Source organism: Castor canadensis, chromosome X (genome assembly GCF_047511655.1).
Source record: "Castor canadensis chromosome X, mCasCan1.hap1v2, whole genome shotgun sequence".
Classification (NCBI taxonomy): Eukaryota; Metazoa; Chordata; class Mammalia; order Rodentia; family Castoridae; genus Castor; species Castor canadensis.
This window is the reverse complement of record NC_133405.1, coordinates 108,745,107-108,817,195: the sequence shown is the minus strand read 5'-3', so window position 1 is coordinate 108,817,195 and position 72,089 is coordinate 108,745,107.

Genomic DNA, 72,089 nt, shown 5'->3' with positions numbered 1-72,089 from the left:
AACCTAAAACAGCTTGTAGATGGTGAAGCTGTATTTTGAATCAAGATCATTCTTTGAAGTTAATGAATACAGTGCTTAATACCAGTTAGAGTTTAATAACACATTGACTTAGTATTAGTGTTGCACTATGTTTAAAATAAAACTAAAGTGCTTGTTACCCAAAAATAAGTGAAATGGCTGAAATTCTCTTAGACAATGGTGTCAACAGTGGTGATGCCCCAAGGACCGAGAATTACCTCAATCCTTTCTGGCTTCTTCAAGACCTTCCTTATTCCCTTCCCAAGAAAGGTACAGAAAAGAGACATCCTTTACCATTAAATGAAGTGTTAGCACTAAACCTCAAAGTAGAGTACTACAAGGCAACCAAGACCACCTAGCAGGCTCCATAATCCTTTGGTCTAGGGGAAAGAATGCATACAGCCCAGAATCAAAGCAGGCTGAATAAGCTTCTGGCTTTCATAGCTCCACAATCAAGTTTTTGTTTACTATTTCAATTATACAAATGGCCTCAGTCAATTTTTATCTTAAATCATGACCTTTACGTTTTACTTCTGTGAACAAAAAAAGCGCAAATGAATAGAGAAAAAAATGGAATTGCCCATGTAAGTCCAAACCCTATGTGTGCGAAGGAAAAGAGCATGAGGAAGGAAAGAAAAATATACTCAGGTTCATTTGTGCAGGCCCCTTAAGCATGTAGAATACTAAATCCCATCAAGGATTGCCCTACTAGATAAGGAATTTGCATATTAGATGCACACAGGGTTTTTTTGCCTTGATTACAACTCTTTATTGAAGAAGGATTAATAAGGAAAAAGAATATTGAATATTTCAAAGACAAATGGTGATCTACTTATGGGAAAGTTGCCTATTCTTTTAACATTTGGAGTTCTAATGTATTGATTCGAACTCTACCTCTATTTCCTTTGTAACTTTCTCTCACTGATTACTTCTAGCTCAGTCTTGTGGAAGTATACAGGTAAAATCAATACAGCACAGTTGTTCGTGAGATGCTGAGATTATAAGCTTCTCCCTTTATCATCTGAGATGGAAAACTTTGTCACTATTCCCTCCTACACACATATGCAGAATACCAAAAGGCAGCATTTGAATACATGAAGAGCCTTGACTTTATGGATAGGACTCCAAAAGTACAGGCAGCAAAAGTAAAAATAATTAAATGAGGTTAAATCAAATAAAAAATCTTTTACATAGCAAATAAAACAATCTCCAGAGTGAAAAGAAACCTTAAAAAATAAGAAAACGTATTTGCAAACAATATATCTAATAAAAGGTTAATACCCAAAAATATATAAGGAACCCAAACAATCAAATAACAAGAAAACAGCCCAACTTAAAAAGTGGACAAAAGAAGTGAAAAGACATTTCCCAAAAGAAGACATGTAGCCAAGTGCCGGTGGCTCATGCCTGTAATCCTAGCTACTTGGGAGGATCGTGGCTTGAGGCTAGCACGGGAAAATAGTTTTGAGACCCCCCCATATCCAAAACAACCAAGAGCAAAATGGACTGGAGGTGGGGCTCAAGCAGGAGAGTGCCAGCTTTGTAAGTAAAAAGCCCTGAGTTCAAACCCCAGTCCTACTAAAAAAGAAAAGAAAGTATGCAAATGTTCGGCATCATTAATTAACAGGGAAATCCAAATCAAAACCACAAAGGGGTATCACCTCACACTGATTAAAATTACTATAATTGAAAAGATAAAATGTTGGAGACCAGGCATGAACCCTGGACTGGGATATAATGGCGTTTGCACAGCCTCTCCATGGTAGAAGTTTGTACAGTCTCTCCCACCATATTTTTCCCAGTACCTGATGTCTTGACCTTTGTTCTCTCATCTCCTTGAAGAATACAACCTGCTGTGTCTGCATACCAGCCCCCTGATGCAAAACTAGATAAAGTACCAGAACTGTTAGGAGACTCCCTGATGCCAGATTAATCAATACCTTAGATAAGGTGTCCTGCTTGCCTTCTTGATTCCAGAACTAATGTGTTGTAATTAAGCTTCTATAGCCTTAAGAAAATTAGCCCACCAAACCTCATTCCTTTCACCTTGCATCAAGAATTGTTAAAGCTTGATTTTTACCTGAGTCTTTTCCTTATACTGACCTATAAAATAAGCACTCTGGCACTCACGTTTCCCATCAGGAACGTGCAGCCCTCCCTTCCCCAGCTTTTCTGTTTTATGTCTATATGTCTGTGTGTGTCTTATTTCTTATTCCCCACTGCTCTTAGTCAGGTTCATGGAGCATACCCACGCAGGTCACGGGCACATGTGCTCAACTCCAAACCCAGTGCTTACTCAGGAAGAGTCTCAAAGGAGTGTTTTAAGAAAAGTATATGGACTACTTTGTTCTAAAGGTATATTTTTTAAATGATTTGTGAAAAATTAGAAAAAGAGGTATAGGAAAGGAAAAAGTCAAATTATACCTGTATGCTGATAAAATGATACTCAGTTAGGAAATCCTAAAGACCTCACCAAAAGACTCTTAGAACTAATAAGCAATCTCATCAAACTAGGAAAATCAACATACAAAAGTCAATAGCTTTTCTACATACCAGTAATGAACTTACTGAGAAAGAAAGGAGTGAAGTGATCCCATTCACAATACCCTCAAAAGTATCTAAGAATAAACCTAACCAAGGAGGTTAAAGACTTCACAATGAAAATTAGAAAACAATGAAGAAATTAATTGCAGAAAGCACTGGAAAGATGGAAAGACTTTCAATGTTCTTGGATTGGTTGAATTAATATTGTTAAAATGACTGCACTCCCCAAGTAATCTACAAATTCAGTGTGATCGCCATCAAAATACCCATGATATTCTTCACAGAACTAGAAATATACAATTCTAAAATGCATGCAGAAGCACAAAAAGTCCTCAATGGCAAAAGCAATCCTTAGCAAAAAGAGCTATGCTGAAGTATCACAACACTTAACTTCAAACTATACTACAGAGCCATAGGGGGAAAAAAGAGCCATAGGGGGGAAAAAGTGTGGTATTGGCATTAAAATGGACACAAAGACCAATAGAACACAATACAGGATCCAGAAACAAACATAGACAGTTATAGCCTTGACTAGAGTCCTTGATTAGGACCTTGATCCTTGACTAGGGTACATAAAACATACATTGGAAAAAAAGACATCTTCAAAAAATGTTTCTGGGTAAACTGGGTATCCACATGTGGAAGATTGAGGCTTGAACCTTATCTCTCACCCTGTACAAAAGCCAACTCAGAATGGATGAAAGGCCTTAATGGGAGACCTAAAATACTGAAAATACTAAAATAAAACATGGAGGAAACAATTCAAGATACTGACTCAGTCAATGATTTTCTGAATAGGACTCCAATATCTCAGAAAATTAAAGCAAGAACTGAAAATGGGATTACAAAAGTGGATGTAGTGGTGCATGCCTGTAATTCCAGCACTTGGAAGGGTGAAGATAGTAGGATCTAGAGTTCGTGGCCAGCCCAGGCTACATACTGAATTCAACGGTGTCCTGAACAGACCCTGTCTCAAAATACAAAAGCAAAACCGAAATAAAAAATAAGAAAATGGGATTCCATTAAATTTTAAAACTTCAGCACACCAAGTTAAGCAATCTACAGAGAAAAGAGACAACTTGCAGAAAAGAAGAAAAATTTGCCATCTGTTTATCTGACACAGGATTAATATCCAGAATATATAAAGAACAAAAAACTTAACAACAAATGAACAAGCTATCCAATTAATAAATGGGCAATCGATCTGAACAGACACTACTCAAAAAAAGGAGTACAAATCAAAACTACATCGAGATCTCATCTCACCCCAGTCAGAATGAATGTTATTAAAATATATAAATAAATACAAATGCTGGTGAGGATGTGTAGAAAAAGGAACCATTATACACAGTTGGTGGGAATGTAGCTTATCAGACAATATGGAAAATGGTATGGAGTAGAACTACCACAGGATAGAGCTATACCATTCCTGGATACATATCTTAAGGAAATGAATTAAGCATACAAAGAGATACCTGCATCACTATGGTTATTGTGGCACTACTCACAGCAGCTGAAATATAGAATCTGCTTATCAACACATGAATGGATTAAGAACATGTGGAATAGATACACAATAGAGTGCTATTCAGCAAAGAATGAATTCATGGAGTTAAAAGTTTAAGTCAGTGGTAAAGTGCCTGCTTAGCATACAACAGATGCTGGCTTTAATCCCCTGTACCACAAAAAAAAGAATGAAATTATGTCATTTGCAGGATAATGGATGGTATTGGTGGACACCACAATAAGCAAAATAAGTCAGATGCAAAAAAAGAAATGCTTTCAAAGTAGAAGAGAGACTACCAGAGAAGAAAAAGGAGACTGTGGGGAAGAGAGGTGAAAGTGGAGAGCAAAAGAGAGAAGAAGGGTGATTGAGGCATTATATATGCATATATGTAAATGTAGCAGTAAAATCCATTAATTTGTGCATTAACTATGTTAATCATTATAATAAAAGATTTAATTTCAAGATGATAGAAAAAGAACATGATAATGAAAGAAAACACTCTAATAAATTATTAACATAAAATAACAAAACAGAAGAAGTATATTTATCAATATACTTAATCAAAAGATGCATAAATTGTTTTTGACAAGAATTAGAAAATAGATAAATCTTTGTCAAGTGTGATTTTATTTTTAAAGAGAAGGAAGGTGTGAATAAACAACATTACTAATGAAAACTGTGTTAGTAATTTTTAGTAATATATTATTTAAGATCAAATAATGGTAAAAATAATATAGTACAATGACTAGCACAATAGGAATTAATATGAAAGCCTGAAAAACATGAAAAAGTTATAGGGAAATATAAATAACAAAGTGGCCTATCACAAATAAAATCATAAAATAAAAGATTTTAAATTTCAAAAAAGAGATTAGACTTCTTAAACTTTTTAAAAAGAAGCTAATTTAGCTTGTAAAAACTGCTCTAACACATAGAAAAGTCAGAAAATTCCTCAGTTGTCTTATGAGTTTAACAATGACTGCATCCCCCAACACACAAAAGCATTAAAAAGCAATAATGTTTATAAATCTTACTTATAAACACAGAAGCAAAAATTATAAGTACAATATTAGAACATCATAATCAACACTTCATTATAATAATGACAAAAATAGAATGTTTAATTGCAAGATTGCAAGGAAAGCACAATCTAATAAAATCAATAGCAAAGTGAACTCACTAAAATAATGTGCCTAAAATGCAAAAATATATATATATAAAATTAACAAAATTGACATCAATATACTATTGAATAGTATACAGCATGAGGTAGGTGTAATATTATTCAGTAATATAGAAGAAAAAAGATATGTTGTTTGCAGGTAAATGGCTGGAACTGGAGATCATCATGTTAAGGAAAATAAAATAAGTTCAGAAAGACAAGGATTGCATGTTTTCTCTCATTTATGGAAAATAGATGCAAATATAAACTTATACAAAAATACTAAAATGATCATATATACATATATAAAAACATGTTGGTAATAGTGGGACTGTTTGAGGGGACTAAACGGGAGGCTGGATAGGAAAAGAGAATGATAGAGTGTGACTGATACTGAATTACATTGCATCTGTGTAGGAAGATGGCATATCAAAATGAACTGAAAGCTGATGAATAATTGGGGGTAGGGAAAAAAGGGAAGGAAGAGTAATACATGGGTTTAATCTGATAGAGGGACAATATATTCATGGGTGAACTACCATGTCAAACCCCTTTGAATAAGGAACATGTACTTACGATTACGAAAAACTTGAATATAAAACAGGTCTTGTTAGCAGTTAGGAGCTAGTGAGGGGGGAGGTTGATGGAGTTGGTAAAGGAGGGTGAATGTGGTCAATGTATATTATATATTTGTATGAAAATAAAACAATAAAGCCTGTGGAAATAGATTTCAGTGTGAAAGGGGAATTAGGAAAAATGATGGTGGGTGTGAACTTAAACAAGGGCACATTGTGAGCATATATGAAAATGTTACAATAAATCCTCCTTGTACAAATAATATATGCTAATAAAAATGTTAAAAGAAGAACATAATGGAAAATATATATACTCAAATATCAAATGAAAACTTTACTCACATATCTGAGTAAATGGCTGTTTATGGAATAAATCTTGACAAAAAATATCAAAAGCCACAAAACAGAAGTGCCAAGTCATATTTAAAAGCAAGCCCATGGGAATAACACTAGATTTCTCAACAGAAACTTTAAAGGCCAGGAAAACATGGGATAGTGTATTTCCAGTCCTAAAAGAAAATACTTTCTAACCAAGATTACTATACCCAAGGCTATGCTTTAAAATCCAAGGAGATATAAAAACCTTGAAAGATGATTGCAAACTAACTGAAGGATCTTATGACCACTAGAACAGTTTACAAAGTTACTTAAGGGAATTCTACACCCAGAAGAGGAAAAAAGATGAATTAAGTCATTGTAGCATTGGAAAGAATAAATCTCATTAAAAGAGGAGACATGCAAAAAAGAAACAGGAAATACAGAGAAAATTATCAATATAGCAAACCATCAACCATCTAAGATGAGTAAGTCAGGATGAAACAAACATAGACTATATAGACTATTCAAAACAAATGCAATAAAGTCAAAAAATGAAAATATCAATTACATATGTTTCAATAACTCTGAATGTAAATCATCTTAACTCTCCAAATTAAAGAACTGATACAGACCTGTAATCCCAGCAGTTGAAAGGCTGAGGCAGGACAATCTTAACTTTGAGGCCACTTTGCTCTATACAGTGAGTTCCAGGCCAGCCTGGCAAGCAAGAACTCATCTCAACAACAACAACAAAAAAGAAAGACACAGACAGGCTGATTAGATTAAAAAGACCCAGAAATATACTGTCTGCAAGAAACTCACCAACAGCAAAAACAGTTACTCTAAAAACATAGAAAATAATATTCCATGAAAATGGAATCCGAAAGTTAAAAAGAACAGCTATACTTTTATCTGACAAAGCAGATTTTAAGCCAAAATAAGTCTGAAGAGACAACAAGGGTCACCACATACTGATAAATGGAAACATTCATCAAGAGAACATAAAAATTATGAATATATATTCACTGAAAGGAAGAGCAATCAATTTTATAAACAAACACTACTAGACATCTATCACAGATCAATTGACAAAGAAAATGTGAATGCATGCAAAATGGTGCATTATTAAGCCATAAAGAAGAATGAAATCAGGGATGGGTAGGTTTAGCAGTGAGAGTGCTTACCTATCATGCAATATGCTCTGGCCTCAATCTTAGGACCACATAAAAGAATGAAATTATGTCATTTGCAGGAAAAGGGATTAAATTATAAGATGTCATGTTAAACAAATTTAGTGAGACACTGAAAAACAAGAATCAAAAGTTTTTTCTCATATGTGGGAAAGGAAGGGAGGGAGGGAGGAAAGAAGGAAGGAAGGAGCAAGCCCTGGAAGTAGAAGAACTACTATCAGAAAAAGGAAAGAGGATTGAGAGATTGGGGAGGAAAGTGGAGAGCAAAAGAGGGAAGAAGGCAAGATGAATATGATTGAGGCATGTCATTGTGGCAGTGAAACCCATTAATCAGTGCAATTACTATGTGTTAATTATTACAGTAAAAGATCTCAAAATGATAGAAAAAGAACAAAGTATTGAAAGAAAATTCTAAATATGAGAAACTAAGGATTATTAAAATACAAAGACAAAAGAGCCATAGACTGCAAAACCAAAAACATGAACTATTTTTGACAAGAATAAGAATAAGAAAAGAGATAAAATGTTGTCATGTGCACTTTTATTTTTAAAGATAAGGAAAGTATGAACAAACAACATCAATAATGAAAACTGGGCAACTAATTATTTAGAAATCTATTAAGTTAAAAATAAAACAAAAAATGATATTAGAGTAAATAATGAGAAAACATGGAAAATATAAACTAACAAAGTGGTCTATCATAAAAAGAATCATAAAAGATTTTAAATGTCAACCATATAGAGATTATGCTTACCAAATTTTTTAAAAAAGAAGTGAATTTCACTTGTATAAAAACAGTTCTAATATACAGAAAAGACATATACTTCCTCAACTATTTTACAGGATTAGCAGTGGCTACCTCCCCCAACACATAAAAGCACTGAAAACAACGTTTGCTAATCTGATCTATAAACATAAAAGCAAAAATTATAAATAGAATATTACCACATAATATGCTTTATTATTATATTGACATTAGCTAAGAATATTTGAGTGGAAGATTGCAAGTAAAGATCAATCTAAGAAAATAACAAAGTCAATTCATTAAAAACTGCATCAAAAATATGTAAACTATAATCACTTGAGTTGACATCGACATACCATTGAATATTAGTGAGCAAAAGTTCATGATCAAAAATTTCTCCATACCTTTATTTTCATAAATATAGCTACCAGAATAAGTACAATAAAAGATGCAAAGTTGTAGAATAACTTGTTAAATTCAGGAATTTAAAAATGCACACTATATGCAAGTATGGAAATACACACTGAGTTCCATTAAACCAGACAATTAATATGATGTAAATAAAAATAACGTCTTATCACCAATGTTGATCGACATTGCCCCATACAGATCAACATACCCACTACAGTAAGACTAGGGAAAAAATAACTCAATTGTCTGTGTACAAGTTGTAAAGTATGAAATAAAATAGTTCTTGCATAGGATATGATGAGCCATGTACACTATCTGAGATAAACAACTGACAAACAATTAGAAGCAAAACAAGAGCTCCACCATTGTAAAACTCAAGATCGACATCAGAAACAACACCGATACCACTGCTGCATGCAGAAGACATTGTTTAAAGTAGTCATAATATTAACACTTACTAAGCAGGTGGGATCAATGACAGCATTGCCAAATTTAGAATAGGGACATCTGCACAGACTTGATTAAAGTTGGGAACTCTGAAAGTCATAAGTACCCAAAGTTATCTTTGCCACCAGAAGCCTCAGCTTCTCCTCAGCGTGAAGAAGCCGGCTCCTTTAAAGGCTTTTAAGGCGGGCATGGGCGGGACTTCCGGCCACGTGGTAGTGCCTCGCCCTTTAGTGGGGGGTGTTGGACCAGATGCCGCTGATTCTAGAACTGAGGTTGGAGCACCACCGTTTGAAGCAGCTTCTCTGGCTTCATCGTGACTGCTCACAGAAGGATCACTTTGAGGTGAGTCCCATGTCTGTACTTTGTAAGAGCCTGATGTCTTAATGTTCAATTTGTCTCCTCGAGACTTAGCGTCAACCCCTTGTGGCTCTAATAATCCTGTGCCCGTGTTTTCCAGACACCCGCAAGGGCCGTGTGATCTTCCAGGCCTTCGAACCCGCACTCCATAGCCACAAACCCCCATACGTGAGCCTCAGTCTTAGACTCATGGCAGAGGCACAAATGAACCAGGCCCAGAACTCGGTGACCTTTGAGGATTTGTTCCTGCGTTTCTCCCCTGGAGAGTGGAAGCTACTTGATGACGCTCAGAAACGCCTCTACCGTGGAGTGATACTGGATAACTTTGCACTTGTGTCCTCCCTTGGGCTTCCCATTACCAGACCCTCTATAGATCCCCAGATGGAGCCACAGAGAGAGCCCCGGAGGGATTTCTGGTTAGACATGGCCACAGCCATGACTCAAATTATGGGGTTTACACCTGACCTTGGAGGTTGGTGTAAGGTGCAAGGTGAAGGTGCACCTTCTGAGCAAAGTGCTTTTCTAAGAGCATCACAGGACAAAACTCTTAAAGCAGGTCCTTATATTCCAGCCACCCACCCCTGTGACTTGTGTAGGTCGGTCAAGAAAGAAATTTTGCACCTAGCTGTTCAGCAAGGAATACTACCTGAGCAGCAGCCATATATTTGTAAGTCATGTGGGAGAAACTTCTGGTATGATGTGCAACAGAAAGGTGAAAAAGTCATTAGCGGTGAAACCGGCCAACCCCCCTCTGTGAAAAGCTGCACATTCCAAAGGTCAGAGAGGGCCTTCACTTGCAGTGGAAATGAACAGGGCTCCTTGGCCAGCTCTGTACTTGTCCACCATCAGGGCACTCCTAATGAGGAGAAGTCACATACTAGCACTGAGTGTAGCAAGGCCATTTACTCTGGTCAAAGGTACCAGAGTAGAAAATGTGGAAAAATTGGCATCCATAAAGTAAAATCTAGTAAGCATCAGAAATTCCAAAACAAAGAAAAGCCTTTTAAGTGTAATGAATGTGGTAAAGCCTTCCATGACAAAGAAACACTGGCTCAGCACCAGAAATTTCACAGTGGAGAAAGAGCTCATGTATGCAGCACTTGTGGGAAAAGCTTCAGCCGTAAAACATCACTTGTTGGGCATGAGAAAACCCACACTGAAGAAAATTATTTCTAACTGTGATGATGTGGGCGAGAATTCAGAATGAATAAAGGCCTTACACATGCAATGGATGTGGGGAAGTGAGAGGGTAAGAGTCTCTGGTGGTAACTCCAGCCTCATACACAAAAGATTTCACCCTGGGGTAAGAAATGTGTTTAGCAAATGTGTGGAAGCCTGCAGCACAAGCTCCCACTTTACTTACCATATGAAATATCATATTGGATAAAAATCTTATGAGGATGGCAATTTTGGTCACCCTAGATCTGCATCTTTTAAGCTCATTTTGCACCAGAGACTTCACACAGCTTAATACTTCATGCAATTCACCATCTCCTTGTTTTGCACCACATGACTCCAAAAAAAGAATAATCATTAGAGTAGTCTTTCTAAGGGAGCCAATAACCGGAAATTGATCTTCATACATTTGGGTGTCTGCACTGGGGAGATTACATTTTAAGGAAGTTTCTAATTTGTCCACAGCCCATTTTTTTGGTGTTATTTCATTGCCAGTTTCTTCTGCAGAAAGTCTTCGACTTCTACTAGCACTCAGGATCCCACAGTGTATGTCAGTCTCTTGATGTAGATACCTACTCTCTCCTAATTCCTAGAGGGAATTATGAGGGATCTAACCACACTTGTGGGACTATACTTGTAGGTCTTCATTCCTTCCCCACTGATGGTTTTATCGTGGACATGACCCAGTTCCTGCTAAAAATTCCTGAGATGAGGTCTGCCAAAACTTTCCAAAGGTCACCTTTCTTCATGAACTATTGACTCTGTGTGATAGCTGAGATGGTTTTCTACAGCCTCCAAGTCATACACCCATGGAACATCCCGTTCCTTCACTGTTCTGATTTGTACAACAAGTTGTGCAATTTTTTGTTGCTTGTTGTTTAAGCTTTTACTCTGTTCTGTTCGCTATATTGGGTTGATAGGGGAAAGAATTGAGCTTTGCCAACATAAAGGAAGGAATACCTTTTGCAGAGGTGCACAAATTTTATGTGTTTTAGAACAGATGATAGATAAAAGTTCCATTTAGGCCAAAGTGGACTAGTTAGGCCTAACTGGCAATGCTGCCTAAATCGTCTTATGAAAAACAAAATTTCAGGACTTTATGGGACCAGTCTCATAACCTGGATGTCAGGATTTCCTATGAGCCCTACGTTCACACTGAACAAGGGATAGTTGGTATGGCAGCTTTCAGTGCTTCTGGGGACAGCATGACTTTAGTTCCTTTCACCCAGGGGATGTATAACATTATCCTAACACTGTTTAAACATGGCTTTCTCTCAGACCCTCCCAGATGTCATGAGCTCAAAAGTCCAAAATCTAATAGGCATTTATGATGGATAGGGCCTAAGTGGGAAACATAATTGATACATTTCTTGTGTTAACATACATAATTGTTTCATCTTTTCTAACATTCAAATTTATTAAGGTTAAAAATATAACAAGTACTTAAACATTTAAAATGTAAGCCTTAATGCTTACTATGGGTAACTCTGGTAAATGATGTTTTACTTATAAATACTTATTTAGAGAAAATAGCTTTCAAAACTAAAACTAAGTGTAACCATACTCAGATTAAATAATGGTAGAACCTAGGGGTACATCTCATTGGTAGATTACTTACTCAACATGCATGAGGCCCTTGGTTTAATTCCCAGCACTGTAAAAAACACATAATTGATGCAGAAATACTGTGCACTGTAGGGAGTAGTAGTGACTGTGGCAAACTAGAGATTATGTTTCACCCAAGGATATAGAATATTTTCTGTAGTCCTGAAGTTGATTTTTTTGTTACTCTGCCAGTGTTTGGGTTGATGTGTCCTTTACTACTTTCTTACTTTTACTGCCTTCTCAATATATAGTAACTGGAGATGACTGAGTCAATATAAGGTTCATTGGTTTTCCAAGAGAAATGGGTAATTCATAGTTTATGTGAAACCATTTTATCTCTTAGTAGTTTTATTGGTATGTGATTGCAATACAGTAAATCATGTGTGTTTAAATTGTGCAATTTGAATTTTTTTTTAAAAATTGATACATGTATACATGTGTGATACTGTTACCACAGTTAAGGTAAAGAGAGTATCATCATCCCCAAAGGTTTCTTCATCTGCTTTTATAATCTCTTTTCTTGGTTCCTGAGTGGTCCCTCAACTAATGTACACACTGCTTTGTTTTATGTCACTGTAATTTAGTTGGCATTTGCTAGAACTTTATATAAACGTAACTATACAATATGTGATTGTTTTTCTCTGCTAGTTGACTAAGCATAGTTGTTTTGAGATTCATCAATATTTCTGAGAATATTAATAAATTACTCCTTTTCATTTCTAAGTAATACTTCATTGTGTTGATATACTACAATTTTCGTTATTGTCCATCAGTTGTTTATGAACATATGGATTGTTTCCAGGCGTGGACTACTAAAAATAAAGCTTCTTTGAAAAGATAAATCTTTATTGATGTCATGGAAGCAGTTGCTTTGCAAAAGAAAGGCAGCTCCTCATGATCAAACCCCACCATTCATACTAGGTTATAATATAACCCTGGGGAGAATTTTAAGACCCAGAAATAATATAACACTTACATCCAATATAATTGCTAGTTTCTGCTAATTTGTATGGAGAAGAAATCAGAACATATTATGGAAATGTTTTTGATGTTTAATGAACCAAGTTGAATAAAAAATAAGGCTAAACCATTTAAAATTTATCAACATGGGTATGTTAGTCTGTTTTCCACAACTGTAATAAAATACCCAAGATAATTAACATAAATATTAAAGGTTTACTTTTAGCTCATGGATTTGGAGGTTGTAGTCCATGATTAACTAGCACAATTGTTTTGGGCCTCTAATGGGGCAATATGTCATGGCAGGAGCAGAAAAAAATCACTCACCCTATTGAAAAATGAGCAAAGGAAAAGGAAGATTCTAGAGTCCTGGAGTCCCCTGTGAGGCACACCACCAGTGACCTAAGGTCTTCCAATAGGGTCCCATCTCTTTTGTTGTTGTTGTTTTGATACAGGGTCTTTCTCTGTAGCCCAGACTGGCCTTGAACTTGTGGACTCAAGTGACCCTCATGCCTTAGCCACCAGAGAAGCTGGAACTGCAGGTGCTTAACACCACAGTAGCTAGGCCCTGTCTCTTAAGGTCTCCAATAGTATGACCTTGGATACCAAACCTCTAACACATGGACCTTTGGGGAGCATTCAATAGCCAAACTATAGCATCCACTGAGATTTGGATCTAATAAGTGCTAATTCCTAGATCGGGCAATCACTTACATAAAAGAATTCAAATGCCTCAGAATTTCCCTGGAGTGATTTTTCAATATCTCAGATGACTCCTACAAATTGCATTTCTGCTTCTTTCATTTTTTCATTTATATATATATATATATTTCTTAGATGGTATGGAGGGGTTTAAACTCAGGGCCTCATGCTTGCTAGGCAAATGCTCTACTACTTGAGCCATGCACCCAGCACTTTTTTGCTTTAGTTTGCCCCAGAAGGCCTACCACTACTTCTCAAGTAGCTGGGATTACAGGCACAAGCCACCATGCCCAGACCCGCCAATTACATTTCTATCTTTTCTTGTCATCTTGATTTCATGTAGGTTTAGCCAAGTACTTAGGGAAGATCAAGTGAGACCAAGAAATTCTAGGTTTCTTCTCCCTCTATGCTTCAGCTGGGTTCTCAGGCAATGTCAGCGTCTTTTTTGCTCTAGTAGCCCTTCTAAAGAGTTTACCCACATTTACCAAGTGATCTTGGACACTGGAGACCCAAAAAGCCCGTTAGCTATGTCTCTCTAACCTAAGGTGATAAATGTTTCCCACTGATATTAACCTCTGTGTTATCCCACCTGTGACCATCAACTGAGTAACCTATTCTCAAAATTAAATTCCTTTTGTTTAGATATTATTTTTTTTGGTGGTACTGGAGTTTGAACTCAAGGCCTTATGTTTGCTAGTCAGGTGCTCACCACTTCACCCACTCTGCCAGACTCCTATTTAGATAATTTCTAAACAATTTTTTTCTGAACTCCTATTTTTTTCTGCCCATGTCCTAACTGATAAACCACTGAACTGGAAATTTTGGAGGATGAGAGTAACTGTGTAAGTAAGCAATGAGAGCTAAATATTCTTTAACCATAAATAGCTTATTCAAAGCAGTTGAAGAGAATTTAATGAAGAGGCTATTTATAGAGTTGAAGAAAGAATTAAGAAACCTATTAAAATGGTGATGTACTAAGATACTAACAATTAAGAAGTTATTCCCACCCTTATAAAAGAAGGCAAATAAAGAGGGCAATCTCACTGGAAATAGCAACTCCTCTGAGAAAGGGACACACAACAGCAGATACGGCCATAGTAGTTAGGGGAACACAGCCACTATTAAACTGAAATCTGGCAGGGAAGAATCATCAGGAAGAGGGAATATGTATCTACCCCCTCTCTGCTCCTGCACATTTCCTGCCAATAACTATCACTGACAAAATGCAATTATAAGCCAAAGCTTAAGGGAGGGAAACCAGGTCCATAGAATTTATTCTTCCAAGGCATAAAACAGAAAATAGAGAGACAGAGACTGGATCAGATAGGCAAGAAGAGATTTCCAACATACTCCACTTCTGAAATAAAATTTCAGAGTACTTGATAAAATGGATAAATCAAGAAGTAATTTTCAAAGTATACTGTATATACAAATAATACAGATGAAAGAGTTGTTAAAATGGATGTCCTTTTTTTTTTTTTTGGTAGGACTGTACTTTGAACTCAGGGCTTTGCAGAGCAGTCACTCTACTGCCTGAGCCACATCTCCAGCCAATTTTGCTCTGGTTATTTTGGAGATGGGATCTCTCAAACTATTTGCCTGGGCTGGTCTCAAACTGAGATCCTCCTGATCTCAGCCTCTCAAGGAGCAGGATTATAAACATGAGTCATCAGCTCTGGATTAGAGGCTACATTTTAATTACATTGGTGATAAAGTATAGTGGGACTATCCAATTTGCAATTCTTAATTGACATTTGTTATGAAGTTCGAATGTCATAGAATTTCCCTCATGATCAGTGGACACTAAGACATCTAAGGCAGTATTGGAAGTATTTCCCAAGTGGTCTTGGTGGGGTTCTTCTTCCCTCATCTCAGTTCCTCAACTGTGCAGCAAGGACACAGTTTGGTATAAGCTATAATTTCTTACTGGTAGGAAACAATGAGATCTGACTTTTTTCTTAGATTGTCTATTTAAACTCAAATCCACCAGATAATTGCAAGTATTTTTCAACCATATGTAGCACAAATAAAGCTTAACTGTAAATTTCCTAAATTGGAAAAATACAATTAAAATAAGAAAGTGAAGTATAAGGCAGACACATCCCTCTTTTTTTATTTTAAATTTTGTATGTACTATGAGGTTTAGCTAAAAAGTTCTGAGAAAGAAATTACATTTCTTAATAAGAGAAAATATATTATTTAATTGAAATAATTTCTTCATCTCTTCTATTCAAAGAATCATATTTAGTTAAAGAATGATAGAACTTGGAAAGTGAGGATCGAGAACATTGTGGTTGAAGACCATCTTGGGCAAAAACTTAGTGAAATTCTATCTCAGCAAACAAGCTGCATGTGGTGTGCATTCCTGTAATCCCAGATGTGTGGGAGGCAGAGGTAGGAGAGTCATAGCAAAAAGCACTAAGATCCTGTCTGAAAAATAGCTTAAGCAATAAAGGACTAGGTGCATGGCTCAGGTGCATGGCTCAGGTGGCTGACAGTTCAAACACCAGTACCACCTAAGGAAAAAAGGATGATAGACAGTGATGACGTTCCTTTGGATGAAAGCCCAACCTAATCCTGTTAAAGATGCTACTTTGAGAATAATGTGCAATCTTTATCATCATCAATCCATAATCATTACAGTATATAAGCATTATTTTGAGGTGATACGGGCATTCTACCACTTCCAGAGCATATAAATTCTATCATGTGGTTTTGTGACTTAATGCACACATAAATAAAAAATAGATCAAAGCAAAACTCATTTTTATATGGAAATGAAAAAGAATGAAGGAATAGAGGTAACTAAAGTGCTTTGCTCAGCCCTCTAGCAAAGGATTGCACTATGTTGAGAACATTTTTTATTAGAGGTTAAACTTGTTGATTGGCAAGACATTTTTAGTTTTATTTCCCTTAGAGATGCACCGGGTATGCAAACACATAATCCAATTCATTTTGCATATGCACAAACATTTAAAATTGAGTACAAACAAACAGTCTTCTAATCTTATGACATTTGGAAAACAGCAGGTGGAAAAAATTATAGTATAGATTTGGCAGTAAAATAAAATGACAAAAATGGATCCCTCATCTATTCTCTTCCAGCTTCAGGGAGATCTAAATTAAGGTGGTAAAGAAGGTAAAATGAGCCAATCCTAAACACAGCCACCTATTTTAAAAGCATTCCCTCCTTAAATGTGTCAGTGACTTATTTGTCTATGTGTTCTTTCAGCATTTTTCCTTAACATAAATTTTGAAAGTTTGCCTTTGTGACAATTTACTGACAATAAGTTCCATCTCTTTCCATTTAGGGAATTACTCTACTCAATGGGACCAGTACTTATAACTGCACTTTGAAAGGCAGCAAGTCATTATAAGAAATGAAATCCTACCTCTATTAGATAATGGAGTTAGAAGCCTTCAATGAAATCGTGCTAGTAAGATTCTGAAAGCAATATTAACCCACAAAGTCAAGCAATGACCTGTAGGATTGATTTTACTTCACTGAAAGTGTATTAATGTGTCGTTTCTTTGGTTCTTAGAAATAAATTTATTTCACTATAAAAATAAAATAGTAATTCAACTCTTTTTAAGTTACTAAATTATTTCATGGCTCTTTATTTTATGAAATATTATTGGAATTAGATATTTAAACACTACTTTAATATGTGAGGTTAATTTTATGTAGCTCTTAACAGGACATCTTCTTTCTCATGGCCCAATATATTGTCTTTTCATTTGCTATCATATGAGAATGTTCCTTATGAAGACAGAGCATAAATGTAAATTCTACTTTCTATGCTGATATCAAGGCATTATTTAGCTTTCACATAATAAAGAAATTAATCATGGATTTCCTGTTACCTAGGGAAAATAAAAAGTAATGTCCATATTCATGAATACTAACTGCAAAAGAGAAAAAAAAACATTGTAGGGCACGAGTTTATACCTTGATATAGTAGATACAATTCACCAAGTTCTAAGTTATTTTCTAGAATGAAGGAGGGAGGTGGCTATATTCAAAACTAAATAACTTCAATGAAAAAACAACATAACCAGGCTTCTGGCCTGCCTGGGGTTATTGTCCGAAAATACCAACTTTTACTCCATCTTTCCTTTCCCATCACCCATCACCTTATTTTCAAACACTCTTGTGCCCTAAACATTTTTCCAGGATTCAGCTTAACTCTGTCCTTTGTGCTTATAATTTTTAAAATTTTATAAAATACTATTTTTTAAATTTTTGATATTTATTTATTTTAAAATGCTTTTATTAGTATATGATAGCTATACAGGGTGTTTCATTGTGACATTTCTATATATACATATCTTGTACTCTGGTTTGGCTCATCCCCTTCATTATTCTCCCTCTTCCCCAACTCCACTTCTTAAAATGACTTCGACAATTTTCAATGTTCCATATTTGTACATGTATAGAAAGTACCTCAATCATATTCACCCTCCTTTACCCTCTTCATATATCCTCCCCCTCCCACTATTCCCCATCCCTTAACATGATCTGTTTTACATTCCTGTCTTTTGTTGTTTTAGTGTCTATTCATTATTCAGTGGTATTTTACCTACAAATATATTGTACTTTAATCAGTCTAACCCTTTCTAGTTCTCTTCCTTACCCTTTTCCAAACCCAACCCTGTTTGTTTAACAGTTTTCTGTGTGTTTCATTGTGTCTTGTTTCCACACAGATATGATGTATTTCAATATTTTCACTCTCTATCATTCTTATAAAGTAAGATTGCTATCTCATTTTCCACTGTTGCCTCTGGTATGTGTTATTCTAATATTTGACTTATTAAATAATTTATTATCATGCCTTTTGTAAAATTAATTGGTTGCCTATGCAAACAAATGATAGAAATTTGCAATTCTGAACCAAAAAGGACTGGGATGAACTTACTATGGGGCCAATCAATTACTGTTTTTTAAAGAGCACCTACCATGTCAATTCCAAGTTTTCCTCTTAAAGAAGTGGAAAAATATTAAGAATAAATTTCTAATTCTCCTCCATCTGATAAAATATAGGCCTGGGACCTTAGAATTATAAATGGAAGAGTGTGGACAGACTACACACAACAATAATTTCCTTAGGATAATTTTGCACTTAGAATTTTTATTAAATTTAACAGTTTTATCAAATTTAACTGTTTTATCAAATCAACTCATTTTATACACATATATATGTTCATATATATATATATATATATAGTTTTCCTATATATTTGATTTCCTGTTATCAATCAGGAAATAAAATTTCCATTGAACTAGATTGAAAAAAATTCTTTGTACCCTGTATAGTAGGGTCGGGTTTTACTTTTTTAACAAAACACAGAAGAAAATTGACATTTTGAAAAAAACTCAAAGTACATCTAAGATAAGGTCATTCAGTAAAACTGTCAACATACTAATAACTGAACAGAAGTAAGTTCTAAAACTTACATGGCCATTTTTTTGTAGGTGGAACTGGAATTTGAACTCAGGGCTTTCTGCTTGCAAAGCAGGTGCTCTATGGCTTGAAACATATCTCCATTCCATTTTGTTCTGGTTATTTTGGAGATGGGGGTCTCTCAAACTATTTGCCCAGGCTTTCCTCCAAAACACTGCAGTTCTCTGGATCTCAGCCCCCAAGTAGCTAGGACTACATGTGTGAGTCACTGGGGCCCAGTTGCATCATCTTTTTGTTGCATTATAGAATAAAAAGGAAGGACCTTTGTTCTTTCTCCGCTTGATGCATTCTCTACTTTTCTAATGCCATTGAAGTGTAATAGAATAGCTACTGTTGGGCTATTTTCTGCCTGTAATAGAATCTTTGATTTATAAAGGTGTTGAATCATGCATTAACCTTATTTCTCAGTATATGCATGAGTTATTTCAACCAGAACTGAAGGACTGCATTCATGATAGTATACAGCAACTGTTTAACATCACACAATAAAATGATACATGAAAAAGAACAGTAAGAATTTCACTTTACTGATATAATTTCAGAACATTTGCACATTACAATGGCAATCATACCAACACATTTTCATTTTAACAGACACCACTAGTGCAAGTTTAATGAAATTCTATCCTCAATGGAATTCATTGGTCATGCAATTTGGGTATTAGAAAATTCTTTAGAAATCCCCCTTTCCTTCCCCTTAATTTAAACATATATATTAAATATATATATATATATATATGTTTAAATTATACATAATTAAAAAATTTTTTTTCTCACATTGGGGTTTGAACTCAGGGCCTCATGCTTGGTAAGCAGGTGCTCTACTATTTGAGCCACTCTCCCAGCTCCTTTTATCTGTCAGGTATTTTTGAAGATAGGGTGTCATGAACTCTTTGCCCAGGATGGCTTCAAACCATGATCCTCCCGATTTCTGCCTCCTGAGTAGCTAGGATTACAAGAGTAAGCCACCAGCACCCAGCTAATTTATCTATTAAGAAACCAACGTCCAAAGAAGCTAAATGATTTGACCAATATTATATGCCTAGTAAGTAGCAGACCCTTACTAAAGGCCAATTCTATGCCCTTTGACCTTTTTACATTGCACAGTTACTGAAGAGAAAAATATTATGTTTCAGTTCTTCCTATGTTGCTCATAAGAACTATTATTTCGAAATATATATATGTATATATATATATGCATACACACACACACACACATACACACTTACATGAGGAAACAGTTATTTTGCAATTATGTGGCATGAAGTAAAATGGTTGGAAATCAATGGTATTTGTTATACTGAAAATACTTGTAGATTTTCTAAGGTATATAGTAAAAGTGGACTCAGGGGGAAAGGAACATTTCTTCTGAGTAGGAATTATTGTGTCATTTTCTCAATTTCCTGGGCCCTGGTGTTTTTGGTATTCTGATCTCCCACAATCTTATTTATGCTCATTAGCATCCTAAAATCTGTTTATTTGTTTATTTGTGACAGGGTCTTGACTCATGATCCTCCTACTGTCTACCTCAGTCTCCCAAGTGTTGGTATTACAGGCATGGACCACCATGCGTGCTTGAATGTAGATTGTTTTAAACCATTAAGTTTTTTATAATATATTATGCAGCATTCATAACTAATACAAGTACCATGGGGAAATATGAAAAACAGAAACTCGGGAAGAATAAACACCAGTGTATAACCACCACTTACTAAATGCAGTATGACAATTTACAAGTTCATTTACATTTTCTTGTTTTTTTCTTTTCCAACCATTGATTTATTCCAAAAACCTTTTCTTCCTTTCATTTGGGGATCGAGATTGATACAATATATTAATTATATATGTATATGTACTTATTTATATATGTCTATATATTATGTATACCTTAATATTCTCTCAATATTATGTAGCAAATGAGTAATTATGATGAGGAGAATTTTGACTGAAACTCTGCAATTAGATAGAATTCTTTGGCAAATAGAAGGTCAGGTGTGATGACATGTATATGATAAAGATAAGAATTTTTGTTTTTAATTTTATTTGATTATTTATATTTGAAAGCTATTACTGGTGCTTATTGTTATTACACATTATTAAATTTCTAATGGAGGTGATGACTCGCTGTTGAAGAGTAGTTTTAGAAGAAGCAAGGGAAAGTTACTGATAAGTTTGCCGAGGATGGGAAGGTATGCTGGATAACAAATGCAGAGAAAACCCAAGGAGCATGGAGCTAACTTGTGATTATTTTAACACTTTAAAATAGACATGTCCATTAATGTGATTGTGTTATGTTAAGTATCAGGACATTTCTTCAAGTCTAAAATTCTTTCAAATGATAGGAATCTTAAATTTTTATTTTATCCCATGGATCTTCATCTTTTAAAGATTACAACCTATGGACCAAGTTCACCTCACCTCTTGTCATTGCACAGCCCTGGAGCTGAGAACGGCTTATGCATTTTTAAATGGTTGAATAGAATGAAAAGAAAAATAATCTTGGACAATATGAAAATTATGTGATGTTCAAACATCACTGCTGATAAAGTGATATTGGAACACGTGTTCATTTACATATTGTTTACAGCTATTTTCATGCTATATCAATAGGTGAGTTGTTGGGTCAGAGTGAACATGGTCTCAGTAGCTGAAAATATATACTACCTGTCCCTTTTAAAGAAAGAGATTACAACTATTTCTCTGAAATACGCTGTTTTGAAAACCACCTCCAGAAAAGAGTACATGCATATATTGCATGTATAGTGTGTGGGGGCCTCTATTTTAATATATCTATTTCTTATACCATTTACATAGTTTCAATAAATTCTCACATTCCATAAACAGGATGTGATTATTTGTACAACTTCAGTCTGGAGGATTCTATGGTACAGGCTTCAAGTTTGGACTCCATTCTTTTTTTCTTTATCCCTTTCCTCACTGAGAATGACTCGTGCCTACTCCTGACTGCACCAAGGCTCTAAGACATTCCAGCAATCCCCAGCTCTACATTACACTGTCCAAGAGTGCTTCACACCATCTGGATGATTTCTTTACAAAGGCCTTGCAAGGATGAAGAGTTGTAAACCATTGCTTGGCATTTCCAAAGGGTTAACAAAAGGGATGGAGGGTCTATTACCATGCATGAGGAATGGAGGCCAGCCCTCATCTTCCCTATCTAGAGATTTTGAGGGCATGATGTTTATAAACAGAAACAAGCCCAAAAGGAAGACAAACATGCCAAGGGTAAAGGGCAAAAACTTCCAACAAAATTACTGTAAAGCAGCCTGCAGGGATTTATGACTGCCTTTTATATGTGAAAAGGGAAGGATGAAAAATCACAAAAGGGAGATGAAATAATGCATTTTTACTGTGGGGGACATTGGGATGCTGAGATTTTTTTTGACAAAACGATTCAGAAATATTCTGAGACTTACCTGTTATTTTTTTAGACTTCACTGACACATGGAACTAGCTTGTAATTTCATTTGTAGAACATTGAAACATAATAAAATACATTTTAAGATGCACTATTTTTGCAGATAATCATTTACATTTTAATTCCCTCCTCTCTCTGTTTACAACTTTAAATTTGCTAATGTCTACATGATGAAAATACAAAAAGAAATTCCTTTTATGTCTAATAAATTTTACTATGTATACTGAATGTATACAACATGATGTTCATGGGATATATAGAAATAAAAGCTAGTCTCATTTAAATGGAATACTTTATAGAAACTTAATTCAGGTCCTCTACTCTAACCTCTCTCACACAATAGATGTTCCTTTTGGGAACCAGAAATGACTGAAGGTCTCTCTTTTTTTTTTAAACTGTCACATAACATTTTAGTAAGATTTTTTTTTGTCTTGTTGGTACTTGGGTTTGAACTCAGTGCCTCAGGCTTACTAGGCAGGCACTCTACCACTCTGCCAGTCCTAGTAAGTTGACTGAGGGTCTCTTAGAGAATGATGTTACAGAGGTGCAGAGCCAGGGACTCAGGATGACCTGAAGCTTTCCTGGCACAAGAAAGTCTTACCAATTACCTTCCCAAAGTGCATTAACAGGCACAAAATGTGCTTTTTAAAAATTTTTCAATGAGGCTTCAGCCCAAAACATCAAAGTACAGCACTCTAACAAGGTGAGGTGGAACACATGACAACCTCTATAATTCCTAGGTTTACAGTAACCAGTACTTATAGCCCAGAATCGAAGCATGTTGATTGAGCTTCTGGCTTCATAGTCCCACAAACAAAAGGTTTTATTTGGCTAGGCATTGTAGTTCACGCCTGGAATACTAGCACTCGGTAGGCAGAAGCAAAAGGATTGTGAGTTTGAGGCCAGCCTAAATAATATTTTGCCAAGACATCCTTCATTAATATTTAAACTAAAATTTGCTTCTTTTGATGTTTTTTGGCTGCACTGGGGTTTAAACTCAGGGTCTTGTAATTGCTAGGCAAGCACTCAACCACTTGATCCCTGATCCCTTTTTTGCTTTAGTTATTTAAAAAAAGAAGCAGGAAGTGACTTAATTTTTTCTGAACCACTGCTTCCTAGTATCTTTGTTTTTTTATTATCATATTATTGTTATACTGGGGGTACACTGCAACTGCAACATTTACAATGTCACGTATTTATAATAATCATAGTTGAATTCACCCCCTCCATCATTCTCCTTTTATCCTTACTCCCCTCATTCTTGCAATAGTTTCAACAGGTCTCATTTTACTATTTTCATACATGAGCACACAATATTTCCACCATATTCCCCCTCCTACACCCTTTCCTGATATCTGCCCCCTCCCACTGGTACCATCTGCTTTAGTTATTTTTTTAATAGGGTTTCATGTGCTTTGTGCCTGGGCTGATCTAAGACCATGATCCTCCTATCTATACCTTCTGCATAGCTGGGATGATCAGGGTGTGCTACCACTTTCAGTTAGTTTATTGAGATGGGGTCATACTAACGTTTTATTGGGGCTGACCCAAAATCCCAAGGATTACAGAGATGAGCCATTGTGCCCAGCCTAGGATCATAACTCTTTATGGAAGAAGGAATAGTGAGGTAAAGGAATCTTGAGTTAAGATGAGCAATAGTGATTTTCTAATGGAGAAGTTGCCTATTTTTTCTCTTAAAATTCTTTTTAGTTTCTCTAAATTTTTAATAGACAAAGAATAATTTATGTTTATGATACTATCTGTCCCTTTTAAAGAAAAAGTTTGCAACCCTTTCCCTGAAATAAGTTTTTTAAAACACCCCCAAAAGAATATATGCATATATTGTGTGATGTTTTGAAATATACATGCATATTTATTCATATGAATATAGATATGAATAATTAAATTGAGGCAAGTAACATTTAAATATTACTTCACATATTTATTTTTGTGGTGAAAACACTAAAACATCTATACTCAATGATTTTTCAAGCATACAGTGCATTGTTGTTAACTATAGGGACCATGTTATACAGTTGATCTCTTGATTCACTCTCACTGTACAACTGAGGCTGTTTATCCTTTGACCAACATCTTCCTGTTCCCCCACCAGTCCTTATTAACACCATTCTACTCTCTGCTTCTGTGTTAGACTTCTATGAGTGAGATCATGCAGTATTTGTTTTTCTATGCCTAGCTTATTTTATCTAACACAAGTGTAATCCAGATTTACCCAGTTGGTTAAAAATAACAGCCTTCCCTTTTTTTATCGGTAATACTATCTCACTGTGCATATATCACATTTTTTTGGCACCCCTGGGGTTTGAACTCAGGGCCTCACACTTGCTAGGCGAGCACTCTTACCGCTTGAACCACTCTGCCAACCTTTTTTTATGTTGAGTATTTTTAAGATAGGGTTTCCCAAACTATTGCTCTGGGCCGGCTTCGAATTGCAATCTTCCTGATCTCTGCCTCCTGAGTAGCTAGGATTACAGGCATGAGCCACCACTGCTTGGCTATAGACCACATTTTTTTTCATCTGTTGATAGACACAAGTTGATTTCATATCCTGCCTATTGTGACTATTGCAAGAATACCTATGGGAGTGCAAATACCTTTTCAACATACTGATTTAATTTAATTTCTTCTGGACATATACTCAATGGAGGGATTACTGGATCTTTTAGTTCTATTTTTAGGTTTCAGTGAAACCACCATACTCTCTCTTTTTTTTTAATTTTTATTTTATTCATATGTGCATACATCATTTGAGTCATTTCTCCCCCTTTCCCCCTGCCCCCTCCCTTACCTCCTCACTCCCTCCCGTACCCCCCCTTACCCCTCACTACCAGACAGAAACTATTCTTCCCTTATCTCTAATTTTGTTGAAGAGAGAGTATAATCAATAATAGGAAGGAGACAAGAATAGCTATACAGGGAGTTGATATGCATTGATTTCCTGTACTTGTGTGTTACCTTCTAAGTTAATTCTTCTCGAACTAACCTTTTCTCTAGTTCCTTGTCCCCTTCTCCTGTTGGCCTCAGTTGCTTTAAAGTATCTGCATTAGTTTCTCTGCGTTGAGGGCAAAAAATGCTATCTAGTTTTTTGGGTGTCTTACCTATCCTCATACCTTCCTTGTGTGTTCTCGCTTTTATGATGTGCTCAAACTCCAATCCCCTTGTTGTGTTTGCCCTTGACCTAATGTCCACATATGAGGGAGAACATACGATTTTCAGTCTTTTGGGCCAGACTAACCTCACTCAGAATGATGTTCTCCAATTCCATCCATTTACCTGTGAATGATAACATTTCATTCTTCTTTGTAGCTGCATAAAATTCCATTGTGTATAAATACCACATTTTCTTAATCCATTCATCAGTAGTGGGGCATCTTGGTTGTTTCCATAACATGGCTATTATGAATAGTGCTGCAATAAATAATAATAAATATGGGTGTGTAGGTGCCTCTGGAGTAACCTGTGTCACATTCCTTTGGTTATATCCCCAAGAGTGATTGGCAGATCTATGTTAGATTTTTAAGATGTGTCCCCACATCCTCGCCAACACCTGTTGTTGGTGGTGTTGCTGATGATGGCTATTCTAACAGGGGTGAGGTGGAATCTTAGTGTGGTTTTAATTTGCATTTCCTTTATTGCTAGAGATGGTGAGCATTTTTTCATGTGTTTTTTGGCCATTTGAATTTCTCCTTTTGAGAAAGTTCTGTTTAGTTCACTTGCCCACTTCTTTATTGGTTCATTAATTTTGGGAGAATTTAGTTTTTTGAGTTCCCTATATAGTCTGGTTATCAGTCCTTTGTCTGATGTGTAGCTGGCAAATATTTTCTCCCACTCTGTGGGTGGTCTCTTCAGTTTAGAGACCATTTCTTCTGTTGAACAGAAGCTTTTTAGTTTTATGAAGTCCCATTTATCTATGCTATCTCTTAGTTGCTGAGCTGCAGGGGTTCCATTGAGAAAATTCTTGCCTATACCTATTGATTCCAGAGTATTCCCTACTCTTTCCTGTATCAACTTTAGAGTTTGGGGTCTAATATTAAGGTCCTTGATTCATTTTGAGTTAATACTGGTATAGGGTGATAAACATGGATCTAGTTTCAGTTTTTTACAGACTGCTAACCAGTTTTCCCAGCAGTTTTTGTTGAAGAGGCTGTCTTTTCTCCATCATATATTTTAGCTCCTTTATCAAAGACAAGTTGGTTATAGTTCTATGGCTTCATATCCGGGTCCTCTATTCTGTTCCACTGGTCTTCATGTCTGTTTTTGTGCCAGTGCCATGATGTTTTTACTGTTATTGCTTTGTAATGTATTTTGAAGTCAGGTATCATGATACCTCCAGCATTGTTCTTTTGATTCAGTATTGCCTGGGCTATTCATGGCCTCTTGTGTTTCCATAGAAATTTTATGGTAGATTTTTTTAATCTCTTTGATAAATGTCATTGGGATTTTGATGGGAATTGCATTAAACATGTAGATTACCTTTGGGAGTATCGACATTTTTACTATGTAGATTCTACCAATCCATGAGCGTGGAAGATCTCTCCACTTTCTATAGTCTTCCTCAATCTCTTTCTTTAGAAGTTTATAATTTTCCTTGTAGAGGTCATTCACATCCTTTGTTAGGTTTACACCTAGGTATTTGATTTTTTTGAGGCTATTGTAAATGGAATTGTTTTCATATATTCTTTGTCTGTTCATTATTAGTGTATAGAAATGCTAATGATTTTTCTATGTTGATTTTGTATCCTGCTACCTTGCTATAGCTGTTGATGGTGTCTCGGAGCTTTTGAGTAGAGTTTTTTGGGTCTTTAAGGTATAGGATCATATCATCTGCAAATAGGGATATTTTGACAGTTTCTTTACCTATTTGTATTCCTTTTATTCCTTCTTCTTGCCTAATTGCTCTGGCTAAGAATTCTAGTACTATGTTGAATAGGAGTGGAGATAGTGGGCATCCTTGTCTAGTTCCTGATTTTAGAGGGAATGGTTTCAGTTTTTTGCTGTTAAGTGTAATGTCTGGCTGTTGGTTTGTCATATATAGCTTTTATGATGTTGAGGTACTTTCCTTCTATTCCTAGTTTTCTTAGAGTTTTTATCATGAAATGGTGTTGGATCTTATCAAAGACTTTTTTCTGCATCTATTGAGATGATCAAGTGTTTTTTCTCTTTGCTTCTGTTAGTGTGATTTCTTACGTTTATTGATTTTCATATGTTGAACCACCCCTGCATCCCTGGGATGAAGCCTCCTTGGTAGTGGTGAATGTTCTTTTCAATGTGTTGTTGAATTCGGTTTGCCATTATTTTCTTGAGGATTTTTGCATCAATGTTCATTAAAGAGATTGGCCTATAGTTCTCCTTTTTGGAGGTGTCTTTGCCTGGTTTTGTGATAAGTGTAATACTGGCTTCATAAATTGTGTTAGGCAGTTTTCCTTCCCTTTCTATCTCGTGGAACAGTTTAAGGAAGGTTGGTATCAGTTCTTTAAAAGTCTGATAGAATTCATCAGAGAATCCATCAGGTCCTGGACTTTTCTTTTTAGGGATACTCTTGATTGCAGCTTCAATTTCATTTTGTGTTATAGATCTATTCAGGTGATTAATATCCTCTTGGTTCAGTTTTGGATGATCATATGCATCTAGAAATCTGTCCATTTCTTTAAGATTTTCAAATTTATTTGAATATAGTTTCTCAAAGTAGTCTCTGATGATTTCCTGGACTTCCATGGTGTTTGTTGTTATCTCCCCTTTTGCATTCCAGATTCTACTAATTTGGGTTCTTTCCTCATTTTAGTCAGGTTTGCCAGTGGTCTGTCAATCTTGTTTATTTTTTCCAAGAACAAACTTTTTGTTTCATTAATTCTTTGTATGGTTTTTTTGGTTTCTATTTCATTGATTTCAGCTCTTATTTTTAATATTTCTCTCCTTCTATTTGTTTTGGGATTTGCTTGTTCTTGTTTTTCTAGGAGTTTGAGATGTATCATTAGGTCATTGATTTGAGATCTTTCACTCTTTTTTTATATATGCATTCATGGCTATAAACTTTCCTCTCAGGACTGCCTTTGCTGTGTCCCATAGGTTCCAGTAGGTTGTGTTTTCATTTTCATTGACATCCAGGAACTTTTTAATTTCCTCTTTTATTTCATCAATGATCCATTGTTCATTAAGCAATGAGTTATTCAGTTTCCAGCTGTTTGCATGTTTTCTGTCATTTTTGTTGTTGAGTTCTACTTTTATTGCATTGTGATCAGATAGAATGCATGGTATAATTTCTATTTTCTTATATTTGCTGAGGCTCGCTTTGTGCCCTAGGATATGATCTATTTTGAAGAAGGTTCCATGGGCTGCTGAGAAGAATGTATATTGTACAGAAGTTGGATGGAATGTTCTGTAGATATCAAGTAGGTCCATTTGATCTATGGTATATTTAAGATCTAGGATATCTTTATTGTTTTTTTGTTTGGATGACTTATCTATTGATGATAATGGGGTGTTAAAGTCTCCCACAACCACTGTGTTGGAGTTAATATATGCTTTTAGGTCCTTCAGGGTATGTTTGATGAAATTGGGTGCATTGACATTGGGTGCATATAGGTTGATAATTTATTTCCTTTTGGTCTATTTCCCCTTTTATTAGTATGGAATGTCCTTCTTTATCTCGTTTGATTGTTGTAGGTTTGAAGTCTACTTTGTCAGAGATAAGTATTGCTACTCCTGCCTGTTTTCAAGGGCAAGCCTATGCTTATTTCTGTCAGTGAGATGGGTCTCCTGTAAGCAACAAATTGTTGGATCTTCCTTTTTAATACATTTTGTCAAATGGTGCCTTTTGATGGGGGGAATTAAGTCCATTAACATGAAGTGTTACTACTGATAGGTATGTGGTGATTCCTGTCATTTAGTTGTCTTAGTTGTTTGAAGGTTTGATTGTGTGTACCTAAATCAAGGTTACGCTCTACTTTCTTGATTTTTCTTTTCCTGTAGTTTGGTGCTGCCTGCCCTCTCATGGTTATGTTGGGTTCCACTTTCTGTGTGCAGAATCCCTTGAAGAATCTTTTGTAGTGATGGCTTTGTGGTCATATATTGTTTTAGTTTCTGCTTATCATGGAAGACTTTTATTGCTCCATCTATTTTGAATGATAGTTTTGCTGGGTAGAGTATCCTAGGGTTGTAATTATTTTCATTCAGTGCCCAGAAGATCTCACCCCAAGCGCTTCTTGCTTTTAATGTTTCTTTTGAAAAGTCTGCTGTGATTTTGATGGGTTTACCTTCTTATGTTATTTGTTTTTTCTCTCTTACAGCCTTCAATATTCTTTCTCAAGTCTCTGTATTTGTTGTTTTAATGATAATATGCCATGGGCTAGTTCTATTTTGGTCTGGCCTGTTTGGTGTTCTGGAGGCTTCTTGCATCTGTATGGGCATAGATCTTTCTAGATTTTGGACATTTTCTGTAATTATTTTGTTGAATATATTACTCATTCCCTTTGCTTGCACCTCTTCTCCTTCTTCAATGCCTATGATTCTCAGGTTTGGTCTTTTGATGGAGCTGGTGAGTTCTTGCATTTTCTTTTCACAGGTCTTGAGATGTTTAACTAATAGTTCTTCAGTTTTTCCTTTAATTACCACTTCATCTGAGATTCTGTCTTCTGCTTGTTCTATTCTGCTGGATTGGCCTTCCATTTTGTTTTGCAATTCTGTTTCGTTCTTGTTTCTGAGATTTACCATATCCTGAGTCACTTCCTCTTTAATGTTGTCTATTTTCGTCCTGAGTTCATTTTTCTCTTTATTGTGTTCTTTGTTTCAGTTTGGTGTTTATACAGTGCTTCTATGGTTTCATTTATTTCTTCTTGTGCTTTCTCAAATTCTCTATTTTTGTTGTCTTGGAATTTCTTGAGTGTCTCCTGTATATTTTGGTTAACCATATCCAGTATCATCTCTATAAAATTCTCATTGATTACTTGGAGGATTTCATCTTTCAGATTATTCTTGTGGGCTTCATTGGGTTCTTTGGTATAGTTTATCTTCATTTTGTTAGAGTCTGGATCTGAGTAACTGTTTTCTTCATTTCCCTCTGGTTCCTGTACTATCTTTTTGCTGTGGGGAAACTGGTTTCCCTGTTTTTTCTGTCTTCCCATCATTGCCCTTGGTATTGTTACTGTCCCTGTACTGTGTGCAATTAAGTATTTTCTAGCTTGTAATAATAACAATGGTGATTTTTGAATGGAAGTGTCAGAGGAGAGGGAAAGCAAAGAAGTTAAAGAAAAAGGGAAAAACAAATAAACAAACAAGTAAAAAAACAAAACAAACAAACAAAAAAAACCATGTCAGAGATATAAACAGGGAGAGATAGTGTACTAATCAACAGTGAGCTAAACAGGCATTATAGAGACTGGGAGAGGAGAAAAAAATAGAAATAAATAAAATAAAACTTAAAAGTAAAATCTCCAAGTTCAAATGCAATAAAGTTTCAGTCTTAGTAATTTTGGTGTTAGTCCCTCAGCCACGAATCCTGGAGATGGTGTCTCAGAAGTAGTTCTGTCGTTGTCTCATCAAAAGGAAAAAAACCAAAAAAGGAAAAAAAAAACACACAACAAAGTGTCCCAAGTTCAGATGCAATACAGTTTCAGTAAGTTTTTCAGCATGCAGGTGTAGTTGGGTTGTTGTCTCATCAAAGGATTAGAAAAAAACAGAGTTTGGAGACAGCTTTGTGAATGTCTATCTGAGACTCTGGCTCACCTGCCTGCTGCTGTCAGCCTGCTGTTGCTGCAAGCTTCATTGATTTCAGATCTCAGGAGTGAGCTTAACACTCACCTAGACCTGCAGGCTTTGTTTATTTAGTTCTTCTGGGTGCAACTGCCAATGTTACAAGCATTCCCCTTTCCAAGCACACTGGGGGAGGTGACACTGCACCCACATTCTCCGGCTGGCAGTTCACATGGGAAGTGACACTTCCCCCGTCTCCTGTGGAGTTTTCCTCCCACTGCCACTTTTACAAGCTTTCCCACTCCTGGTTGCTGGGCGGGTGCTTCCGCTCCTGCCTTCTCTGGCCAGCTTGTTTATTTACAGTTCCGTGAGGGATTGCCCCTCCCCCCCTTTGGCGATCAGGGCACCCCACTCACTTTGCTACATGTCTTTTTTATTGTTATTATTTGTTATTCAGTTTGTTTTTTTCTTTTTTCCCTGGGTGGGTTGTTCTGTCCAGGGGGCTATGCTTAGCTGGCCCAGGGTTGTCTGTGGGTTTACCACATGCCACTTAGCTCACCTGGTGGTCTGCTTCTCCCAAGCTGGTTAGGTGTTGGCATCTGGAGGCCACCATACTCTTTCCATAACTGGTGTGCCAGTTTACTTTCCCACCAACAATGTATAAGGGTTCAGTTTTTCTCTACATCCTCTCCAACACTTTCATCTTTTGATTTTCACCATTCTAACACATTTTTAATATTTTAAATCTTTGGAAATTTCTTCTTGGTCCAAATTTCATCTCTTTATGATTATTCCTAGCTCTGCTCTCTGGATGTATGAAGGTAAAGTCAATGTAATAGTTTTTCATGAAGCTGCTGGTGTTGTAGGAGTTACCCTTTATCACCTCAGATAGAAAACTTGATCACTACTTCCTCCCAACAAACATATTCCTACAGGTAGCAAAAGGTAACATCTGGGTCCATGAGGGACTCTGGCTTTAGGAAATTGTACATTTTTTAAAGGGGTCTCCTGTTGAACATATCTAACATTACTATGCAGCTTCATCACATTTTCCAGAATTGAATATCATGGCAGTGGACTTAAAACTAGGGATATGTATTGACTTTAAGGTCAACTAAAACTTCAGGCTTATCTTTTTTGTGTTGCTATTATAGTTGTTGTAGGATTCTTCCATGTGTTTATATATGCAGTTTTATATATGCAGTTGATGAGTGAACTCGGAGCTTTGAGCTACAAGTGTCCTACCAGTTGAGCCATGCCCCCAGCCCTTTTGGGTTTTAGGGTCTCACATTTTCCCTCGATAGCTTGAGACTACAATCCTCCTACCTCTACCTCCTGAGTAGCTAGGGTTATAATCACACACCACTATGCCCTACCACAATTGAATTTTTTATCCTGAGTGGATGTCTTAGTTTAGGCTACTATAACAAAATTTCACAGACTAGGGGGTTTATATAACAGAAATGTAGCTATCACCATTTGGTTGGGGGCTGAAAGTCTGAGGCTATGTTGATCACATGGTTGAGTTCTGGAGAGGGCTCTCTTCTGGGTTGCAGCCTTCTATCTTCTCTTCTCATCCTCACCTGGGAAAAGAAAAGCGAGAGAATTCACTATGGTCTCTTTTATAAGCACACTAACCCCACCTCTCAAAGGCCTCCACACCTCCTAATATAATATATAGTTGGGGACTTGGATTTAATTATATGAATTTTGGGGCCAGGGTTGAAATGGAATGGATTGAATGTATTCCTCTCCAAATTCAATATGCAAAATACATTAATTCCATCCCAACACTCACAATAGTCTTACAGTCACATCTAGGCATCAACTATGACATTCAAAGTCATTCCCTGTATTTAAATATCTAAATCAGATGTGAGTGAAACTGGGGGTACATACAAATGCATCATCACCTTGATAATTTCCAACTTGTCAAGACCATTTTGAGACTTGATTCTGTCATCTATCTTATTAACTAATTCTTCCATTTCTGTACCCTCCGTGTTTTTTGTTGTTGTTGGTACTGGAGCTTGAACTCAGGGCCTAATACAAGGCAGGCACTCTACCACTTGAGCCACTCTACCAGCCAATCCATGTATTTAACAAACATTTTTCTATGAATTCTTTCAACTCACTTATGAAAGTATCAAACAGGACATATCCAAACCCAAGCACATATCTGTGTCACCAGCATCTTACCTGAAAATGGACATCATTCTTGTTCATAGCCAATCTTGCTTTTCAGCAGCAGAGCCATGGCCAAGAATTGAATAAGTATGTTGTCACTATTCCAGGCATGAGGTGAGTGAGATGATTGGGGCAGAAAGAGACACCAGTGGAAAGTAGAGAGCTGCTATTTTTCACCCAGATTTGTAGTTAAACAGACCTCATGGGAAAGGCAGTACAGAAAGTCAGCATATAAATTGAATTAAGTTCTCATAAAATAAGAGGTCCTTATTTTATTTTTTCCTGAATATCAGCATGATGAATAATTAAAAATGATGATTCTTGTTTTAGTTTTTCACAATGCAGTGAATTTCTCATATCTCCTTGGCAGCTTTAGGAGCTACAATTATTTATTTTTTTTCAAAGAGGTCATCCTCCCAGTGAGTTCTTTTTTTTCATTGTGGTAATTATGTTTTTATGGCTATATTTGCATAATTATGTTCAAAGCTCTCATATCTAATAAATACAATGAGCACAGAAAAATGTTGAAATGATAATGCTGGCTATGAAAGAAATGATTACTTTAGTCTTTTTAATTAAAAGACTGGTTCAAATGGAAAACTTTAGGTTTAAATCCATTTTCTTTCATTTTTCCTTAGTTTTCCTGATTTCAAGGGGATGAAAGGATTTGATTTTCCTCAATTAAGCTGTCACTGGAGAAACATTTGGTTCTTCAATTTTCTGTTGTGACAGTGAAAGGATCCAAGTTATGTTCTCACACATTATAATTAGGTTAAACCCATGCTTGTCATGGAAAAGTAATGAGCAAATTTGGAACACACCCAAGCTTAAAGGAGTAAATCCATTTCAACTATATCCCCAAGCCACTGAGTGACAATCTCAAACCTTTCAATGAGGGAGGATGGAGCTTGGCTGTAAGACAGGTCTCTGAAGCCCACATGTGTCACCTAATCTTCAGCCCCAGGACCTGGTCAAAAGGGCAACGCTTTTTTCCACTAGTTGGTGCTTTTTAAGGACTTTGCTGAACAATTCAATTATCAACTTAAAATCCTGTTCAAAATTTTAAAAACAATACACAGACCATGGTTACTTTGCCAAACTCACTCATATTTGAAAATGCAAAACAAATATGATATGTGATCTTGTCCATCAACATCAAGTTTAGTATGTATACAGTAGCACAGTACACAACTGCCATTCTTCTTTTGAATTGTATATATATATTTATGGGTAAAATGTGATAACTTCCTACATGTATACAAAGTATAATAATTTAATCTGAGTAATAAGCATTTCTCCCTCCTTAAAGGGTTATCATCTCTTGGTATTGAGAACCTTCAAACTCTTCTCTTCTAGCTTTATTACCCCCTTTTTATGAGCTCATATTACTTATAGCAGCATGCTTCACAATAGTCAAACTATGGGATTAGCCTAAGTGTCCATCAACTGATGAATGGATAAAGAAAATTATATATATTATATATATACATATATATAATGAAATACTATTCAGTCATAAAGAAGAATGAAATTATGCTGTTTGCAGGAAAATGAATGAAACTGGAAATAATTATGTTAAGCCAGGCTATGAAAAACAAACATTGCCTGTTCTCTCTCATCTGTGAATTCTTGACCTGCCATCCTCTTTGCCTGCAAAAAATATTTAACAAATATAATCCTACTTAACTAACTTTTTATGTTTTGCTTCCTTTTGTGATTTAATTTTATTTTTTCCCACTTTTCAGTGTTTTAAACCACTAATTCTATTCCATTGAATAGCTTAATAACATGACTCTATAAAAGTATTGTGATATAGACACTAAAGGTCATTTTTGTGAGTAGAATAAATGGGACAAATAAAATTATATGAATAACTTTCTTCACTTTATGGATTTATAAAATATGTCACAAAATTACCAGTAGTATAAGGCTAAAAGGAACTTTATCTGTTTTTCTCCTCTTCCAGAGTAATTTTTCAGACTTGTCTTGCATATATGCGGCATTAGTTATTTTAGAAAGTTCTACCTTCTCTTCTGCATTTTAATTCTGTGAAGTCAGACTGTGTTGTAATTGTTAACTCAGTTGTTACCACAGTACTTTTGAGAGTGCATGGCAAAAAATATAGGTTCTCAGTGAATGTTTGCTAATCAAATCCTCTTTATTTAAGGTGGAAGAACTAAAGTCCTGAAAAATTAATGTGGTTTAGTGTGACTGATAAATCTACTCATCAGTTAAAGCTCATGGGGCTCGCAGTAAAAATGTGTGCTGTTTATTCACAACTTTAGATTTGCATCTTACCTTTGTTACTTTGACTTGTCCTTGAGGACACAGATTATCTATTAAAATTCTAGAACATTCTCTTAGTTCTTCCATGTTCCCAAAGCAATCCTAACTCCTGCTTCAGGGAAAATTACAAAGGAAGTCTTTTGAAAACATGGACTTTGTTCCAAAAACTGTGTTGTTTAAAAATACTTTATAAAGCCTGGCACTGTGACTCAAGCCTGTAATTCTAGCTAATTGGGAGGTGGAGATGAGGATGATTGTGGTTGGAGGGAAGGAGAGTGGTCCAGGCCAACCTGGACAAAAAACGAGACCCTATCAACACAAAAAGACTGACAGAGTGGTTTAATTAACTAGCAGAGTATCTGCTTAACAAGTATGAGGCCTTGAGTTCAACCCCCAGTACCACCAAAAAAACTTTGTGGAAAACATACCCTCTGGTCAATCTCATCTGCTGTATAGTAAATTGTCCACCTACTATTTTTTCTTGCTCCAAATCTCTTAGATTCCTATAAATTTCTGGACTATGTAGAGAGTACAGGGTAAGAACTTCTGTGTACTATTTGTAGTTCATCCAAAAGAATATCTATGCCTTTCATTGCCCACTTTAGATAGCTCTCAGCTCTTAGAAATTCAGTAAGATACAATCTCTGCAGTAAATGTCACCTTGCAACAACATAAGAAGCAAAGTGAACCACACAGATCTGCTAAACTTGATATAATAAAGAGGGAAATAATCCATTTCCCTCCATTACTCATAATGCTTTCAAGAATAGTATTATTCTAAAATGCTAATCTTTAGGAAGTCCATTCAGACCTTGCTGTAATCCTCTACAGGAACACTTCTCAACGTGGGCAGTAGTTCAGTCACCAGTAAGCAAAAGCATAAAGCTAATAAAAATCCCACAGCCCTTAGCAATGGAAACAAGAAATAGCCTCAATAGATAAGAAATTAACAAGCTGCTCAACAAGTGCTGGGAGCTCTCCAAGCAGGGATTCAAGTCCAAATATGCACAGTGTATCCTCACTGATGAGTGACACAGACAGAAGAGAGAACCAAGACAAAATCACACAGATCCCCAAAATTCAAAGAAAGGCTTAGCACAACATAATTATTTTGATCTGTCTAGTTCAAACACTATTATTTCCCTGACTTGGAAGTCTGCCTAAAGCCAGCCAACAATTGTACACATGTAGAAAGGAAAGTCTTAATGCATAGGCTGGGGAGAAATTAAAGACACACATTCTACAGCTAGCACTCCACGTTTTGTTTGGTAGGATAGTGAATGCAAAATTTTTTACTTCTGAGAATTCTTTTTCAGCCGTAAAGCTTTCTAAAATTTCATGCAACTAATTCAAAGCTCTAAAATTTATGTTAAAATTTATTACAATGTCTTAATAAATCAATACTTGGTTGTAATGTACTATGTAATAAAAAGATAAATCAGAATTTATAGTAAAGAGACAGTGTTTTCAAATCAAACAGCAGAAGAACTAATAAGAACATTTGTAAACTCAACAATGATTTACAGCAGGGCTGTTGGTTAGAGTGCATAAATTCAGCAGAAGATTTAACTTCTATCATCTGGGACTTTTGGCCCTTTGTTTATAAATCAAGAAGTTAGTGAAGAGTCAGAGGTCTATAAATCCAGATAGTAAATTAAAAATTTTACATTTGATTTATAAACAGGTAGCTTTAAGAATTACATATACGAACAGAATAAAAATATTGTATTTAAAATCAGGTGAAGATTAGCATTCTTAAATCATAGTTGTAAATAAAAATATTATATGTTTATATCAACAACCAATACCAACTCAGACAATTTTAAAACTGTGTAATTCATAAGACCATAGCAGGGATGTGCAAAGCAGAATGCCAGCACTTAGCAACTTCAATGAAAGAATTAGCTCATTTTTATTCTGTTAATTTTCATAGGAAACAATTGATTTTAAATATAGTATTTGTCTTACAATACTTTTGCTATACCATGAAACGACAAAAGTATGATTGTATACAAATCTTAACCTGAAAAGATTCCATCTATTTATAGACACGAAGTTCAAGGAGGATCTTCTTTTTCCCTTCAAATACACCAGATTTTTTTTAAAGACACTAAAGCAGATGAGCATGAAGGACTCTCATACCACCACTTATTTATTTATTCCCAAATATCTTCTGGGAAGACTCATCACAAAAATGCTCAAGCAGAGCAGAAGCAAGGGAAGTTAAAAATCAAAAGGCTAAGAAATCCCAACAGGTGACTGAACCTGAAATGAGTGTCAATGGGGCTTATTTGCTTTTCCCTGGCTCTGCTTCTGAGAGACACAGCTACTGGAGTAGTACCTCCTTGGGAACCACTTCACAGTGGATGAACTGGACCTAAATGAGGTTTGGGGAGACTCTTTCTGTCAAAGCTTGTTTCTGGCCCTTATCTCTGCACCCCATGAAACCCTTGAGAACCAAGCAGGTATTCTGTTCCTGCCTCCCCACTCAGCTGTAGTGCCCCCATCTCATCTTGTGTCTTCTTCTTCCATAGGTATTTCTTAGTGTCTTACCAATCAATAAAAACCTCTGTGCTCTAGATCTAAGTGGATGGGATTCTACTCTTCGACCCCACAGTGGCTTAAAATCTTTACATGTTAATAGGGACCTTCAAGTACTCTTCCTTAAAGGAGATGATAATGTGGGGTTTATAGCAGAGGTGGGGGGTAATCAGGGGTGAAGATAGGCTGGTAGTTTATATGGAGTGTATTAGGAAACAGGAACATCTGTCTTGGAACCACCCTGATGAAGCCTCCTAGGCCACTGCTTACTGCTCTGATTAGAGTGGGGTTAATTAAATAAGATCTTAGCAGCCACCATATCCTGATCACTAAGGACTTGAGTAGAAAATATTCACCTTCCCCCACACCCACTCTGTTTTGATTGACTAGTTACTCCTGGATTTGGACACCCTGGCCTCCCCTATGTGCCCCTTGCATGGGGTCTGAAACCATATCATCTCAAGGTAGGTACAATCTCTTGTAAGGAGTGAAAAATAGAGTAAGAGCCTTGAGGCTTATCCTTTCAACTTGTTCTTCACTGCAACTTCATGATATGTCCTTGCTTTCCATCACTTCACACAAAGGCCTTGCTGTACAGTTTCCTCAGATTCACCTTTATGGACTGTACACTTGTGTTGATTGCTTGCCTTTCAGTTTGGAAGCTGTACCACTCTTCACAGCATGACACTCTTTGGAGGATAACCAACTCTTGATTCTGAGCCTGGGACCTGTGTTTCACCTGTCCCATATCCTCTGACAGCCCTTCACTGCTCTTCTATCTGCCAGGAAACTGAAATCCATAGCGTTCATCACAGAACTCCTTTGTCCTCTGGCTAATATTGTGTTTGGCCAATGGAGGTGCTAGCAGGAGCTTGTGGGGTAGAAGAGTGAGATTGTGAAATTTATTATTCTCACTTCTTCCCAGCTTGGACAATTCTGGTAGTGGCTGAGTACCTTCCAGCTAAATTCCTTCCAGGGACCCCTCCTGCAAGGCTCCTGCTCTCAACCAGTTGCCAAAACATGTTTCCTCTTCAAGCATGCTAAAGGTTACTGATGTTTCAGATCTCTGGGTGCTTCAACATCTCCCATGGGCTTGCCTAACCTTGTCTTCATCCCTGTGAATAGCACTACACTGAAAGAAGCCACCCAAGGGATCATCTTGTCAGTCATGCTTCGTGTCACATAACAGGTGAAATTATTCAAATTCAAAACCAGACTTAGAATTTAAGTCTCTACACTCCCACTCTAAGACTGGTGGAGTGGCTCAAGTGGTAGAGTGCTTGCCTAGCAAGTATGAGGGTCTGAATTCAAGCCACAGTACAAAAAAAAATAGACTCCCACTCTAAGCAACACCCTCTCCAACCCTTTGGCCTTATTGTTGAGTCAATTGGGTAGAGACCCTGGGTAGCAGCTGAAGTTGTAGCTATGACCCCTAGATATAGAGAAATGCAATCATCTTCACACACACACACACACACAAATCACTAGTACAGACTTCATTATTCTTCCCATAGGGGTCAATGCAAATGCCACTTTATTTTTGAAGCACTCTTAGAAACTGAACTCGCCAAATAAAATTAGAGTTTCATAAAATTTATTGCTTGTAATATTGCTGTGAAGATCGTGACATAATGAGTATTAGAATACTTCGTAGAGAGTGATAGATTTGCTGTATTATTAATAAGAACCCTAAGTTAAAGATGAGAATCCTTGCCTCCTTAAAATGGCATCTGTTTTGACATGAAAGGAAACATGAAAAAGATGCTGCTATCTTAACCTGTCATTAATACTTTTTAACTTTCTTCACAGAGCTAAATAAAAAGCTCAATGAAGAAAGAATAAATAAATTTAAATTGGCGTCAGAATTTTGACTTCAGTGTCTGTTTTCATCTTGGTTTACACACCCTGGCTGTAATATTCAACAGTCAATTTTCCTTTATGTGGCACACTAAGGATAAGGAGGTCTCAAGAGGCTCTGAATGGGTTCTGTCTGGCAGGCAGGGACACACTTTCTGATGGCTGAACTCCCAGAACATAACAAGAACCTTTTCTGAGTTGTCCAGTGTTGGATGGGTTATATGATTTCCAGTAGGTTTTTGACAACCTTCCAATGAACAACTCATAAAAAATGAAGATTTATTGAATCATATTTTTTCAGAGAAATTACTTGACTCAGAACTGGTAGTGCCAGATCTAAGAGAGAAGTAAAACAGAAGACTTTCCCTGAGCTATAATACAAAAGCAGACAGTGAATACTTGGCTTCACAAGAAACATGTGGCTCCCAAGGCCTGATAGATAGAAATGTCATGATCTCTCAAACCAACACAGCTTTAATAGTCACCAGCAGCCAGATACCCACTTCTCCATCTCAGCCAATGACACTGAAACAATGTAGAGAAACACTCTGAACAATGAACAAAAAGAAGCCCCAGCCCTGTTTTTTTTTTTAGAAGAGAAAGAAGAAGATACTGCACAGCTTTAGAACAGCCAAAATATGGAACCATAGCAACACCAAATACTGGCGATGGAGGTAGAAGGATAGAGACAAAGGTAACACAAGACTCTGTCTGAAAAACAAACTAAAAAGCAAAAGGACTGGGGGTATGACTCAAGTGGTATAGCGCCTGCCTAGCAAGTGTGCGGCCAAGTTCACCTTCCCATACTGAAAACAAAGGAATCAATGGTCTATGATACTGAAAAGTAAAAGGCATTCTTCCTCTCTTGTAAATCACAGGCAAATGTGTACTCTCAAAGAGCCAAAGAGTCATACAGAAGTTTTTTTTTTTTAATCTATACTGAAGGCTCAGTCGTCTAAATAAAAGAGGAATGTCATAGAAACATGAAAACTACAAAATTTCATTGATCATTTGTCTACCTGGGACACTGTCAGCAACATTCATATCCAACCCCCTTTGTTTTATAAGAATGGTAATCTGGCAGTATTCGCATGGATTATGTATTCCTGTTGAATAATTTGCAACAGGGCTGCTAATCAAGAGAGAAAAGAAGTTGCTTTTGGTGATGAAAATTGCTGTCCAGTGACTGAGCATGCTAAGCAATCTTAGGCAAGGATAATCAGGGCAATAATTCCACAACACTAATGTATACGTGAAGAAAAGTGACTGATACTTAAAACATAGAAAAGCAACTCTTGAGAAAGTGTTGTAGAACAAATAGTTTGGGAAGTGCTTCTAATTTGAAAATCCCATTAACTTTTGGGGATACCAAAGTTTATGAGAACAGAAACAAACTTCACTGTAAGTCCCTATATTTTTCAATTATCTTTGATCACAGATTTCTTTTTTTTTTCAGAAATGCTGATGCAAAGAAAGGCAACTCCCTGGAAGAGTGATATGAAGAGTATTATGTTCAGAAAAAGGAATCCTGCCCACTTGTGAAAATAGAGAGGGTAGGCAGGGAATGCCAACCTGAGCAGGGAGGGTGGTATTAATAATGAAAAGATTGATTATAAAGAGAATCAAGGAAGATCTCACAAGGCATGGAGCCAGTAGCTCCATGACAATTCTATCATTGATAGACAATTCTATCATTTTATTTATTTACTTAATTATTTTAGCAGTACTTGTGTTTAATCTCCGTAGACAGGCAGGTGTTTTACCTATTGAGTCATGCCACCATGACCCAGCTTTTGTCTGTTGAGATGGGGTCCCATGAGCTATTTGCCCCAGAGCTGGCTTCAAACTGCTATCTTCCTGATCTCAGTCTCCCAAGTAGCTAGTATGACAGGCTTGAGCCACTGGCTCCCAGCTCAATCATCTCCTATTTAAAACAAAATAACTACAGTACTAAATAGATAGTTTTCATATGAAGTTGTTTTGGTCATTTTCTTGGCCAGAAAAAGTACCTCCCTAGGCAGATGCTCTACCACTTTTGCCATGCTCTCTGTCCTTTTTTGCTTTGGTTATTTTTGAGATAGGGTCTTGCTTTATGCCCAGGTCTGCCTGGAACATGATCCTCCTATTTATGCTTTCCATGTAGCTGGGATGACAGGCATGCTACTGTGACCAGCTTTTATTGGTTGAGATGAAATGTACCAAACTGTTTTCCCAGGCTGTCCTCAAAACATGGTCCTCCCAATTTCTGCCTCTCAAGTAACTTGGATTATAGGCTTGATCCACCACATCCAGCCTTTGTCAAATTTTTGATTAGTGTTCACCACACCATTGTAGGAGTTTACTTATTTTTTTTTCACTGAATGTATAGAAAATATATTTTTATTTTATTTTAGTATAGCATTTTCAATTCTGCATATTCAGCAATTTATCCAACAGATTAGTCCCTTAAGCAAAGCAGATGAAAGAGAAAAGGATCTACAATAAGAATATGTCCTTACCTCCAGGAGAGATTGATGAACATTTTTCTCCCCATCCCAGCTTCTGGAAGTGGTTATTACATTGTAAAATGGCAGAATTTAGATCAAATTTCCATCAAGAGTCCAGAGAGAGGGAAAATTGGCATTTAAAGTTGGAAATGTCCAGTTTTCAAGTGATAAATGGCATTGATTTCTAAGTCAGGTTTAGAATTACTAAATCAGTGTGAAAGGTTACCTGAAAACATATCTCATAAACTCCTTCCTATAACATCCCTTGCTTAGAACCAGGTTTGAATTAATGATAGATTATTCTAGGTTTTGATGACATATAATTCTCTGAGGATTTTTAGTACCACTGCAGTAACAATTCTATGCTATGATACTTACTCTGGTTGAGTGCTGAAGGATTTTTCTATTCCTACCTGAGGAAAACACTGAATAATATATGGCAGCTACATTTTAAATAGAGGTAATACTTAGAAATGATTTTAAAAACTTTATTAAAGAGAACAAAACTCTTTTAAGATTCAGTCATTAGGAGGCTTGCTTTTGCCTTTTTTCCTGTTTGAAGCAAGTTCAAAATAATATGCCATCAGCGTATTATAAAGCACTTATAAGGACTGGCAGAGTGGCTCAAGTGGTAAGACCACTTGCTTAGTAAGTGTGAGGCCCTGAGTTCAAATCCTAGCACTGCCAAAAAAAAGCACTTATAAATGGCATTGCATACAATTATTTACATGTCTCTCAAACGTGATAAAACACTTCTTATAATGAGTATTGTAGAAACTGCTATTAATCATTAAACGTTACTTGCATTTACTAATGCTTAATTATTTCTTTTAAAATGGAAAATAGAAAGAAAAGAAGGGTTTTTTTTTATTTTAATTTTATTTTATTGTTTTCACATTTACTTACATGTGTATACATTATTTGGGTCACCCCCTCCCCCGGCCTGCCTCTGGGCAGGTATTTTACATTGAAAAAATATCACCTGAAATAAGGATTTTATTTTTCCAGATTCTTGACTATAAACTGAAATAGTTCACTTTTTACCTTTTAAAATTCTATGTGTTTCCATTTACATAGATTGAAAAGAATACATTTTAATTGTATAAGACAACAAGCCTCTAGAGAACAAATGAGCTCCTTGAGAATATAGGAGAGGTAGAAAAATTAAAATCGGGCTGCGCACTGTAATTCAAAAGCATTCTCTCTACTCTTTAACCATGAAAATATCTCTAAATATTTATTCAGTATCTTATTTAGCATATTTATGCCATCTTCTGGTGATTGCCCTTCAAGCTGAGAATATTCAAATTAACAGGCAGAAATATTTCTTGGTAATTTCACACAGAATCACTGGATGTGATTCCTTAGTTGTATGGAATACAGTAAAATTGGAACAAGTCCACAACAGTGGTTCTCCTTAGTAAATGGAAATAGAGTGATTTTTTTAAATCACTGTTATTTTAATCTGATACTTCCAATATACCTGAGCAAATACTAAATATTCATAAAACCTGCAAAAATTAAACATTTGAAAAATACCAAGTGTTTATGAAGGGATCAAGCAACCAAAACTTAACTTCATATAATGCTTATGGAAATATAACTTAGAAAGTAGAATGCTTGTGTTCCTCCAAAATTCATATTCGCCAATGTTATGATATTTGAAGATGGTTCCTGTGGACCATAATGGGATGAATGCCCTTATAAGAAGAGACTTGAGAGGTTTTTTTTTTCTCTCTCTCTCTCCTCTCTGCCTTAGGAGGATATAAGAAGTTGGCTGTCTGTAAACCTGGAAGTAGGCTTGCTCCAAAATCCAACCACACTGGCATCTAATTTCAGATTTTCCAACCTCTAAAGCTGTAAGAAATAAATTTTTGTTGCTTAAAGCCACACAATTTATAGTTCTTTGGGGATAGTAGCCTAAACTAAGAGAGTATTGTCCAATAAAAGTAAACAGGAACATATTTATGACCCACAATTTCATTCTTGGCACATGTGCCCTAAGCAATGCTCAGAAGAACATTCTTAGCAGCAATGTTCTTAAAGTCAAAAAATGGAACCAGCCCAAATGGCCTTCCACAGCAGAGTGGGCAAATATCCAATCATTGTATGAATAAACACTGGAATACTATACAACAGAAATAATGAATAAACAGCAGCATCACCATGGATAAAGTTTTTAAAAAGCATGCTGTAGGATTTTGTTCATGTAGCACTAAGTGAAGAATAGGTAAATAGTCCTTTTGATAAAAACAGAGTAAAAGCAAGAGATCAATTAATATACATTTTTGGATCATGAGTGCATTTAGGTTGAAGCAAGAGATCAATTAATATACATTTTTGGATCATGAGTGCATTTAGGTTGAAGAGAGAAAAGAGAGACTAGTGAGGAGCACACAGCTTTGAGGTGCTGATAAATTTGGAGATGAGTGCGTGATGAGTGCTCTGGCAATTATTGCTCCTTATATTTCCCTTTATAACAAAACGTATAATTTTCACACAAAATGATTCCAGGGTTGGCAATTTTCTCAGAGGCTAAAGCTATCAAATGGGGCTTATTTCTCTGGAGTGAAGGAACTCATTTGCAATATTCATGGTGACTTGGTTATAACACCCTCTAAGGACCTAGCAACAATGCCAAGCTACAATACCCATCCTACCCCACCCATGCCTGATGTTTTCACAAAGTTAGAAGGCTGTGCACAAATCCAATAGAAATTTTTAAAAAGGTCTTTAAGTGAAAAACCATGCACCTGTCCCTGTCCAGGCCATGGAAAAGACCATGAAAACTCTCTCTTGAACAACCTTGGACACCTTGGTAGATCCGTGGTAACTATCACTTCCCCTCAGAGAATGATATATTTTTTTTTTGCATTCTACCTCTCACCTCACCATTGTGAACCTTCTAGATCACCTTATTCTCTCAGTCCCATCTGGTGGCCATATATCTGGATTTTACTTCTTTGTATGCATTTTAAGATTGGAAATCTGTTTACATACTTTGTCTGCTTTCTCTCCCAGTTGCAGCCCCCTTTGTCTGCATTCACTGCACTGCCCATGAGCAAGTAATGCCTTGGTCCAATGCCAGAGTCTTTTCATGAGAGAGAAAGGGGAATATGTACCTGCTTTAGCCTAGATCTTTTTACTGCATTTTTACAGATTTTATAAATCTGCATGGAGCTGAGTACAAACACAGGTACCACTGCAGTAGTCAAAGTAAAAAAGTTAATGTTAAAATTATGAGGAATTTTACTAGTGTACGTACCTGTAAGTGGAATTATTGGTTGAATTAAAAACTAGAAAAAACCTTAAATTAAATGCAGACAGTAATTCTTAATGCAAATTATAGTTACTTTAATACCATAAATTCTTTAATTTGTAAACAAAGGAGGTATTAAATACATTCATTTTCCCCTTCTTGGAAAGAAAATTAGATCATTTTATTTTCTATCTAAAAATATTTCATAAAATTGGGTTTAATGCATATGATCATTTTCCACAGTTCATTATGTAAACAGAGTCACATCTTATACTACTACTTTTCTTGTCACTGTGACAAAGGAACTATGAGAACAATTTTAAAGGAGGAGGATTATTTTGACTCAGAGTTTCAGAGGGTTTCCAGTTCATGGTCACTTGGCTCCATATTTCTGGCTTGTAGCAAGGCAGAATATTGTGGCAGCAGCAGTGTGTGCAGCTGTTCACTTCATACTTCATAATGGACAAGATGCAGAGAGAGGGAGGAAGGAACTGTGGACCAGGTATAAACTTCAAAGTCAAGGCCCCAGTGACCTATTTCCCCTAGGTAGGTCCCACCTCCACCTACCAGCACCAAAACAGCACCACCAGCTGGGAACAAGTTTTTGACACAGAAACATATGGGGCTTGTCATGTATTAGCACCATAATGCCTCTCTTTTTTGTTCTCTCAATTTTTATTGCTTAGAACTTCATATCAGGGGCTGGTGGAGTGGCTCAAGTGGTAAAAGTACCTGCCTAGCAAACATGAGGCTCTGGGTTCAAACCCCAGTACTGCCACACAAAAAAAGGAAAAAAGAACTTCACATGTTCTGTTTAGCAGTATTTTCACGCTCTCTTTTTTGAGGCTTTTAGTTTTTATTAACCAACAATAGAGCATTTACTTGATCTAAAGAAATCAATTATTCTCCCAAAAGCTATACACACATTAGAACTCTCATCTCTAATGCCATTGTGTTGTTTCCATATGGATTCACAATTGGACACTAGTTGGCTGATATTTAATGGCTATTTTTCTGCTCCTGAGGTGAGGTCTTTGTAGTTTGGACTCTTTATGAGATACAAGGGTATCTTGGTCTAGGTCTCAAACTTTATCATTGTTCATGTGTGCGTGCACACATGTGCATGTGTGTGTGTGTAAATACACACTCACTTTCTCAGCCCTTGTGCTTACAAGTAAAATGACACTCCCTCAGAGAATGAATAACTACTCATGAATCGTTTGATATAAGCCAAATATATTGCCTTTGAATAAGGCTTTAAAGCTGCTGGAAGTCCCTCAACATCTTTCATGGAATAAATGATACTCTAAACCACATTTTAGAGCAGTTTTAGGCTCCAGCAAAATTGAATGGAAAGTACAGAGAATGCCATATACCTTCTGACCCCACACCTGCATGACTTCCCCTACTATCAACATTCCCCGCCACAGAGGTACGTGTTATTGTTATGACTGATAAACTTACACTAATATATCATTAGCACCTTAAACCCAAAGTTTTCATTAGAATTCTATGGATTTTGACAAATATATAGTGATCTGTATCTATCACTATTATAGTATCAACAGAAGTTTCAAGACCCTAAAACTTCTCTGTGCTCCACCTATTAATCCCTCCTTACTCCCTAACTCCTTTGAAAACTACTGAACCTTTTATTATCTCCATAGTTTTGCCTTTTCCTGACTGTTGTATAGTTGAAATCATTCAGTTGGTTAAATTCACAGATGCAGAGCCCCTGGATACCAAGAGCTCACTGGAATAAAGTATGAGGTGCACACGTGTGTAGAATTTTTTTTTTTTTTTGCTTTACTTAGTATGGTCTCACATTTTTTTCCTGGGCAGGCCTCAAACCTCAGTCCCTACCTATGCCTCCCACCTTGCTGGGATCACAGGCATGCACCACAATGATCCACTTATTGGTTAAGATGGATAGGATGTCACTAAATTTTTACTTGAGCTGGCCTCAAACTGATGTCTATCTCCCCAGTAGCTGATATTATAGGCCTGAGCCACCACACCTGGCTGAGAATTACTCTTTAATGCTCACAAAGTCTCAGTTCCTTTTTTTTTAAAATTTACTTTTATTGTTGTTGTACTGGAGTACATTGCAGTATTTACAAATATTCTTACAATACATCACAGTTGAATTCACTGCCTCCATCATTCTCCTTTATCATCCCTCCCCTCATTCCTGGAACAATTTCAACAGTCTTGTTTTTCCATTACATACATGTGTACAGATTTTCTACCATATTCACCCTCTGACTCCTTTTCCTTATATCCTCTCCCTTCCTACTAGTACCCACCCCCCAGACAGAACCTGTTTTGCTTTTCTGTTCTCTGTTTTTATTTTTTTAATGACATTTTTGTTTGTTTTAAGATAGCTATACAAGGTGTTTCATTGTAACATTTTATGTATACATACATAAACATATATATGGTACATATAACATATGTATATTTTGTGTCATAACCCAAATCGGTTTATCCCCTGTATTTTTCTCCTTTCTGCCTTAGTCCCCTTCTTATGGTGACTTCAAAAGGTTTAAAAACTCTATATTCAATCTTGTATAGGAAGTATATCAACCATATTCACCTTCTTAAGTTCCTTCTTTTATCCTCCCTCCCTCTCTCTTATGTGACCTCCTGTTTTTTGTAATATTGCTTCTATTTGTATTGAGTCTATATTCTACATATGAGATAAAACGTGTGGTCTTTGGTTTTCTGAACCTAGCTAACTTTACTTAAGATGGTGTTTTCTAGTTCCATCCATTTAGCTGTAACTGACAAAATTTCATTCTCCTTTATGACTGAATAAAATTTCATTGCATATAAATACCACATTTTCTTAATCCATTTATTAGTAGTGGAGCATCTTGGCTGTTTCCATAATTTAGCTATTGGGAATAAATGCTGCAGTAAACGTGGATGTGCAGGTACCGTTATTGTAACCTGACTTAATTCCTTGGGATATATCCCAAGGAGTGAAATTTTTGGATCAAATGGCAGCTCTGTTTTGAGTTGAGTAACCTCCATACTGTTTTCCATAGTGGTTGTACTAATTTACATTCCCATTAACAGTGTATGAGGGTTCCTTTTTTCCCTACATCCTTGCCAACATTGTTGTTTATGTTCTTGATGATAGCCATTCTAACAGGGGTGAGGTGGAATCATAATGTGCTTTTGATTTGCATTTCCTTTATGACCAGGGATGTTGAGCATTTCTTCATGTGTTTTCTTGTTTTTGTTTTTGTTTTTTGACCATTTGGACATCTTCCTTTTACAAAGCTCTGTTCAGTTAATTTTCCCATTTCTTCATTAAGTCATTGATTTATTGAGCTCCCTGTATATTCTGGTTATTAATCCCTTATCAGAGGTATAGCTGGCAAAGATTTTCTCCCATTCTGTTGGCTGCTTCTTCAGTATGATGACCATTTCTTTCGTTGTGCAGAAGCTTTTCAATTTCGTGTAGTCCCATTTGTCAATCCTTTCTCTTAGGTGCTGAGACATTTGAGCTCTGTGTAGGAAGTAGGTGTTTAAGATGTCTAGCAGTTTTTGGTGGATTTTTTCAGGTCTTTTAGCTATAAGATCATGTTGTCTCCAAATAGGGATAGTTTGATTTCTTCCTTTCCTGTTTGAATTCCTTTGATTTTATCTTATCTTACTGCTTTGGCTCCTATGTTAAATAGGAGTGGAGAGAGTGTACATCCTTGTCTTATCCCTGACTTTAGAGGAAATGGTTTCAGTGTTCCCCCCATTTAGTATGATGTTGACTATAGGCATGTCATATATATCCTTTATTAGGTGAGGTACATTCCTTTATTCCTAGTTTCATAAGAGCTTTTATCATGAAAGGATGTTGAATTTTGTCAAAGGCTTTTTCTGCATCTATTGAGATGATCATGTGGCTTTTTTTTTCTTTACTTGTGTTAATCTGCTGGAATGATTTGTGTATGTTGAGCCATAACTGCATCCCTGGGATGAAATCAACTTCATCATGGTGTATGAACTTTTTGATATGTTGTTGAATTCAGTTTGTCCGTATTTTATTGAGGATTTTTGCATCTAAGTTTATTAACGAAATTGGCTTATAATTCTCTTTTTTTGTTGTGTCCTTGTCTGATTTTAGGATGAGTGTAATACTGGCTTTATAGAATAAGTTAGGCAGTGTTCCTTGCCTTTCTACTTCATGGAAAAGTCTGAGGAATGTTGGTGTTAGTTCTTCCTTAAAAGTACGGTAGAATTCAGCAATGAATCTGTCAAGTCCTGGACTTTTCTTTTTTGGGAGACTCTTTATTGCTACATCAATTTCGCTGCTTGTTATAGATCTATTTAGGTGATTTATATCCACTTGGTTCAATTTTGAATGGTCATATGTGTCTATAAATTTGTCCATTTCTTCTAGATTTCATCTAGATTTTTCAATTTATTTGCATATAGGTTTTTAAGGAGTCCCTAAAGATTCCTTGGATTTCCTTGGTGTTTGATGTGATTTCCCCTCTTTCATTTCTGATTTTATTAATTTGGGTTTTTTTCCATCCTCATTTTAGTCATCTCATTTTAGTCAGATTGGCTAGGGGTTTATCAATCTTATTTATCATTTCAAAAAGCCAGCTTTTTGTTTTGTTGATTCTTTATATTTTGGAGGAGTCTCTATTTCATTGATTTTGGCCCTTATTTTTATTTTTCTCCTGCTATTTTTGGGTTTAACTTGTTCTTTTTTTCTTAGGAGTTGCAGCATTAGGTCACTTATTTGTGATCTTTCTATGTTTTTAATATATGCATTCATGGCTGTATGTAAACTTTCCCCTTTCTACCTTTGCTATGACGCATAGGTTCTGATAGGTTGTGCTTTCATTTTTATTACCAAAAATTTACTACAAAAAATTATAGAAATTTTTTAATTTCCTCTCTTATTTCTTCAATGACCCACTGATCATGGAACAACATGTTGTTCAGTATCCTGGTGTTTGAATATATTCTGCTGTTTCTTTTGTCATTGAGTTCTAGTTTTATTGCATTGTGGTCAGACAGTATTCAGGGGTTATTTCAATATTCCTATAATTGTTAAGACTTGCTTTGTGATCTAAAATAAGGTCTGTTTTGGAGAAAGTTCCATGGGCTGCTGAGAAGAATGTATATTGTGCTGTTCAAGGTAGAATACTCTGTAGATGTCTGTCAGGTCCACTTGATTTTGGTGTCATTGAATTCTAAAGTTTTTTTGTTGAGTTTTTTGTTTCAATGACCTATAGGTGAGAGAGAAGTATTGAAGTCTCCCACCACCACTGTGTTAGAGTCTATCAGTGTTTTTAAGTCCAATAATGTAGCTAATGAAGTTGGGTGCACTGACATTGGGCACATATAGGTTAACAATTGTTATTTCTTTTTGATGTGTTGCTCTTTATTAGTATGAAGTGACCTTCTTTGTCTCTTCTGACTAATTTAGGTTTGAAGTCTACTTTATCTGATATAAGTATTGCTACTCCTGCCTGTTTTCAGGGCTATTAGCTTGATAAATCTTTTTCTACCCTTTCACCTTTAGGTAGTGTTTGTTTCTGTCTATAAGGTAGATTTCTTGTAAAGAACAAATGGTCAGGTCTTCCTTTTTAATCCAGTTTGCCAATTATGTCTTTTGATGAGGGAGTTGAGACCATTAACATTCAGAGTTAATATTGAGAGCTATGTAGTGATTCCTGCCATTTAGTTGTTTTTGTTGTGTGAGGGTTTGTGTGTTGCAAGTAGTTCTATGCTACTCTCTGATTACTTGTCTTGAGGTTTAATAATTCCCATCCTTTCATGGCTATATTTATTTTCATCTTCTGTGTGTAGGATTCCTTTCAAAATGTTCTGTAGTGCTGGCTTTGTGGTCATGTATTGTTTTAGTTTCTGTTTATCATGGAAGGTTTTTATTCCTCCTTCTATTTTGAATGATAGCTTTGCTGGGTAGAGGATTCTAGGACTCAAATTGTTTTACTTCACTGTTTGAAATCCTTCACTTTATGTCTGTCTTGCTTTTAAGGTTTCTGTTGAGAAGTCTGCTATTATTTTGATGGGTTTACCTTTATATGTTATTTGGTTTTTCTCTCTTACAGCCTTCAATATTCTTTCCTTGTTCTCTGTGCTAATTGTTTTAACTGTAATATGCTGTGGAGAGGTTCTATTTTGGTCATGTGTGTTTGGTATACTGGAGGCTTCCTATACCTGGATGGGCATCTCTTTCTCAAGATCTGGGAAATTTTCCACTATCATTTTGTTGACTGTATTTCTTATGTCTTTGGCCTCTACCTCTGCTCCTTCTTCAATGCCCATGATTCTCAGGCTTGGTCTTTTGATGGAGTTGCAAAGTTCTTGCATGTTCCTTTTGCAGTGTTTTGGTCTTTTGTCTATGTATTCTTACCTTCTTTCTTTAATCTCTATTTTGTCTTAGAGCCCTAAAATTCTGACTTCCACTTGTTGTGGTATACTAGAGAGGCTTTCAACTGTATTTTTTATTTGACTTAAGGAACTTCTGTTTCCAGGGTTTCTGTTTGATTCTTTTATCTGAGACTTTCCATAGCTTTGTTAAGTTCCTCTTTCACATCTTCTATTGCTTCTGTATTTCACTTATCTCTTATTTTGATAATTTCCTTTGTTTCATTTTGAAGTTTGTTGACATCCTCTTTGATTTCAGTTAGTTGTTTCTGTGTTTTCTCAAGTTTTTTATCTGTGTTCTCTTGGGATTCATTGAGGTTTTATTTTTGTATGTCCTATTTAAGCTCAATTTTAAGCTCATTAAATATTCTTATGACATTGCCAAATGAAGATTCGTCCCCTTCACTGTCTACCAAATACTCTATGGTGTGATTGTGAGACTTTTGAGGAACATATTTTCTTGCCTTCTTTTTCTTGCCCTGTTTCTGTTTTGAGCTTTGCTCAGGTGTTTTTGATTAGTTAGTTGGGGGTTTTAATCACCTGTTATCTTTTCCTTGACTTAATTTCTTTGCTTGGGCTAACTTAGTTGTTAGCTAGGTTGTTGTAATTTTTCTATTTACTGACCTGGATGTGTAATTTAGCAGCAATTTGGCATTGCTGCTTCAATGCCAAACCAGTTATTTACATAGTATTTAAAACTCTTGGTAATATTATCTACATACAGCAGGTATTGGGAAGATAACAGTTGTTTGCATAGATATTTATACTTAGATACTTAATGTTGATAGAAGAGGAGACGGGGGGACAGGGTGAGGGGGGAGAAGAAGTATGAGAGTAATAGATCCCTAATGTATGTACAGGTGTAGTTCAGTTGTTGTGGGAGAGGGTGCTGTTGTCAGGAATTGCAGATGGATAGTAAGGATGGGGGTAATATGTAAATTTGGTATAAAAGACCAAATAGTTATTGTAGAGGAAGTAGGGATGGAGGGCAGGGAGAAGGAGGAGAGGAAGATAAGGAGAAGGAAAGAAGAAAGAGAAGAAGAGAAAGAAAAAAGTTTTTAAAAATCAGAGGAGAGAAAAAATGTGGAAAAATAGAGGGCTAAGCAAATTGAAATGACAACAGAGTGGTAAAAGGAGATAGGTAACAAAAAAAATAAACACAAAGCGAAAGACAGAAAAAAATTTAAAAGAAAACTAAAATAAAGAAAAAATATATATTTATATATATTCAAAATTCCTTCTTCATTGTGGAGAGGAGTAGGTTTCCTCCAAGTTCAATGAGTCCTCTGGTCACTTCCCTTCAATTTCTTATCCAGGTGCAGTCCCTCTTCTTGGGGTTGATATGATGGGCTGTTTGTGGTTGAAGGTGTCCCTCTGTATCCAGCAGGTTTGGTGGAGGGAGGAATCCATTCAGGGTGTTTAAGCCCAGGCTCTTCTTTATAGGGTTGGGCTGTCAGGGGTCTGCTGGTTTGAGTAGGTGGGTCCAAAGTGGTCCCAGGAGGGGCTGGTGTGTGAGCAATGGTCAGCTCCTTCCACCCACCAGGAAAACCTGGGAGCTGGAATTGAGAGCTTTTCTCTGGGAGTGAGTGTTAGTTCAGCATCTTACCAGTTTCTCCAAGGTGGTCCAATGTGTTACTTTCCAGAGGCTGTGGCTGGGGGACCCTGACCCCATACAGGCTGGATCAGCTCAACATTATGCCCCACACCCACCAGGTGGAGGTAAAATTTTCCCTCCATTTATTAGGCCACCAGTTTAGTCCAGGAAGGGTGCAATCTGCCTGCCAGACATGCTGGACTATATGGGTTTCTCCAGAGTAGATGATATGGCATGCTTACCTGGAATGGTTGCACTTTCTCTCAGTGGTACAGGTTACATGCTGACAGGCAAGGAGGAGCAATTACAGTCAGAGGTTCCATGGCCCTGAATCTTGGTGGGTCCGGGACAGTCAAGGCACTTTCAGAACTTGTTTTGCAGTTCCTTGCATTGAGATTTTGCTCTTCAGAGAAAGGACAAAAGGGAAAGAAAAAGAAAAAATACATAGGAGAGATGGCTGTCTAGGGGGATGATGAGACAGCTGCCTCCCAGTCCTCGGCACCTAGGTCTTACAAGGCTGTTCTGTGATTTAAAAAACTAACTTAAAGGTTGGTCATTGTACAGTACATGCCCCCTGTGTATTGGCAGTATCTTACTTGGTGAAAAAGTCAGGCCAGAGAATCAGGTTTTTTTTCCCCAGATTTGTGAGAGCCCAGGCATCCTGGGTCTGTCAGCTATCTGCCATCTTGGTCCTTCTCTGATTGTGATGATGAAAAAGTTCTAGAGTTTCTTGTGATGATGGTTGGGAAAACAAAAACACCATTGACTTTTACACTAAAAAATTTTAAAGATAAATTTTATATTAAAACTTTCCACAATGTAAAACAGTATGTAATGTTATTTGAATTTTCCCCTAATTGTGAAAGTTGAACCTAGGTTTGCTAACAGTTGTAACCTCATATAGTTAATTGAGAAAGACTATGAGCCCTTTACCTCATCTATCAAGACTGTGAACCCTGACTCCTACCAATAGGAAAAGGGGGCAGTGTTGCATCAGGGATAAAAAACCGGGCTGGCTTTCCACTCAGCGTGCTTGTTTGCCAGACTTTTGTTGGTTGTACATTCTTCTGCAGAAGAAAAACTGTTTGCCTTCTGACTGACTCTTGGTCTTAATCATTAATCCAGAGATTTTTCCAACACGGGTCATTTAAATATATGCAGAATCAGTCACAGAGATAAACACAATAAATAATGTCACTGGAGGATGGATGAGGGGGCTCACACAACTTCCCAGTTTCCACACAAAATCTAATGTCCTTGAGATCCACAAACATTGAAAAGCATTTCAAGGTTTCTCACAATAAGGAGTCTCACAAGGTGAAAGTTTTAGCAAGGATTTATTTTAGTATAACAGAATAAAGCATAGGCAAGGGGTGGGGAGAGAAAAGGAGAGAAACATTTCCTGTTCCCCATACAGGAAATGGGGTCAAAGACTCAAAATGGTGGTCCCCAACTCTTAGTTTTATACTAGAGATCTGGGAGAATACACATGGTCAAAGGTAATGGGTCTGGATGGTTGAGATGGCTGACAGGGGTCACCCTCCCAAATCACACCCCAAATCAGAGACAATAGGATGCTTTAGAGCTTCCCTTTCCTAGACATGATTATTCTCCACCCATCCAAGGATCCTTGCAACTCCTTAACACCTCAAAGAGGAAAGCAGAAGCAGTTAGCTCCTCTTTGTCTCCCTGTTTCTGTAACTTAGCATCTAAAATATGGGAGGGGACCAGCTGCTCTGGCTGTCCTTGTCGCAGTGTCAGAGTCTGGCCATTTAAATATTGATTAAAATATAATTTCCCTTTCTTCTCATCTATCTATCCTGCTTCAAGATGGCGGCTAGAGGGAGGAAGCAGAAAGTGTGCCTCCTATACTGAAATCTTGGAGAGATGCTGGAGACACACCTGGCAGGCAAAATCACTGAGAAGAGGCAAAACTTTGACCCCTCCACACCTCCAGCCCACACAGTGAATTTCCACTTCACGTTAAACGGAGAAACCAGGAGGGCTCCAGGGCTGCCACACGCCCGTGCCCAGACAGCTTGGGAAGACACAGACAAAGTGAGCTTAGCAGTAGGTGGTACTCCCACAGACAACCCTGGGCCAGAACAGCATGGCCCCCTGGACAGACTGACCTTAACCCAGGGAAAAAAAAAGAGAAACTGAGTAATAAGCAATAAGAACAATAAAGACATGTTGCAAAGAGGGTGGGGTACACTGAGCACCAAAGAGGGGGAAAGGGTAATCCTTCCCGGAACTGTAAATAAACAAGCTGGGCCAGGCTGGAGAGGCTCCGATGGGAGCGGGGCAGCACGCCAAGCAACCAGGAGCTGGAAAGCTTGTGAGAGTGGTGGAGGGAGGAAAACTCCACAGAAGAGGGGGGAAGACCCATCTCCCAGGTGAGCTATAAACAAACATGCCAGCTGGCAGGAGCAGCAGCACACGCCCAGCAAGCAGGAGCGGGAAAGCTTGTAAAAGCGGCAGTGGGAGGAAAATTCCACAGGAGAGGGGGGAAGACCCACTTCCCACATGAGCTGTAAACAAACACGCAGGCCAGAGAAAGCAGGTGCAGTATCACCTCCCCCAGTGTGCTTGGAAAGGGGAAAGCTTGTAGCAGTGGCTCACACACAGGAGAACTCTGAGTAAACTAAGCCTGCGGGGCCAGGTAAGTATTAAGCTCACCCCAGAGATCTGCGTAAATATCGCCTCCAGCAACAGCAGGCTGACAGCAGCAGGCAGGCAAGCCACAGCCGCAGATACCATTCACTGAACTGTCTCCAGACTCTTTTATTCTCTCTTTCTATCTTTGATGAGAAAACAACCGAACTACACCTGAATGATGAAAAACTTACTGAAACTGTATTGCATTTGACCTTCAGACACCTTATGGGTTTTTTTTTTTGTGCAGTTTTGTTCTACTTTATGCATCCCCTTTGATGAGACAACTACATAACAACAACTGAGGCACCATCTCCAGGATTGGAGGCTGAGACAGACACCAAATTTGTTAAGACTGAAACTTCATTGCATTTGAACTTGGAGAATTTTTTTTAATATTTTTCATTTTATTTTATTTATATATATTTTTCTTTCATTTACTTAGTTTTTATTTTTATTCTTATCTTACTCTTTTTATTTTTTCTTTTCAATCCTCTCTCTGTCTCTCTAATGCCTTTCCACCTTATGGTAGGTTAGTGCACTGTCTCTCCCTGTTTATATCTTTGAAACTTTTTTTGTTTGTTTCTTTGTTTTGTTTTGTTTTCTACTTGATTATTTGTTCTTCCCTTTTCTTTAACTTCTTGCTTTCCATCTCCTCTCACCCTTCCATTCTAAACATTACCATTGTTACTATTGCAAGCTACAAAATACTTAATTGCACACAGTACAGGGACAGTAACAACACCAAGGACAATGACAGGAAGAAAGAAAAAACAGGGAAACCAGATTCCCCACAGCAAAAAATTAGTACAGGAACGAGAGGGGAATGAAGAAAACAGATACTCAGATCCAGACTCCAGCAAAATGAAGATAAACTATGCCAAAGAACACAGTGAAGCCCACAAGAATAATCTAAAAGAAGAAATACTACAGGTAATCAATGATAATTTTATAGAGATGATACTGGATATGGTCAACCAAAATATAAAGGAGACACTCAAGAAATTCCAAGCCAACAAAAATAGAGAAATTGAAAAAGCAAAAGAAGAAATAAAGGAAACCATAGAAGCACTGTATAAACACCAAGGTGAAACAGAGAATATGATTAATAAAGAGATAAATGAGCTCAGGATGAAAATAGACTCCATCAAAAGACCAAACTTGAGAATCATGGGCATTGAAGAAGAAGAAGAGGTCCAAAAAAAGGGAATGTGTAATATATTCAACAAAATAATAACAGAAAATTTCCCAAATCTAGAGAAAGATATTTCCATACAGATGCAAGAGGCCTCCAGGACACCAAACAGACCAGATCAAAATAGAACTCCCCCAAGACATATCATCATTAAAACAACAAGTTCAGAAACTAGGGAAAGAATATTGAAGGATGTAAGAGAGAAAAAACAAATAACATACAAAGGTAAAACCATCAAATCACAGCAGACTTCTCAACAGAAACATTAAAAGCAAGAAGAGCGTGGGGTGAGATCTTCCAGGCACTGAATGAAAATAACTTCAACCCTAGGATACTCTACCCAGCAAAACTATCATTCGAAATAGATAGAGCAATAAAAGTCTTCCATGAGAAGCAGAAACTAAAACAATATGTGACCACAAAGCCACCACTACAAAAGTTTCTTCAAGGGATTCTGCACACAGAAAGTGAAACCCAACTTAACCATGAAAAGACAGGCAGCACCAAACCACAGGAAAAGAAAAAGCAAGAAAGTAGACAGTAACTTCAACTTAGGTACACACAATCAAACCTTCAAAAAACAAAGACAACTACATGACAAGAATCACCACATACCTATCAGTAATAACACTTAATGTTAACGGAATTAATTCACCCATCAAAAGGCACCGCTTGACAAATGGATTAAAAAGGAAGATCCAACTATTTGTTGCTTACAGGAGACCCATCTCAGCAACAGAAATAAGCACAGGCTTAGGATGAAAGGCTGGAAGAAGATTTACCAAGCCAATGGACCCCGAAAACAGGCAGGAGTAGCAATACTTATCTCTGACAAAGTAGACTTCAAACCTACATTGATCAAATGATATAAAGAAGGACATCCTATACTAATAAAAGGGGAAATAGACCAAAAGGAAATAACAATTATCAACCTGTATGCACCCAATGTTAATGCACCCAATTTCATCAAACATACCCTGAAAGAACTAAAAGCATATATTAACTCCAATGCAGTGGTTGTGGGAGACTTTAACACCCCATTGTCATTAATAGATAGGTCATCCAAACAAAAAATCAATAAAGAAATCCAAGATCTAAAATAAACAAAAGATCAAATGGACCTACTTGATGTGTACAGAACATTTCATCCAACTTCTACAAAATATACATTCTTCTCAGCAGCCCATGGAATCTTCTTCAAAATAGATCATATCCTAGGGCACAAAGCAAGCCTCAGCAAATATAAGAAAACAGAAATTATACCGTGCTTACTATCTGATCACAATGCAGTAAAACTAGAACTCAACAACAAAAGTAAAGAAAAAAAACCATGCAAACAGCTGGAAACTAAATAATTCATTACTTAATGAATAATGCATCAATGATGAAATGAAAGAGGAAATTAAAAAGTTCCTGGAAGTCAATGAAAATGAAAACACAACCTACCGGAACCTATGGGACACAGCTAAGGCAGTCCTGAGAGGAAAGTTTATAGCCACGAGTGCATATATTAAAAAGACTGAAAGATGCCAAATCAATGACCTAATGATACATCTCAAACTCCTAGAAAAACAGGAACAAGCAAATCCCAAAACAAATAGAAGCAGAGAAATAATAAAAGTAAGAGCTGAAATCAATGAAATAGAAACCAAAAAAACCATACAAAGAATTAATGAAACAAAAAGGTGGTTCTTTGAAAAAAATAAATAAGATCAACAGACCCCTGGCACACCTGACTAAAATGAGGAGAGAAAAAGCCCAAATAAGTAGAATCAGGAATGCAAAAGGGGAGATAACAACAAATACCATGGAAGTCTAGGAAATCATCAGAGACTACTTCAAGAACCTATATTCAACTAAATTTGAAAATCTTAAAGAAATTAACAGATTTCTAGATACATATGAGCATCCAAAACTGAACCAAAAGGAAATTAATCACGTGAATAGGTCTATAACACAAAATGAAATTGAAGCAGCAATCAAGAGTATTCCTAAGAAGAAAAGTCCAGGACCTGATGAATTCCCTGCTGAATTCTATCAGACCTTTAAAGAAGAACTGATACCAAACCTCCTTAAACTGTTCTACGAAATAGAAAGGGAAGGAAAACTGCCTAACACATTTTATGAAGTCAGTATTGCACTTATCCCAAAACCAGGCAAAGACACGTCCAAAAAGGAGAACTATAAGCCAATCTCCTTAATGAACATTGATGCAAAAATCCTCAAGAAAATAATGGCAAACCGAATTCAACAACACATTAAAAAGTTTATTCACCACAACCAAGTAGGCTTCATCCCAGGATTGCAGAGGTGGTTCAACATACAAAAATCAATAAATGTAATAAACCACATTAACAGACACAAAGACAAAAACCACTTGATCATCTCAATAGATGCAGAAAAAGCCTTTGATAAGATCCAACATTATTTCATGATAAAAGCTCTAAGAAAACTAGGAATAGAAGGAAAGTACCTCAGCATTATAAAAGCTATATATGACAAACCTACAGCCAGCATTATACTTAATGGAGAAAAACTGAAACCGTTGCCTCTAAAATCAGGAACCAGACAAGGATGCCCACTATCTCCACTCCTATTCAACATAGTATACTGGAATTCCTAGCCAGAGCAATTAGGCAAGAAGAAGGAATAAAAGGAATACAAATAGGTAAAGAAACTGTCAAAATATCCCTATTTGCAGATGACATGATCCTATACCTTAAAGACCCAAAAAACTCTACTCAGAAGCTTCTAGACATCATCAATAGCTACAGGAAGGTAGCAGGATATAAAATCAACATAGAAAAATCATTAGCATTTCTATACACTAATAAAGAACAAACTGAAAAAGAATGCATGAAAGCAATTCCATTTACAATAGCCTCAAAAAAAATCAAATACCTAGGTGTAAACCTAACAAAAGTTGTGAATGACCTCTACAAGGAAAACTATACACTTCTGAAGAAAGAGATTGAGGAAGACTATAGAAAGTGGAGAGATCTCCCATGCTCATGGATTGGTAGAATCAACATAGTAAAAGTGTCGATACTCCCAAAAGTAATCTACATGTTAATGCAATTCCCATCAAACTTCCAATGACATTCACTAAAGACATTGAAAAATCTACCATTAAATTTACATAGAAACACAAGAGGCCACGAATAGCCAAGGCAATACTCAGTCAAAAGAACAATGCAGGAGGTATCACAATACCTGACTTCAAACTATATTACAAAGCAGTAACAATAAAAACAGCATGGTACTGGCACAAAAACAGACATGAAGACCAGTGGAACAGAATAGAGGACCCAGATATGAAGCCACACAACTATAACCAACTTGTCTTTGACAAAAGAGCTAAAAATATACAATGGAGAAATAGCAGCCTCTTCAACAAAAACTGCTGGGAAAACTGGTTAGCAGTCTGCAAAAAACTGAAACTAGATCTATGTATATCACCCTATACCAAGATTAACTCAAAATGGATCAAGGATCTTAACATCAGACCCCAAACTCTAAAGTTGATACAGGAAAGAATAGGAAATACTCTGGAGTTAGTAGGTATAGGTAAGAACTTTCTCAAGGGAACCCCAGCAGCACAGCAACTAAGAGATAGCATAGACAAATGGGACCTCATAAAACTAAAAAGCTTCTGCTCAACAAAATAAATGGTCTCTAAACTGAAGAGAACACCCACAGACTGGGAGAAAATATTTGCCAGCTACACATCAGACAAAGGACTGATAACCAGAATATACAGGGAACTTAAAAAACTAAATTCTCCCAAAACTAATGAACCAATAAAGAAATGGGCAAGTGAACTAAACAGAACTTTCTCAAAAGAAGAAATTCAAATGGCCAAAAAACACATGAAAAAATGTTCACCATCTCTAGCAATAAAGGAAATGCAATTTAAAACCACACTAAGATTCCACCTCACCCCTGTTAGAATAGCCATCATTAGCAACACCACCACCAAGAGGTGTTGGCGAGGATGCGGGGAAAAAGGAACCCTCTTACACTGTTGGTGGGAATGTAAACTAGTACAATCACTCTGGAAAAAAATTTGGAAGCTACTTAAAAAGCTAACCATTGATCTATCATTTGATCCAGCAATACCACTCTTGGGGATATACCCAAAAGACTGTGACACAGGTTACTCCAGAGGCACCTGCACACCCATGTTTATGGCAGCACTATTCACAATAGCCAAGTTATGGAAACAGCCAAGATGCCCCACTACTGACGAATGGATTAAGAAAATGTGGTATCTATACACAATGGAATTTTATGCAGCCATGAAGAAGAACGAAATGTTATCATTCGCTGGTAAATGGATGGAATTGGAGAACATCATTCTGAGTGAGGTTAGCCTGGCCCAAAAGACCAAAAATTGTATGTTCTCCCTCATATGTGGACATTAGATCAAGGGCAAACACAACAAGGGGATTGGACTTTGAGCACATGATAAAAGCGAGAGCACACAAGGGAGGGGTAAGGATAGGTAAGACACCTAAAAAATTGGCTAGCATTTGTTGCCCTTAATGCAGAGAAACTAAAGCAGATACCTTAAAAGCAACTGAGGCCAATAGGAAAAGGGGACCAGGAACTAGAGAAAAGGTTAGATAAAAAAGAACTAACCTTGAAGGTAACACACACACACAGAATATTAATGTGAGTCAACTCCCTGTATAGCTATCCTTATCTCAACCAGCAAAAACCTTTGTTCCTTCCTATTATTGCTTATACCATCTCGTCAACAAAATTAGAAATAAGGGCAAAATAGTTTCTGCCAGGTAGTAAGGGGGTCGGGGGAAAAGGGAGGGGGTGTAGTGGGTGGTAAGGGAGGGGGTGGAGGCAGGGATGAGAAATGACCCAAGCCTTGTATGCACATATGAATAATAAAACAATAAAAATAAAAGAATTTGGGGAAAGTGTTTGGACCCTGTGGTATCATGAAATTTGAAGTTTAAGCTAAGCTCACCTAAATTTTCCACAGACCAAGAAACACTAGCTGACATCTGGGCTACAATAATATAATAATTATGATTATTGCTTACCATATGCCAGACATTATATCTTTTACAAATTGTTTCTTTAATCTTTAGTGCATCAGCTATTTAAACTACTTTAGCTGAAAAGCACTGACTCCTTACTTGGGCACATGAATTAACTGAAAACAAGAGAAAAGCTTGGCATCTCTGTCTTCATTTTATCTGTCTTTGCTTAAGTCATTCTCTTTGCAATCACCTTGGGTTCCAGAAAGGACAGGACAGATTGATAACATGTTTATAACAAGGGACCAAAACCACTCCTAAGGAACAGACCCTTTGCAGGACAGACCCTCCCCCCAACAAATGAGAACAATTATCTATAATGATGAGGGTGTACTCTGGAACAATAGGAATCATTTCATGGGAACCAGATTGCTCCCCTCAAGTGATGGCCATGATAACAACTACTCCAGAACTATTAGACTACCAGAATTGAGATAATGACCAATCAGCCACACTTTGACCATGACTGTTTAATTATGCATATCTTTCTCTCCCTGCACCAGTTCTTCCTCTATTTATACCTAAAGCTCATGTCTGTTCCCCTTAAGGGCTGAAAACAAACTGAAGTGCTGTCTTCCCATGGCATGCCTGTGCAATGTAATAAAAGTACTTTTTCTGCTTTTCACCAAGTCTCTTTATTTGGCACAAGGGGCTTGTGGGCAGACCTGACACGTGGAATCCCAGAATTTTGGGCCTTGGGTCTAAATCTCTGGTTTCATTACTCAGAGTCAATGATGTAGATTTCACCTCATTTTACACAGACAGGAACTGAGGTAAGTGGCACACTCAAAGACACATAGTCAGTAGGTTCCAGAGAAAATATTTTAATATTAGTCTGGTTGGATCTAAAATCAATTTCCATTCTTGCATGGGAGATACTGGTACTTTTTTTTTAACCAAAGTCTAGATACACTTGAAAGAAGAAAAAAAGAACGAAACAGGCTAAGGAAAGGTAGGGAATTCAAGGAAGACAGAGGAATGACATAGCACGCTAATCTTCATATCGTTCTGGTATTTTTCCAGAACATAGTTCTTTGTTTGTTTGGTCCTGAAAGAGCTTTGAATTTTGACAGATGGCAGACTATTATACAGAACTACTTATTCACTTTACTTACTAATTTGAAAAGGTGAACTTGAGGTGAAAGCTTCACTGAAATAAAATTCCTAAAAGGGCCTTATTTCCACAAGCCTCAATCCCCTAGCACCATTGACATTTAAAACCACCTTTTGGAAGCCCCAGAGAGTGGTAGCTTAGCTGCATTCTTCTGGTTGGAACTGTGAATATAAAGTGCCCCCAGGTACCCTTTCTACTTAATCCTTTTTATCTTCGCCTTTTCTTCAATTAATGTTGAGTCATCACAACATTTGAGATGTATAATTTGAGGCCCATTTATCTCCTCCTGTATGTGAGTCCTTCAGGCACAGAGGAAAAGGACCCACACTTTCTAATGAAAAGAGTTTCTGATATTGCTGAAATCATCCCTTTCAGGAGCACAGCTACAATAGTTTTGAGATTGTCTATATTACAAAAATAAACACAATGCCAATCATCATGGATTAACTTATTGCTAATTTGGGAAACTGACACAGTATAATAGGACCCTCTTAAATTAGTAGTTTAAAACCCTTAACACGCTAGGTGCTGGTGGTTTACTAATGCAATTCTAGCTACTTGGGAGACTGAGATCAGGATGATCTCAGTTCAACATCAGCCCTGGCAAGCAGTTCTCAAGACTCCATCTCTATAATAACCAGAGTAAAGTGGGTTACAGATATATGGTTCCAGCGGTGGAGTGCCTGCTTTGCAAGTACAAACCCTTGAGTTCAAACCCCAGTCACAAAAAAAAGCCTTAACATTGTTATGTTTTTTCTTTTCTTTTTTGGTGCTGGGATCAAACCCAAGGCCTTGTGCATGCTAGGCAAGTGCTGTACCACCAAGCTATATCCCAGCCCATGTTTTTTCTTTTAACCTGCTTTTTAATCTACTTTTCTATCCTGTGCTGAAAATGTATTAATGAAATTAATTTCTCAAACTCCTGGCCCCTTGTGGATGCTAGCAAGAGGATGGTGCAAAACCTGAAAAAACAAAATTGTGACACATTTCTCAGCTCCACTTTAGGAGGCCCACAGCTGATCCTGTATGTGCACATTTCCTGTCTTTTGTTCTATTTCTCCTACAAATTGTAGCAGGGCTATGGGGAGGTAGAGACTGACTGAAAATAGCTCTCTCCCCAGTCCTGACTAGACTATAACTAAGACTATTTTTTCCATTTTACATACTTTGTATCATTTATTTTACTCCAGATACAGGTGAGCTATGGAATCCAGATCCAAGCTTTTTTGGTTAGACTAGGTGATAGAACAATAATGTCACCATTTTGTGAATCAGCCAAAAATGGCAACCCTGCCTCTTCACAGAAATTCCCGAGCTCTAAGACAGCCCCACCCCTACCAGAGACTACTGCTCATGTGCTAACTTCCTTAACCTCCCCCTTCTATAAAAGCCACTGTTCACCCAGACTCGGGGCTGCACCATCTTTTCCCTGGCCAGCCTAGCAGTTTGGGCCTGCCATTAAACTTTGCCCTATGGACGTGAGACTTTTCTCGTGAGCAGTGTTTTTCCTAACATTTGGTGCTGTGACTTGGATCGGGTTGAGTTCCCAGCACTGACTTTGCTCTCCTGGCCTCTCCCACCCTGTCCCACTCTCACTCTCTCTCTCTCTCTCTCTCCCAATTCCCATTTCCTTCCTTTGGGATCTGAGCTGCTTTACCGGGACCCCCGATCCTAGAAAATGCCACTCTCTCACTAGCTCACAGGGAAGTTCTTCCACCCCAGTGCCCCTCCAACTGCTATCCACCACTGGCCAATCTTGCCTCAAGGTCCTCTCTCTCTTGGTGAGTCCTCCTCGCATGCTGAGCTGTGGTCTCTCTCTCTCTCTCATGTCCTTGAAAACCTAGCGCTAGGTAACAGCTTGCTCTCATCCCTGGGAACTGGGTTCCCCACTAGGGACTGTGGACCCCCTGTGGTGAAGACATTCCCTCTGGGCATTGTGTTCTACATTTCTGTCTCTCTCATGAGGACCTGATATTTTGGGGACACCTGCCATATCTCTCCTCAGGTCAGGCCTTCACCATGGGAGTTGGACCATCCCAAATTCCTTCAGACTCCCCAGTGGGATGTCTCCTGGCCAATCTTGGGCCCCTCTGCTTAATGCTTGATCTTAAGCCACAAAAGCTCATTTTTCTCTGTAATCAGGCCTGGCCCCAATACCCATTAATGGCCACTTAATGGCACTTTCAATCTCAATATTTTAAGGGATTTATACAATCTTTGTGAGCATGCTGGTAAATGGAAGGAACTTTCCTATGTCCAATCCTTTCCCTATCTCTGCATCAAACCCTCCCTCTGTACTTTCTGTTCCCCTGAGCAGATTCTATTAGCCTGTAAACCAGTTTCTAAATCAACTAATTTCTCTCCCAAACCTCCTCCTTCCCCATGTAAACAGACTTCTTGCACTGCTTACCATGCCTATCTCCTCCTATCTTCCTAAAAAACTTTCCCTGTCATGGAGTTAAGCAAGCCACTCCTTGCTAACTTTGGCCTCAAGGCGATTCCAGCTCTGGGAGAGCTCATGCTCCCTTCCTGTGGGCTGAGACAAAGCCCGGGGTTTATTCGGGTATGCCTCATGCTACATTGGTGGAGTCCTGTTTGATTATAGCATCTGACGACTGTTTCTCTTCCGCCCCCTCCAACTAATGTCCCTTTTGCCTGAGACAGCAATCGGAGAGTGGAGATTTTGTGTTGCTGAAAGTGTTCCAGTACCAGTCAATGGGACTGTCTCTAGACACAGGTGATGGCTAATCCCATAGGCATGAGTCATGCTTCCAGGCTCTGCCTTCCCCTCCCTTACCTAAGATGTCAGCACACCTTTTCTGCTTCCTCCATGGTTCACCGCATGTCCTTTGTCTCTGTCTGCCTTTTCCTCCTTGGGCTTACTGGGACCCTGCCTCCCATGAAAAACTTGTTAACATGGTACTTTATGACTTAAGTTATTCCAACTAGTTTGCCAGCCTTCTCAGTCTAAAGTAACTTTAAGTCAGCTGCTTTATGAAAGTGCTTACAAAAACCTGCGGCTGCCACTCTCATGCCATAACTCCACCCCCACAAGGGGAGGAGAGAAAACAAACAGGCATGCTTGTGCACAGGATGCTGGCTCCTGGACACAGCAAAAATGCCTGCCATAGCTAAGAAAATCCACAGAGAGGACCCAGCATATCCTGGCTCGCCAGCCACACATGGCAATGGCTGTGGCCCACCACCACTTCCCCTAGAATAAACTCTCACAGAGTACACAGGAAGGGAGGAAGGGTGACAGGCCACAGGATCAGGCTTAGGTGGTCAGGGTCATTTGTCCCAGGTGTGTGTGGAGGGAGCGGTGCCTTGCACAAGCTCTGCTCCCAGCCCCACCTCACACCTCAGGGCATCAGACCCAGCCCTTGTAAGTCAATTGTTAGCTCAAGGTTATAGTTCCAGAAATAACAAAATAGACATTACTGTGGTCTTTAAACTTCTCATTTAAAATTTTCTATACCTTTGGCCTCAACATAAGTTTTTCCCTCCAAATATTATCACTAGTTGTCCCGTACGGTACTGTTATTGGTCTGAAATGCCCTCTAAATGCCCTTCTCTAACTTTATAGATGGTTTATCCTTTGTTAAAAGTAGCCTTTATTAAAGAGGCTGCATGCTGTTAGCTAAAAGACAGGATCCTAGTGTTTTGTTCTTTCTAGATGGGACCTGCACCTTCCAGTATTCTGGCTGGTAAATGTTGGAAGCTTTGTACTGAGGCCTGGCCTCAATATGCCTTGGGTGACCAAGAGAAGTGGCCTTCACAGGGTTCCTTAAATTACAATACCATACTCCAATTAGACCTTTTCTATAAAAGGAAAATATATTTTTTTCTATAAAAGGAAAATATATAAAAGGAAAAAAATATATATTTTTTTTTGTTTGTTTTTGGGGATAAAGATGTAGCGCAATGAAAAATGTCTTCCCAGCATGTACAAAGCCCTGGGTTCAATTCCCCAGCATTACTAAATCAAAAAAAAATGGTAAAGAAGACAAGTGGCATTAATGTCACTTCAGCCATCTCATAGTGGAAAAAAGTAGTTTAACCTAGACCAGATCCCTCATTCTTCAAGTGAGGAAACTGAAGCCCAGAACAGTTCAGAGACCTGCTCTCCAGAGTGTCAGGTGTCAATATAAAATAACAACTTTACTTTACAGCAACGCCCTAAAAAAAGAAAATCCTCTTACCTTTCTACAGCATCTTAAGGAAGCTATCAAAAAGCATACCACGGTGGACCCAGAGTCACAGGTGAGAGAGGTTCTTCTCAGCCCCAGATATTCGTAAAAAGCTCAGACTGTGGCTGAAGGGAAAAAGTCATTAAACCAAGTAATACAGCTAGCCATATCTGTATTTATAGCTATGTCTGTATGTCCGGGACCTTACTAACAGGAGGGAAAAAGATAAGAGACACTGTGACCTTATTGCTGCTCTCAGAGAGGGCCCCACCAGACTGGGGCCTGCATCCTGAACTTGCTACCATGGTGGACAGGAGGGGCATTTCTGCAGAGAATGCTTAAGGGGGGACAGCCTGGGAGACAGTCCCACCCCCAACCGGGACCCTGCCATCTCTGCAAGTGTAACCACTGGAGGTCTAAGTTACCCTGTTACCAGATGGAAGGTGAGGTGCCACTTCCTATGGATTTATGGGTCCTGGCCTCTTGTCCATGCTCCACTTATTAATATTGATATTGAGGAGCCTCAGATAGTCATAATGGTAGAGAAGTGAAAGGTCATTTTCCTCCAAGGTCCAATGACAAAAGCTATCATTCGGGGCAAATCTGGCAAGCCCCTAGAGTGCTAGTTTACCCAGCCTCTGGCCTGCTCTTGGGGAGACCTCCTCTTCTGTCACTCTTTCCTCATAGTACCTAAAACTCCAGTGTTCCTGCTGGGACAGGATTTACTATCTCAATTAAAAGCTCAAGTTCTCCTCCCTCCAGGTAGCTATCTCTACTGCCCCCTCCTTCAGGAACAAAGAGATTCCACAGTGTGGGCTGATGAGATGAGTGTAGGGTGAGCCAGGACAGCTCTCCCTATTCAAATAAAACTCAAAAATCCCTCACAGTTTCCACACCCAAAACAATATCCCCTCAAGCCTATCATAAATTCCTTAAAACAGCAAAGGCTACTAATTAGTTGCTTTAGCCCCTATAATAAATTTAAAATTCTTATAAAAGTTAATTTTAAAATACAAGAAGTTTACCGCCTCTAAAATCTTTATCTCTGACATCCTCTCCTGGCCACTACCTCCTGTTCCTCTGGCCTCCTCATTCACTCACACCCAATATTCAAACAAGTGGGCATGGTCCTTGCTGTAGTTTAGATCTTGAATGACCCTCAAAGGCTCATGTTTTAAAGGCTTGTTTCCCCAGGCTCACATTACTGGGAGGTGGTAGAACCTTTAGGAGGTAGGGCCCACCCTCAAAGGATATTGTGGGACCCCAGTCTCTTCCTCTTTCTTTGTTTCCTGGCTATGAGGTAAGTGGTTTTGCTCTGCCACAAGCTCCGGTCATGATGTTCTATCTTGCCACAGGCTCAAAATAATAATCAATCATGCATTGACCATTCCAAACTGTGAGCCAAAATAACCTTTTCTCTTTATAAGTTAGTTATCTCAGCTATTTCATTACAGTGTTGGAAAGTGCATTAACATAGCCCTGTTCCAATAGAATTTAATTATGAAACTTAGTGAGCTGGATTTGGCTTGTAGGCCATAGTTTGATAGCCCATGGTATAAAATCAGCCAGTTTGTGGCAAAGCAAAGTTGGTAAAATCATACAGATGTGTGCACATTTCTGTTTGAAACAGCAATGGAAATGAGATTTTCCAAGTCCCTTTAGATATTTGCCAATTCAATAATGTTGAAGTTATATTACACTTTGATTTTTGTTTTTGTTTTTGTTTTTGTTTTGACAGTACTGGGAATAGAACTCAGGGCTTCACACTTCTAGCCTTTTTTGCTCTGGTGATTTTGAAGATAGAATCTTACTTTTTGTCCTTGGACTATGATCCTCCTATTTACACTTTTTGTAAATAGTGTAAATTGTGTAAATTGTAGTGACAGGTGCTCACTACAATACCCAGCTTTTTTTAAATTTCGAGAAAGGGTCTTATGAACTTTTTCTGCCCAAGCTGGCCTGGATCTGTGATCCTTCAGATCTCAGCCTACTGAATAGCTAGGATTAAAGATGTGAGCCTCTGTGCCTGGCTATATTTAAACTTTTATTGTTTGGTAAAAGTTTTACTGTTGGTCTGATACTTGTACGATAGTGCTACTGAGTAAGTTCGGATAGGGGCACCAGTATTTTCCTGCTCCCCAGTGACTTAGTCTGCTTGAGCTTCCACAATGAAATACAACAGTCTCAGTGTCTTAAACAAAAGAAATTTATTTCTCACAGTTCTGGAGGCTGGAAGTTTAAGATTTGGGTGTCAACATGGTCGATTTCTAATGAGGGCTTTCTTCCTGACTTACAGATGGCTGCTTTCTCAGTGTACTCACATGACAGAGAAAAAACAGAGAGACAGAGAGAGAGAGAGAGAGAGAGAGAGAGAGAGAGACTAGGACTAGGGCCCTACCCTCATCACTTCATGTAAATCTAATTGCATGCCAAATGTTCCATCTCCAAATACCATTTCAATGAAGAAGAGAACTTTAACATTTTAATTTGCAGTAGGGGGACACAAATGTTCAGTTCATTGCCTGCCAAGATTTATGTCATTTTATTTTTTTTCACTTTTTTGAGACAGGATATTGCAACCTACCTCCAGGTTGACTTCAAAATTATTCTCTTGTCCTGGATGAGCTGCAACTCACAATCTTCCAGCATCCACTTCCTGAGTGCTGGGTGAGTGCTGGAATTACAAACATATGCTACCATGCATATTAAAATTCATGTACTTTATGCAGGTGAAATACATGCATTCCGCCCCAGGATTCCACATTATCGTAGTCGCAGTAGAAGGCCATGGTCAGGTATTATAAGAGGTATAGAATGGCAGTTGGATCTGGCTGTTGATATCGGTCTCACAGTTGGAGTGGTAATTCTGTCACACCCACGACTGCGTGACAGTAGTGCTGGCAGCTTGCGCAGGGTGGGCAAAGGGGCAGGTTGTCCAGAGAAACAGAACCAATAGGGCACATATAGATATATACGAAGAGATTATTATGGGAATTGGTTCATGCAATTGTGGAGGCCAAGAATTCTCACAGTCTGCTGTCTGCAAGCTGCAGACTCAAGGAAAGATGGTGGTGTAATTCAGTCTATGCTTGAAGGCCTGAAAACTAGGAAAGCTGATGGAGGAATATCAAGCCCCAGGCCAAAGGCCCGAAAACTAGGAGCCCCAGTGCTTAAGGGCATGAGTAGATGTCCCAGTTCAAAGAGAGAGAAGTATTTTGTCCTTTCTTCACCTTTTCTTCTATCCTGGCACTCATCAGATTGGATGAGGCCTACCCATATTGGTGAGGGTGGATCTTCTTTACATAGTCTGCTGATTCAAATACTAATGCTTTAGCCAGGTGCCAGTGGCTACTTGCGAGGCTCAGATCAGCAGGATGGAGGTTGGAGACCAGCCCAGGCAAATAGTCTGTGAGAACCCATCTCCAAAATAACCAGAACAAAAATGGGACTAGAGGTGTGGCTCAAGCAGGAAAGCACTTGTTTTGCAAGTGTGAAGCCCTGAGTTCAAACCTCAGTCCAGCAACAACAAAATACTAATGCTTTCTAGAAGCACCTTCACAGAAAAACATGTTTTAATAAATATCTAAGTATCCCTTAGCCTTGTCACCCTGTTGTCTACGGAAAAGCGGCTAAGGCTCAGTCCCATTATCACTGTGACTCAGAGTAGCCTGGTCAAAGGGTTTCACTGCCATGCTTTCTTCCCAGGCCTCGTTCTTGCAACCTAGATTCAAGAAACTGACATTTGTGTGTTTTACTAAACAAAAACTCTTCAAGTAAAATTGAAGTTCTTTTTCTTTAATTGTTGGAGGGTGAATGGAGATCAAACTCAGGGATTCACATGCTAGAAAACCCTCAGTCACTGAGGTATACCTACAGCCAAAGATCCCTTTTATTTAAATCTCTGTCTAATGTTATTTCTTTCTCTTCTGCCC